This window comes from Bubalus kerabau, chromosome 4 (assembly GCF_029407905.1).
Source record: "Bubalus kerabau isolate K-KA32 ecotype Philippines breed swamp buffalo chromosome 4, PCC_UOA_SB_1v2, whole genome shotgun sequence".
NCBI lineage: Eukaryota > Metazoa > Chordata > Mammalia > Artiodactyla > Bovidae > Bubalus > Bubalus kerabau.
Genome location: NC_073627.1, coordinates 55,871,436 through 55,932,383, shown reverse-complemented (window position 1 = coordinate 55,932,383; position 60,948 = coordinate 55,871,436). Strand labels below are relative to the sequence as shown.

At 45.9% G+C, this 60,948-nt stretch overlaps 1 long non-coding RNA gene across 1 annotated transcript; it reads right to left on the bottom strand.

Moving 5' to 3' along the window:
* Positions 1–477: 477 nt before the first annotated feature.
* On the bottom strand, positions 478–40,216 carry LOC129651431 (uncharacterized). Its single transcript, XR_008714136.1, has 4 exons — positions 40,083–40,216; positions 37,211–37,303; positions 9,404–9,522; positions 478–856 (listed from the first exon to the last, which is right to left on the bottom strand). It is a non-coding gene; the product is annotated as an uncharacterized LOC129651431 (long non-coding RNA).
* Positions 40,217–60,948: the final 20,732 nt, after the last annotated feature.

Genomic DNA, 60,948 nt, shown 5'->3' with positions numbered 1-60,948 from the left:
TGACAGGTCAGTGGAGGTCAGCCAAGGCTTCGCAGGGAATTGCTTGTGAGACGCAGTGTTATAGGGCGGTGAAAAGTCTGGGCCATGGGAGAGATGATCAGTGTGAAAGCTGCTAGGCTAGGGTGCCTGCCGGAGCCCAGGAACAGGGAGCAAGGGTGTCCGGACCACCCCCGGCACCCCCTTCTCCCCCTCAGAGTCAAAGCCTCCAGGAATCAATCAGGCTCGGCAGGACCCCCTCCTGTCTGAGCCGCTCCATCTTCTCCCTCTGTTCTTGCCGGGGGAGGTCAGAGTTCACGTCAAATGTCATTAATCACCGTCCTGGGGGCTGGGGAGGTATTGGACAGTGCTATTAATCAGAGGCCTATCACACTCACAGCCTGGCTCACCATTGTCCTCTTCCTCACCTATCATAGAAAGATTAGATTATCAGTGACAGCTGAGACACCCTTTGAGTCACTGGGAAGCCAGAGAATGGGGTTGCTTTTATTTTTTTATTTATCCTCCCGATTCGAGGATGAGCTGTTTCTTGTCTTGTCACACGACATCCTTTTCTTCAAAGAATCGGCTTTAAGAATCCAATTTGTCAAAGCAGACAATCATTGGCAAATCCGTAAGAGAAAAGAAAGACCAAATCTCAGCGACTTTATCAGAAAAGGTAAAATAAAGCAGAAAGTTTAAAATGGAGCCCAAAAGGATTAGAAAATAAGTTGCATCTGACAACAATTAATCTCTGAAAAGCAAGGACTTTGTCAAAAGGAACAGGCAGAGATGTGTCCAAAAGGAATTCTGGAAATCCACACCAGGGTCCATCCATCCCCGAGGCTTCTGTCCTCTTTCACAGGAGGGTCAAATGGTGCTGAAAAAGAATGAAAAAGAGTGTCTTGCAAGCTGTCTCCAAACTTTCTGCCTACCAGTAGCAGCAGAAGCAACAAGACAAGACCCAACAACCAGGGCACAGCAACGCAAAGCACCAGCTCCCCTCTTCTCATGGTTCCATGTCCGACTCAGCCACTTGGTACCGCGGAGCCCACCCACAGCGGCCGCTGTAGGGAGTCATAATGCAAGGAGGTGCTTTCTAGCCCTTTCAAAGTGTGGCGAACAGGCGAACGATGAAACACTCGCATCAAGTCAGATGGATGGAGGCTTTGGTGACATGGAACCCACCCGGAGGGGCCAAGAAAAGATGTGAGCCCTCGTGGGGGGCACAAGCTCGCCCAAGGGCATCAAGGCCCCACCCTTGCTCACATTGCCCTATAAGAAGGGAAGTCCAAATCTATCAGATCTTCCTGTTTTTCATGTGATTCTGGAGACCTGGGTTTTTACCCGAACGCTCCCTATTTTAAATGTTGGCAATGTATTCAAATAGAAAACCAGTGCACACACTAAACAAAAATTGTCGGCAGGTTCAGTTTGGGCCCCACGCCTGAGATTTGTGAACTGGTCGAATCTGCTTGCCTCCGTGCCAATCAGGACTGAAAGGCCAGGGAGGCTGGAACCTGCCAAGGTCATACTGATGGTTAAAGGCAGAGCTGGAGTTCTTCAGACTTCCAGACCAGTGCTCTCCACTCCAGATTTGAATATGTGAACACATCTGGGACCGATTCAAAGGTGCATTCACTCACGGTCAGTACAAGTGATCGGAATTAAGAAGAGAGCCTAGATTTCACAACTTCACCTTGAACTCAAAGAGGGGACTGAATTAGATAAGCCCCCAAGTGACCGCTGTTTTGCCCTTGATGCCACATCATTTAGTTTTTCTACCTGAAAAAAATAAAGAGCTCTGAGGAATTCTGCAGGGGTACTAAAGAAGTGTGGGGCCAGGGAAGGCTGTGAGCCATGTGGGTGTCTTAGCTACTTGACCACAGCAAAAAAACAGGAGCTTGGGAGCCAAACTAGATGGTTCAAATCCTGCTTCTGCCGTGTATTCCCTGTGTGACATTGGGCAAGTTACTCAACTTCTCTGGGCCTCAGTGTCTTCATGTTCAAAAGTAAGAATGGTACATGGCTGGAGGCCCAAATGGACATTTTCCCAAAGAAGATATACAGGTGGCCAAGAGACACATGAAAAATATGCTCACTATCACTAATAAAGAAATACAAATTAAAACTACAATGAAGTATCACCTCACACCAGTCAGAATATGTATCATTTAAAAGTCTACAAATAATATTAATAAATGTTGAAGAGAGGGTGGAGAAAAAGGAGCCCTCCTACACCGTTGGTGGGAATGTAACGGGCGCAGCCCCTGTGGAGAACAGTGTGCAGGTCTCTTTAAAAATTAAAAATAGAGCGTCCGTGGGATCCTACAATCCTGCTCCTGGGGATCTATCTGGAGAAAACTCTGAATTCAAAATATGTAGGCACCCAATGTTCATAGCAGCACTGTTGACAATAGCCAAGACGTGGAAGCAATCTGACAGACAAAGATGTGACGTACGTACACACACACACACACACACACGATGGAATGTTAGCCATAGAGAATGAGAAAATGCCATTTGCAGCAACATGGATGGACCTGGAGAGGATCATATTAAGTAAAGTCAGTCAGACAGCGAAAGATAAATATCCTATGATACCACTTATTTGTGGAATCTGAAAAAATGACAGAGGGATTGCCTGATGGTCTAGGGGTTAGGATTCGCTACTTGCGCTGCTGTGACTCAGGTTCCACCCCCAGTCGGGGAACTGAGATCCCATAAGCCTCGAGGTGCAGCCCAGAAAGAAAAAAGATACAGATGAACTTATTTACAAAACAGAAAGAGACTCACAGACATAGAAAACAAAGCTGTGTAAACCAAAGGGGATAGTGACGGGAGGTGGGGGGGCCAAGGGGAAGGAGAGGGGGAGGGGAAAGGGATAAATTAGGAGCCGGGGATTAGCAGATTAACATACACACACTACTATCCATAAAGTAGATAACCAACAAGGACCTACTGCATAGCACAGGGAACTATACTCAACATCTTATAATAACCTATGAGGAAAAAGAAACTGAAAAAGCATACATATGTGCATAATCGAATCATTTGCTATTCACTTAAAACTAACACATAATTGTAAATTAGCTATACTTTAATTAAAGAAAACAAACAGAAAAAACGAAGTAAAAAGAAAAGAATGCTAACTATATCTACCTCGGGATACTGTTGTGAAGATTAAAAGTAGCATACAACTTGGCAAGTGCTCAAAAAATTGTCATTGTTATATGTCATCATATTTTATTTTGTGCTCAAAGGTGCCTAGTGTTGAGATACAACCTTACAAGACATTGAATCTAGAAGGAACCTTAGGAACCATTCTAATTTTTCGTTATAGAAAAAAAAAATTGAGGTGTGCAGATGAAGAAGAATTTATTTTCTGCAGGGGGCTGTGGGAAAACCCATGTATTCCCATCAGTTCAGTTCAGTCGCTCAGTCGTGTCCGACTCTTTGCAACCCCATGAATCGCAGCACGCTAGGCCTCCCTGTCCATCACCAACTCCCAGAGTTCACTCAGACTCACATCCATCCAGTCAGTGATGCCATCCAGCCATCTCATCCTCTGGCGTCCCCTTCTCCTCCTGCCCCCAATCCCTCCCAGCATCAGGGTCTCTTCCAATGAGTCAACTCTTTGTATGAGGTGGCCAAAGTACTGGAGTTTCAGCTTTAGCATCATTCCTTCCAAAGAAATCCCAGGGCTGATCTCCTTCAGAATGCACTGGTTGGATCTCCTTGCAGTTCAAGGGACTCTCAGGAGTCTTCTCCAACACCACAGTTCAAAAGCATCAATTCTTCAGCACTCAGCCTTCTTCACAGTCCAACTCTCACATCCATACATGACAACTGGAAAAACCATAGCCTTGACTAGACGGACCTTTGTTGGCAAAGTAATGTCTCTGCTTTTGAATATGCTATCTAGGTTGGTCATAACTTTCCTTCCAAGGAGTAAGCGTCTTTTAATTTCATGGCTGCAATCCCATCTGCAGTGATCTTGGAGCCCAGAAAAATAAACTCTGACTCTATTTCCATTGTTTCCCCATCTATTTCCCATGAAGTGATGGGACCGGATGCCATGATCTTCATTTTCTGAATGGTGAGCTTTAAGCCAACTTTTTCACTCTCCAATTTCACTTTCATCAAGAGGCTTTTGAGTTCCTCTTCACTTTCTGCCATAAGGGTGGTGTCATCTGCATATCTGAGGTTGATATTTCTCCCGGCAATCTTGATTCCAGCTTGTGTTTCTTCCAGCCCAGCATTTCTCATGATGTACTCTGCATAGAAGTTAAATAAGCAGGGTGACAATATACAGCCTTGATGTACTCCTTTTCCTATTTGGAACCAGTCTGTTGTTCCATGTCCAGTTCTAACTGTTGCTTCCTGACCTGCATACAGGTTTCTCAAGAGGCAGGTCAGGTGGTCTGGTATTCCAAGCTCTTTCAGAATTTCCCACAGTTTATTGTGATCCACATAGTCAAAGGCTTTGGCATAGTCAATAAAGCAGAAACAGATGTTTTTCTGGAACTCTCTTGCTTTTTCCATGATCCAGCGGATGTTGGCAATTTGATCTCTGGTTCCTATACCTTTTCTAAAACCAGCTTGAACATCTGGAAGTTCACGGTTCACGTATTGCTGAAGCCTGGCTTGGAGAATTTTGAGCATTACTTTACTAGTGTGTGAGATGAGTGCAATTGTGCGGTAGTTTGAGCATTCTTTGGCATTGCCTTTCTTTGGGATTGGAATGAAAACAGACCTTTTCCAGTCATGTGGCCACTGCTGAGTTTTCCAAATTTGCTGGCATATTGAGTGCAGCACTTTCACAGCATCATCTTTCAGGATTTGGAATAGCTCAACTGGGATTCCATCACCTCCACTAGCTTTGTTCGTAGTGATGCTTTCTAAGGCCCATTTGACTTCACATTCCAGGATGTCTGGCTCTAGATGAGTGATCACACCATTGTGATTATCTGGGTCGTGAAGCTCTTTTTTGTACAGTTCTTCTGTGTATTCTTGCCACCTCTTCTTAATATCTTCTGCTTCTGTTAGGTCCATACCATTTCTGTCCTTTATCGAGCCCATCTTTGCATGAAATGTTCCCTTGGTATCTCTAATTTTCTTGAAGAGATCTCTAGTCTTTCCCATTCTGTTGTTTTCCTCTATTTCTTTGCATTGATCACTGAGGAAGGCTTTCTTATCTCTTCTTGCTATTCTTTGGAACTCTGCATTCAGATGCTTATATCTTTCCTTTTCTCCTTTGCTTTTCACTTCTCTTCTTTTCACAGCTATTTGTAAGGCCTCCCCAGACAGCCATTTTGCTTTTTTGCATTTCTTTTCCATGGGGATGGTCTTGATCCCTGTCTCCTGTACAGTGTCACGAACCTCATTCCATAGTTCATCAGGCACTCTATCTATCAGATCTAGGCCTTTAAATCTATTTCTCACTTCCATTGTATAATCATAAGGGATTTGATTTAGGTCACACCTGAATGGTCTAGTGGTTTTCCCTACTTTCTTCAATTTAAGTCTGAATTTGGCAATAAGGAGCTCATGATCTGAGCCACAGTCAGCTCCTGGTCTTGTTTTTGTCACAGCTCAATTTTCCCACCTGCCTAGGCCCGGGCCAGCCACTTTGTTTTTCCACTGCAGCCTCATTGGAAACAAAAGTTTCTTCTATGTACTGGTGCAAAGCCAAGCCATCCAAGCCTTCAAACTCCCGGATCCTTCACCAACATCAGCGCCATCCACAGCTGAGAGCAGCCCTGGCCTGCGCTCATCACAGAGAGACTGTGAGACAATGCAGGCTCTATTTGCCCACTGCAACTTCACAACCAGCTTTGCTTTTAAAAAGGTTTGCTCCCCAGGGCAGTCTGTAATTATGAGTGAGAGGGTGAGTCTCAAAGTAGTTTTGGTATTTTGGGAAAGATGCTGAGCGATATGGTCAGGCCAGTTGATCATTTGTGAAAATTGAACATTTGAACGTGTTAACTGTTGACAGGACTTGACAGGTATCATGCCTGCCTTTATTAGGTGATTAATTAAAGGCTGCCAGAGGTGCCAGGGTGGCGTGGAACCCGTATTTGGAGTGAGAGACAGAGATCTGGGGACAGAGCTTCACTCCTCTAAGACTGTGAGCTAGTTTCTATAACCCTCTGAATCTCCAGTTATTCATGAGAGCAAAAAAAACCAACTTCGTAGCACCTGGTGAGAGTTAAACAGAATATGCAAGCCCCAGGAGCTGTGCAGTCCCTCCCATTTCACTGTGCTCCCCTCAGAAGCAGTCGCTGCTTAGGTAACCCCATTCCCCACCCCCTGAGGACAGCCCCTCCCTGAGCCGCTCGTGTGCAAACCCTTGTAAGTGCCGGATGAATCAGCTCACAGCCACGTTCAGGTTCATGTCCAACAAGCAGAGAGAACAGTGAACACATTCACGGTTTACACTTCTGTCCCAGCTTCTGATCCAAAGGCCAGTGGTAGACGTGTTTAAATAAGAGTCTCCACCCTGCTCGGAGCTGACCTGGGATCCGAAGTTGGAGATCTGGCTGGGAGTCTGTCCAGGCACGCTGTTTCTGATTTACTGAGCTTTCTGAAACCTTCCACCATCCAGAAGCAATCTGCAGAAGTGAGGGGACTGAGGTACCTCCCTAAGCAGCCCGCCAGGCGTGAGGGACTGGGCCTTGGAGGACATCCCCAAGGGGACATGTCCTGCAGCCTGGTGGGCCTCGGGCCCATTTTTTCCGGGGAAGAGGTCCCACAAGGCACTATTTCCCCAAGGAGTGCAAAGATGATTGATTCCGCCGCTGAGTAGGAATCGAGAAGGGACAGGCCTGGAGTCTGAAGCCTGAACTAATCAGGTCAGCCAGTGGGGCTTTTGTTTGCTTGCTTTTTCTTTTCTTTTTTTTTTTTCCAAGTAGTTAATTTTATATATTTATTTACTTATTTATTTATTTTGGACAATGTCATTACTCATTTTTTATTTTTCAAAATTAACATGCAGTGAAATTGACATTTCTGTGTATAACTGGATGAATTTTGACGTATGTGTAGATCTGTGCAGCCACACCACAATCAGGATACACAGCAGCCCAAAACCGTGTGGTGTTGCCCCTCTGTAGTCACACCCTTCCCCAAACCTACCTCTGGCAATCTGCTCTCCACTGCTCTAGCTTCGTCTTTTCAAGAATGTCACATGAAAAAGATCACCCAGTACCTATCCCTCTAAGACGGAGGACAGCCAGTGTGGACTGAGCATTCACTATGCGCTAAGCACGATGCTGAAAGCTCTCACCAGCATCTTACCTAGTCTTTGCATCAGCCCCACGAGGTATTAAATGGTAACGACCATCATCAGAGCTGAGAACACTGAGAAGTTAGGCCTGGCACCCAGGGTCTCATGGCTCCCATGACACAGAGCCCAGACATGAGAGTGTGACACCCAACTCTTACCTGCCAGCCTCATGACCTCCCCAGACACATCTGATTCCTTCAAGGCTCTGACAGGCGCATCCTGGCAGGCATGCCTGCGACCCATCCCACCTGAGGGCAAACCCTTCCTTCTGCCTGGCAGACTCTCAAAAGCAGAGGCCTCTGCAGCCCACTTGGGGCCCTTCTCCACACACTGGGATGCTGGAAGTCACCCGGGTCTGGGTTCTAACCCTGTGCGATCAGCACACAGGTCCTAGAGTGCGGATGTCATTCCTGGGGCCCGGCCCTGCCTGGGGTGGGGCTGTGGCCAGTCTTTCTTCTCACCCCCACCCCCTACCCCCAGTAGGTGCAGTTCTGCTCCCCTGCTAGGCTGCTGGAAGCCAGGAGAGGTGGGCTTTCATGCTGTGTCCTTGGCTTCCTGTCCTTACAAAGGCTCTTCCCTAACATGCTATTTAGGTTTAGGGCCAAGAAGAAAGAAGAGGAATAACTCAGGCCTAAAATAAGTATATTAGCCATGAGGGGAGAAACTCCCGGCTGGGAGAAGCAAATGAAGAATCTGTAAGCTTTTAGCCTACTGAAATTGTGGCGCTTTCCCTGCATGCTTAATGCAAACTGACAGCCCACATTGTTCCGGCCAAGACAAGGTAGCGGAGCCCAGGGACTCAGGCACTGGGGCTGAGGAGGGGGTGGAGGCAGGGGGTGAAAAATAAAGAGAGGGAGCCAGCGGGGGGTGACTCTTAATCGGTGGCGGTGGGTGGGGGGGTCCTGGCAGGAGAGCCTGGGAACCGAGGCCCACTGACAGTGGAGACCAGGAGCTCCAGATGGCTTTTTGTCTAGATGCAATAAAAAATGTAATCTGACAGGCCCTGGGATGGGACTCAGGAAACAAAAGTCTGCAGGGCGGGGAAGCGGGAGCGGGAGTGGGCCGGGTTAAAAGGATCAGAATCTGAGAAAGACAAAAAGAAGCGACTGTCTCTTCAAGCAATTATGGCCTTTGCAAATGACATTTAATTCTAGGGGTGCGCGGCAGGGACAAAGCCAGTTGTTTTCTGGCCTTGGCAAGGGGAGAGGAGGGGAAATGCACTGGACTTTTGGCCTCTGGAGAAAGGTGATCACTTTGCCAATTAACCACGATGTGAGCTCTTTGTATCCACCCCCTCCCCCCAAGTCATTAGGGGGTGATATAAAGATACAGGGCGTCCTGGTGCAGTTTAATTGCTCATAGACGGAGAAGTGATGAGCCCATTGGAGACATCCTGTAGGAGACCAGCTGCCGTATTAATGGGGCTTCTCAGAGGGGGACACACCCCCACCTGCTTCACTGGGAACATAGACGCCCAGGGAAGCAGTGGCACCTCTGTGGCCTCGGATGGGGCTGTCGCTTTTTATTAAGTAATCTCTGCCTTTCAAATCACTGCATGTTTTCTTCCCGAAGGTCTGGGCTGCTGTGTGGGCCCAGCACACAGCGGGCTGCCAATAAATATTAAACAGTGGCTGCTGGCGACCTTGCCAGATGTCATCTTGGGGGAAAACTTGTCACCCAGACCCCACTCTAGGACTATGGCGTGGTCACCACGATTGGAAAACAGGAAATTTAAGGTCTGAAGTTTTTAGGGGTCTGTGGCAGGAAAATGAGGCAGGAGGGATAATAAATATTATCAAGAACCTATTAGAGGGATGAAAATGCTAATGTTGGAAGGTGTACAGTTCTTATGAAGATATGAGTAAATGGACATTCTCATGAGGAGGCAGGGGGAATAAAGGCTTCTTCAAAAACAATGTATCACTATTGATCAAAATGCTAGCACTCACACCCAGCAATGATGCCTGGAATCCCCCTACAGCAACACGACAGATGTATGCGAGGTGGTAGGCACAGGGTTTTTATGGCAACACTGTTCAAAATAAAGCCTTACATATCCTTCATTAGAGAAATCATTGATACATCCACACCATGGAACACTGCAGTTATTTCAAAGTAATGAAGGGACTCTATACCTACCAATGTGGAAAGACCTTTATGACATTATTTGTTGGGAACTACCAAGCGTCCAATGTTCAGGACTCCTTGCTTCCACTGCGGGGGGCACAGGTTTGATCCCTGTTTGGGGAACTAAGATCCTGCATTCCACAAAGCATGGCCAAAAAAAAAAAAAAAGACATTGTTAAGAAAAAAAGAAAAGCTGGTCAGGAATAGTACATAAACATGGTAGCATATATGCTTAAAAAATAAAACAAAACCCTAAGTTTTATTTCCCCCTTGGAAAGTTGGTAAATTCAACGCTCAAGTAAATTAACCCTTCTCAATCAACTAATCATTGGCTGCTCTGGTGGCTCAGAGGGTAAAGCGTCTGCCTGCAAGGCGGGAGATTTCAGTTCGATCCCTGGGTCAGGAAGATCCCCTGGAGAAGGAAATGGCAACCCACTCCAGTACTCTTGCCTGGAGAATCCCGTGGACGGAGTAGCCTGGTGGGCTACAGCCCACGGGGTCGCAAAGAGTCAGACATGACTGAGTGATTTCACTTCACTTCACAATCAACTAATAAACATTTTTGTACTTTCTCAACCATAAGAAACAACACTCTAAATACCGAAATATGGGTGCATGAGCAAATACTCATGGAGAAGGAAATGGCAACCCACTCCAGTGTTCTTGCCTGGAGAATCCCAGGGACGGAGGAGCCTGGTGGGCTGCCATCTCTGGGGTCGCACAGAGTCGGACACGACTGAAGCGACTTAGCAGCAGCAGCAGAGCAAATACTACGTGTGCAAACCCAGGAGGCAGTTACCTTGGGAGGTTTCAAGCAAAAGGAATGGTGGGGGAAGGATTGCAAAGGAGATCTTCAGCATTCTATTTTTTAATTTTTATAATGCAAATATCTGCATTACTTACATAGTTCAAAAATTAAAATATAGATTTGACAAGCATCAATGTTTTTAAAGCATATTTAGAGTCCCGCAAGGCCTCTCTCTCAGTTTTTTAACTTCAGGCAAAGTGCCCCACTTCTCCCCTGGGGACTGGGGCTAGTAACAGCACCCATCCCTCAGGGCTGTTGACAGATTAAGTGAGATATACACAGAGACCTCTGCTCCTGACGCATGCTCAGTTCTCCACAGAGAGCGGCAGTTAGTGCCCTTGGCCAGGGGTTTCTCAGGAGTGCTGACAGGAGAGAGTGACAGAGGAGCCCCAATTGCTTCTCAAGCAAAGTCTCAAAAGTCTCCGGGAGCTGGGGACGTTGTCAAGCTGAGCAAAAAGACTTCACTGACTTCCTCTTTGTCTCCTGGCCGAACAGGTCTGGGTCATTCTCTTCAGCACTCCCTTCCCCAACATCTTCCGAACTCAAGGGGCGGAGCAGGAATGAAAGGCTGGGCCCCAGGCCAGTGTTAGTGAGGGGTCCCGTTGGCCTTTGGCAGTGATGAAGCAGGTGACAGCCAGGGCGCCTCCCTTTCCAAGGCCTCTTAGGGCAACATAGGTCCACAGCCCTCCAGGGCTTTCCTGTACCCAAGAGAGTATTATCTTGGAAAAGCCACCACCAGAGCCATCTGCTGAGCAGACAGAAGGAGTCGATGCTCTTAGTTCGTGCTTATTAAAAGTATGTTGAAGGACTGAGTGGAAAATAGAAAGAGCTAAGATTCACTTCAAAGAGAGCAGGTTCTCTGCACAGCAGGCCCCTCAGAACGGCCGGGGAAGAAAGGGGCAGAACATCTGCTGGGATTGCCGCTGTGTTCAGAGACGTTCATCCAGAAAAGGCAGCGGTTCTTCTAGAGAACTCGTGACTCTGAGTCTCTAGACCAGCACTGTTCAAGAGAAGTGCAGTGAAAGCCGTACATGTGATTTAAACATCATTCAGTGGTGATAAAAGAAACTTTCCCATACTGAGACACAGGGAAGTCATTCTGGCTTGTGTGTGGGTTAACATGAATTTTATGGTAACTGAAATAGCTTGCTTGTGGGCTATCAAACATACTTTGTACATCTGCTTTAATTCCTAAAGAAAAGGGCACACTGACCAGAAGTAACGAATGACCATGTTAAAAATACAGGTTAAATGCCCCTCTTCCTGGGACGCCCATGTTTGGCCCCCTTTGATGGTAAGATTCTCTTCTCAGGCACCAAGGCCATACTGACTCACTGCGTACGTGCTGGTCTGCTCTTTTGAAACCTTGAAGAAATAAATGTTCCCTTGACTCATTTAACGTTCTTTGTTCTGACGAGATAGAAAACTGTGCTGAAAACCATGCTTCTCTGGAACAGTTTCTCAGACTAATCTGGGAAGTTGCCTTCAGGGCTGTGGTTCTCAGGGCTGTTTGGCTCAGATAAAAGTCTTTTCTAGTCCTATCACTGATTATTAATTTATTATTTTCATCGATGGTTCAGTTCAGTTCAGTCGCTCAGTCGTATCCGACTCTTTGCAACCCCATGGACTGCAGCACGCCAGGCCTCCCTGTCCATCACCAACTCCCAGAGTTCACTCAAACTCAGGTCCATCGAGTTGGTGATGCCATCCAGCCATCTCATCCTCTGTCGTCCCCTTCTCCTCCTGCCTCCAATCCCTCCCAGCATCAGGGTCTTTTCCAATAAGTCAACTCTTCGTATGAGGTGGCCAAAGTACTGGAGTTTCGGCTTTAGCATCATTCCTTCTAATGAATACCCAGGACTGATCTCCTTTAGGATGGACTGGTTGGATCTCCTTGCTGTCCAAGGGACTCTCAAAGAGTCTTCTCCAACACCACAGTTCAAATGCATCAGTTCTTCAGCACTCAGCTTTCTTCACAGTCCAACTCTCACATCCATACATGACAACTGGAAAAACCATAGCCTTGACTAGACGGACCTTTGTTGGCAAAGTAATGTCTCTGCTTTTGAATATGCTATCTAGGTTGGTCATAACTTTCCTTCCAAGGAATAAGTCTTTTAATTTCATGGCTGCAGTCACCATCTGCAGTGATTTTGGAGCCCCCAAAATAAAGTCTGACACTGTTTCCCCATCTATTTGCCATGAAGTGATGGGACCAGATGCCATGATCTTCGTTTTCTGAATGGTGAGCTTTAAGCCAACTTTTTCACTCTCCAATTTCACTTTCATCAAGAGGCTTTTGAGTTCCTCTTCACTTTCTGCCATAAGGGTAGTGTCATCTGCATATCTGAGGTTATTGATATTTCTCCCGGCAATCTTGATTCCAGCTTGTGCTTCCTCCAGCCCAGCATTTCTCATGATGTACTCTGCATAGAAGTTAAATAAGCAGGGTGACAATATACAGCCTTGATGTACTCCTTTTCCTACTTGGAACCAGTCTGTTGTTCCATGTCCAATTCTAACTGTTGCTTCCTGACCTGCATACAGGTTTCTCAAGAGGCAGGTCAGGTGGTCTGGTATTCCCAGCTCTTTCAGAATTTCCCACAGTTTATTGTGATCCACACAGTCAAAGGCTTTGGCATAGTCAATAAAGCAGAAATAGATGTTTTTCTGGAACTCTCTTGCTTTTTCCATGATCCAGCGGATGTTGGCCATTTGATCTCTGGTTCCTCTGCCTTTTCTAAAACCAGCTTGAACATCTGGAAGTTCACGGTTCACGTATTGCTGAAGCCTGGCTTGGAGAATTTTGAGCATTAGTTTACTAGCATGTGAGATGAGTGCAATTGTGCAGTAGTTTGAGCATTCTTTGGCATTGCCTTTCTTTGGGATTGGAATGAAACCGGACCTTTTCCAGTCGTGTGGCCACTGCTGAGTTTTCCAAATTTGCTGGCATATTGAGTGCAGCACTTTCACAGCATCATCTTTCAGGATTTGGAATAGCTCCACTGGAATTCCGTCACCTCCACTAGCTTTGTTCGTAGTGATGCTTTCTAAAGCCCACTTGACTTCACATTCCAGGATGTCTGGCTCTAGGTCAGTGATCACATCATCGTGATTATCTGGGTCATGAAGCTCTTTTTTGTACAGTTCTGTGTATTCTTGCCACCTCTTCTTAATAGCTTCTGCTTCTGTTAGGTCCATTCCATTTCTGTCCTTTATTGAGCCCATCTTTGCATGAAATGTTCCCTTGGTATCTCTTGGTATCTCTAATTTTCATCGATGGTAACCATATTAAAAACAGAAGAGGCAGGTGAAATTAATTTTACTAATATATCTTATTTAGCCCAACATGCACTATTTCATCGGAGAAGGCAATGGCACCCCACTCCAGCACTCTTGCCTGGAAAATCCCATGGACGGAGGAGCCTGGTGGGCCGCAGTCCATGGGGTCACTAAGAGTCAGACAAGACTCAGCGTCTTCACTTTCACTTTTCACTTTCATGCATTGGAGAAGGAAATGGCAACCCACTCCAGTGTTCTTGCCTGGAGAATCCCAGGGACGGGGGAGCCTCGTGAGCTGCCGTCTATGGGGTCGCACAGAGTTGGACACGACTGAAGCAACTTAGCAGCAGCAGCAGCAGCAGCACTGTTTCATTAGGACTTCCCAGGTGGCGCTAGTGGTAAAGAATCTGCCTGCCAAGGCAGGAGACATAAGAGATTCGGGTTCGATCTCTGGGTCGGGAAGATCCCCTGGAGGAGGGCATGGCAGCCCACTCCAGTATTCTTGCCTGGAGAATCCCATGGACAGGGGAGCCTAGTGGGCTACAGACCCTTTGTAGGGTCGCAAAGATCAGGCATGACTAGCACAGCACTATCTCCTCATATAGTCTATAGATAGTGACTACCGTTAACAATACTTCCCTGGTAGCTCAGATGGCAAAGCAGCATCTCCCTACAATGTGGGAGACCCGGGTTCGATCCCTGGGTCAGGAAGATCCCCTGGAGAAGGAAACAGACCCACTCCAGTGTTCATGCCTGGAAAATCCCATGGACCGAGGAGCCTGGTAGGCTATAATCCATGGAGTCGCAAAGAGCTGGACAAGACAGAGCGACTTCTGTGTGTGTGTGTGTGTGTGTGTTAACAATACTGTATTGCATATTTGAAAGTTCCTGACAGAGTAGATCTTAAAAGTTCTCATCACATGAAAAAAAATGTATCACTATGTGTGGTGAGGGATGTTAGCTAGAATTATTGCAGTGATCATTTCCCAATATATGCGTCTATCAAATCATTATGCTGTATACCTGAGACTAATACAAAGTATTTTTTTTTACTTTTATAAATATTTTTCTTAAAGGTTTTTGATGTGGGCTATTTTTAAAGTCTTTATTGAATTTGTTAAAATACAGCATTTGTTTTATGTTTTGGTTTTCTGGCTGTGAGACATATGGGATCTTAGTTCCCTGACCAGGGATTGAGTCCACACGCCCCCGCCTGCTCTGGAAGGCACAGTCTTAACCACTAGACTACCAGGCAAGTCCCTACAATGCTAATGTCAATTATAACTGGAGGAGGACAATTTTTTAGTTTAAAAAAGATTGGGGTATTTTATATTCTTCTTTTTCATACTACGTCTTCAAATGTCTGCTGTGTACTTCCTTCTTACAGCACATCTCAGCTAGGACTAGGCACCTTTCAAGCTCTGGGTAACTAACGGTTGTGGCTGCCACACTGGACCGCAGAGACCCCAGGCCCATTCAGCTCCACACAAGGGTCTGGCTGCACTCCCAGCATGCGTGCGTGTTGAGGCGGTGGTGAGGGTGTGGGCCAGTAAGCTCCAAAAAGAAATCCGCGTGATTTGGTGGGTGAAAAGGCACTGGCATAAGGGCAGCCAGCCGCAGAAGGCTGGCCCAGGGTTGGGTGTGGCCACAGCTTTAGAAGCTGATGCAAATGAGTCACCACAGGCTGCAGCCACACCAGGGGACAGAGAGAGCTGGAAAGGCAGAGAAAAGCAATCCCAGGGGCTTGAGGCTGTGTCAGCCCTAAATAAGGCTTGGCCAGCTCGCTGGGCAAGACCAACTTCCAAATGCCAACCAGGGGCTCCTCCTTGAGTCAGAGGACTCAGCCCTGCAAGTCCTTGAGCTTTGCGAGGGAAGGACACTCCTGAGTTTGTGGCTTTTCCTGCGTGTAGACTACCAGCTAGAGCGTGAGCCTTCATTTGTTCATTCTGAGCCCAAGCAAACACTGCAAGCTTGAGACAGCAATGTAAAGGGAAGCAGCATTGAAGAGAGGCCACCTCAGGAAGCCTAGTACAAATCCCTGCCCTGCCGCTTCCTAGCATCTGACTCAAGGAAAGTTACTCTTGGAGCCCCCAGTTATAAGGGGGAGGCTAGTGGTGCCAAGTCTATTGCCAACCTCAAAGGGAAGTCATTGCATTGCAGCAAATGGTGTGTGTCAAGCCCGCCACAAAGTGCCTGGCACATAGGAAGTCCTCCCCCAGTGGCTGCTGCATGCAGGCCATCTGAAATTGCCAGCATTATCCACTTGACCTTGAAGCTGTAGGTGGTCAACTGGCCGAGAAACAGGAAGACGAGAGGCCTACGGATGTGCCCACGTTCCCACAGCTGACACCTGGCTTCCCCTCTCCCGCCCAGCACACCTTCCATGACTAGTTACAGGACATCTCTGCGGAGTGTATAAGGTGGGATTCTTCTTGCTTTCTTTTTAGTTTTTCAGTCTTGGTTGTTGCTGTTTGATTTGGCTTCTAACCAAGAGTTAAGGCAGGGCTTTCAGAAGCTGATATCTCCCCATCTCTTCTGTTGCTCAAGGTCACTCTCAGAGGGACCCAGACTGCACAGGAGGGCCTGAAGGGACCCAGGGTGCTGGCGGAGAAGCTCAGAAGCCAAGACTATACAGAGTGCAGCCTCCACAGGGGTGTGGACGGAGGCCTCAGTCAACAGAAAGGCGGGAAGCGGTGCCACAGTGGGGGGTCTACAGGATGCTGGGCTGGGCCGGGCTCCTCAGCACCTTGGTCCAGGAGGCCTTGTGGGCCACGGCTTGTTTTGGGGATCCTGTGAGATTACAGAAGCCCTGCTCTTCCTAACACCCTGTCCAGAGCAGGGCAGGGGCCTCACTTGCAGGAACGGGAAGCAGGCAGGCCACAGGCAGTAAGGCCACTACAGCAGAGCCTGAGGGGCCTGGATGAATGTATCTTCCCAATGAATCTATGTCTGGGAAGCAGCCCAGAAGTCATCTGGTCCAGACACATTGCTTTGTAGGAGATAAAAGCAGGGCAGAAAAAGGATGAGAAATATGCTCAAAGTCACACCGCCAGAGAGCAGCTATTAAAGAAGGTGGTGGGCGGAGGTGCAGAAGGAAGGGGCCAGTCTCGAGGGCCGGGCTTGGGGGTGGGGGGTGGGAGCTGGGGCCTGCTCATGCCACCCGCCCAGGGCAGCAGCCCAAGCCTTTGTCCGGCTCATTCAGGACAGCGGGATTGTCATCAGGATGGATGTCTGACTGGAGATGATTCTAGGGTATCTTACAAGGACCGGAAGGCTAGATCCCACCAGGCAGATTCCAGAGGTCCATCTTCGGTAAAGATAATTCAGTGATTACTTTAGTTACATCACAGTTAACTTTGAGGAAACAATAGTCTCAAGTGTTCACACAACCCCCTTCCTTTGAGGAGGACTCACATCAGCTGGGGAGGATGGGTTCAGACACATCAGACTGCAGCTGGAGGGACTTGCCTGATGGCTCAGCGGTGAAGAATCTGCCTGCCATGCAGGAGACCCAGCTTTGATCCCTGGGTCAGGGAGCTCCCCTGGAGAAGGGAATGGTTCCCCACTCCAATATTCTTGCCTAAAGAATTCCGTGGACAGAGGAGCCTGGTGGGCTACAGTCCGTGGGTTGTGCAAAGAGTCAGACACAACTGAGCAACTAACTGGAGGGACTTGCCTAGAACAGAAGGAGACAGTCTCAGATGTCACAGCTGAGGTGCCCAGGGGCCCAAAGAATCAATAGTGTGTTCCTCCAGGGCTTCAAGAGAAGGAAATGGCAACCCACTCCAATATTCTTTGCCTAGAGAATCCTGTGGACGGAGGAGCCTGGTGGGCTCCTGTCCATGAGGTCACGTAGAGTCGGACATGACTGAAGCGACTTAGCATGCACGCATGCATTGGAGAAGGAAATGGCAACCCATTCCGCTATTCTTGCCTGGAGAATCCCAGGGACGGAGGAGCCTGGTGGGCTGCCATCTATGGAGTCACACAGAATCAGACACGACTGAAGAGACTTAGCAGCAGCAGCAGCCAGGGCTTCAAGGACAGGACAGGCAGCGGTCTTCAGAGAGAGTCTGAAGGCTGCAGACCTTGGGGTGGGTGCATCTACGGCCTCTTAGGGTTTCTCCTTCCTGCAGAATGTTTGTTGAATGGCTGACTGATACAGTTACTAGAAGACTACTAACCCATTCTTCTCATCCAAGACTCACAGAACCAAGGCCAGGGGCTGCCACTGGGCCGGCAGGTGCTTTCCAGCTTGGAACTTGCCTGGCACTGGGAGCAGGGAAGTGAGGGGGGCAGTGGGACTCCACAGCCTCCTGCCTGGGTCTGTCCTCTCCACCTGAAGGGAGCAGCGGTGGGGAGGGGGATGACTCTGAGCACCCCTCACAGCCGCGCGGTGAGAGGGCTAATTAATGCAGCTCACATGCTCAGAGATCCCTAGATGAGGGCGCTAGCCCAGGGCCACCATTATTAGAGTGATGAGGGCTATCAGTATTTACACTATTGTTATTACGTTTGCTCTCTCAACCCTTAAATCACACTCCATCTCGCGATCGCTTGCATTTTATGTAATTATAGTTTATATAGGTAACAAATGGATATTTCTGCTAGCCTGGGAGAGAGCCTTCTGCATACATTAATTTGCTTGATTAGTTCCCTATTTGGTAGGCTTTGTTTCCCCCAACCCACCCCCACCGCCGCCTTTCCTGCTTCAGGAAAAATTAATGAGTTTTAACGCCTGGCAAAAGTGGGCTGCGCCATGGGAATAGTTCCAGTGTACTCTGGGTTTTAAATCCACACATTCAGAGGCTTCCTAAAGGTTAGGCAAAGGTTAACAAACAATTAATATGTTGAATCAGTGTGCTAAATCTGTTTACCCATTCTTTGCAATCTAAAGGCCATTAACCATCAGCCTCAACTTTTAGATTGATCTCTCTCTTTCCTAACCTACCCCCATCCTGTCCCTTGGATGATCTGGCTGCAAAGAAGAAGAAGAAGAAAAAATCTGAATTGAGAGCACTAAATATCTCCGCAAAGTTAGAGGTGTGTTGCTACCTAAGGTTCAAAGCTTTGGGTGTCCTGATAGAAGTGATTCAATGAGCCGACATTTTTGAGAAGAACAATGCAAGTAGGAGGCACTTCTGCCTTTTTAACAAAGAGCAGAATGTGAGTTAGTCTTATAAACAGGCCATGTTGAGTTCACGTGTGGATCTCCTCCCTTGTTTACAGAAAGAAGGAGACGGGGGACAGCACCCACTTTGGGAGACTAAGGAAAGTGTTTTTATGCTTTTTGGCCACAAGGCATGTGGGATCTTAGTTGCCAAAGAGGGACTGAATCTGCATCTCCTGCACTGGAAGACAAAGTCTTAACCACTGGACCACCAGGGAAGTCTCTAGGATTCTGTTGTTGATGATAATGATATCCATGATGTCAATGAAGATAATGACCTTATTCAACAAGATTTATCACTAGAATCCAGGGTCCATGAGGAAAGCCACGTATTGTCTATCCCAGCCTGGCCCCTTGAAAACAAGTTGCTCTGCCCACACAGAGCAACTACCTCCAGCCTCGGCTCAACAGAAACACTCTCATGTTGACCCCCTCGCTTTTGCCTGTTCCCAGCTTCTCTGCTTGCCAATCACCTTGTTCTGCTATCCAAGTCCCCCTTTTTTAGATGATCACCACACCAAGTACAGCTCTCCCTGTCAACCACGACCTAGCTGGTCCCTTGATCCCCGCCCCCACCCTTCTTCCACATTAGGGAGGCAGAGGCGGCCCACCAAGCCAGGGAGCAGAAGAGCAGAGAGAACAGAGAAGGAGCTGGTCCCACTCTGCACCCTCCACCCGAGTTTAGGGAGGGGAGAAGTCACCAAACGGACGAGAGTTTGCTATGAGCCTGGACTTGATATTTGACTACATGAAGAAGTGAGACTCTTTGCTCATGCGTAGGAGTAGCCAAAAAGCAAGAGAAAAGGGAAGGGAATTCACAAAGTCAGGGCAGGGGCAGTGGGGGGAGAAGCAAGTTGCTCCCTGCTTGCACCCCACCACACCCAGCTCGTTCCATCACCTGGTAACTATATTTTTTTCCATTTTTTATATTGAACTAGCCTGACTTATATAGCGAGTGAAAAATAAACTCTATGCTTTAAAAAGAAAAGGGCTGTGCCCTCTAAATTTCAAAGTGTTAAGATTGATGAGAATGTGTCCAAGAGGAGCCTGGATGAACCGGGAGAGGAAGGAGATGAGGTGTGCTCTTGGGACTGTGGAATTAAGTTTCCCCAAGGTCTTGTGTCTTGATAAGGCAACAGAATTCAGCAAAAACAAGGCAACTGGCAAGCTCTGGGCGTATGCTAGCCACCCTGAACCATAGGATCCAGGTGTGTGTGATCGGAATAGCCAGTATTTTAGAATATTAAAATATTCTTCCAGCATAAACACAGGCTTTCTGGCAAATTCCTTAGAAATGCACACTCAGCCTGCTCCCAGCTTCCTTGGGAGAGAGCTCTCAAGGAGAGAACTCCTAGCAAGACTTCTTCATGGATCCCAAAACACCAGGGTCTTCTGACTGTGAGTCAAAGTCTCCAAGGCCACGTTTCATGTCCAAAGAAAGAAAACAGTTTCATTGTTTAAAGAAATGCCAGGCTGATGATAAGGAGGGAAAGGAAAAAAAAAAAAAGATGAGCTATTCCATGCCCTTTATGTCATTCAAGTGTTTTATGCATCGATTTTATCCTTAAAAATAGAGGAGGGAATTAGGTTATGTTTGGGGGAAACCACTGAAATCGTCAGATCTGGCTTGACCAGCGGCCGGCCCCCGATGAAGTCTGTGTATTGATCGACGAGGCGGCAGATGGAGGAAAAAGTACTGTGAGCACTGATCAAGGCCACCGGGTCTGCAGAGGTGGCCCATGGCTCTCAGCACACATGTACCCCAGGACCGTTCAAGCAGCCATGGTCCTTGGGAAGAGCAGGCTGGCTCCGAGCCACCAGGGCCTGGTGGATGGAACCCACTCAGCCCCACTCCTGCCCATGAAACAGACATCTCCATGTGCTTGATTGTGGGAGCAGGGTGGGAGTGTGTGCCGTGGGCCTCTGCTCCACTTCTCAGACTGAAAGTCCAATTCAGGAGACAGTCCTCCCTGTTAGATGTGGCTGGTTCAACTTGACCCCCTTCCATCCTAGATTTTCCTCTCTGCCTGGGAGGAGAAGAGGGAGAGTTTCTGCAAAGATGAGGCTTCCCATTCATAAGCAGAAACAAGCATTTCAGCCTCCTGCAGCCCCAGCTGGTAAGTGGACGAGGGTGGGGAGATCACCCACGAAGAGATGGGGAAAGTGCCACCACCCCTAAGCCAAGAACCACTGGTCTGCCGCCAGACCCTGACTGTCCTGAGAGAGGCAGAGGCTCAGCTTGCCCCCTGCGGCTTCCCCGGCAGAAGGGAGGTGTCCAGGCCCCAGTCGGATGGGGCTGCACTCACCGCTGTCTACCAGCATCCAGCCACTCTTCAGGGGCGCGCTCCCAAGCCTGAACCGGGGGGTGCTGGTGTGCCTTTACACTCTCCTTCCCTCTCCCTGGGGCTGGAACCAGGGCAGCCAGCCTCAAGCCTGTAGCCGGCACCGAGGCCTGATGGCAGGAACCCGGGTCCCTCTGACTGTGTAGGAGGCTCCCCTCCAACCGTGGCATCACAGGAAACTCCTATCTTACACGAGCACTCAGTTACCACTGGGTCTACTGGTCAGAGCAGCCAAGCCTCGCTTCTCACCAATACACCCAAGTCGACCACAACCCAAGCCTGCTGCAGGTCTCACCGCCTACATCAATCCTGGGAGGACAGGCAAGAGAGAAGTCTCCAGGAGTCAAAAAGCACAGCACAGGGGAGCGTTCTCTCTGAGATGCAACCTAAGCGAGACCAGGGGCAAAGGCTCAAACTCTAAACCCCTCTTCTTTCTGCTCGGTTCTTAATTACAACCCCATTTGCGAGCCAAGCCCTGTCATTCCATCTCCCTTAATGGCTGGTGTCTATTCTGGGCCTCCCTCCACCCTGCTATCTCTTGCAATATTCAGGAGCTCGGGCGATGAAGGGGCCCGGCTGCTCCCTCACTGCCCGCCTTCTCCATCTTTTTAAATATTTCAGTTGCTCCCCATCCTTATTTTTGCACTTCGATTTCCTGCGGTACAGGACATTTATCTTGGTCGCTCAATCAAGTTTTGCCCGACTTCCCTCCCTTATCTTTCCTGCTCCAGGCTGACTGAAAATACCTACATTATCTTTGTAGCCGAGGTGCCAACTGGAGGGAAATCTGCAGATGGTCTTGATAGAGATGTCTGGGGAACCCGTTAGAGGACAAGGACACAGTGACCTCCGCAGGGACTTGGTCTCAAGGTCAACCGCCCAGCTCAGGCCTCTCACAGAGGCGTTGGTGAGGACCAGCCCCTCCTCTGTGGTCTGCGTCAGACCAGCCTCCCGCTGGGGCTTTGTCCTCCCTGGAGTGGGTTCACAGATGCCCTCAGCCCCCTCCCCTGGTCCCTGATGGCCTTGACCACTGAGTTCCTGAGCCCCAGACACCCCACAGATGACACCAAGCCACCAGTTTTCACATTAATGGGATACGAGCAGATCTCTCCCGATGGGATCCTAAAACCACGATTTGAGAGAGCAGCTCTGCTGTCTGGAATCCTGAGGTTTTTGAACTGAAGAATCTCTGCTATGATGAGGCCAGTGCCCCCCAAGGAGACAAGAGCATGGAGATAATGGCAGATGAAGATCTGTTCTTTTAAAGGTCCCACACCACACCTCTGCGGGGCAGGCCGTACTGAACCACCCTAAGACCCCACAGGTTTGGTGACAGATGGGTTTCGAGTGTTGCTTGCATGATGGGAAAGTGCAAGCATGGGCCTCAGGTGGGCCTCAGGCCGAATCAGCTCAGACTTAACTTCCACCAAATGGTACCCTTTCCTTTGCATGCTGGACGGTGGGAGGGACAGAGGGTGTGGGTCATTGTCAAGCGGTCTTACTGATGGTTGACTGACCCACGTGAATCCAGGACACATAAACAATGGCCCTTTGTTTCAGATTCCTGGGGTACCATCTAACATGTTAGGATCCACAGATAATTTGGTGTCCAGCTCCTCAAAGGACGCAAGGCCTCCAGCCTCAGCTCTTGGCTTTGTGGGGACACCCCTTTCAGAGCTGGTAAGGAAAGCCCTTTCATCCCCCTTGAGGCTCTTCTCCCTTTAGTGCGTTCCCCTCCCCCTCCCTCTGGGTTCCACTTGTGTTCAACTCCTGGCACGTGTTTCAGACCCTGGGGCCCCTGCATTTGATGACGCTGGGACTGGGAGACAGGGTACAAGACACGAGCTTGGATCCTGGCAGACACTCTGCTTAGCAAACCTCTTGTGTGTTACAAGAGCAGCTCTGGTTTCTTCTCTGAGGCTTTAACACCTAGGAACTGCATTTATCTTCCTGTAAGATCTGATCAATGTGGCCTAAACAAGATAGAGATTTATATTTCTCTCATGTCATAAAAAAAAAATTAAAAAATGAGGCAGGCCAGAGCTGATCTGGTAGATTCCAGGCCCCTTCTAGGCTTCTGTTCCACCACCCTCAGCACCTGGCTTCCCAAGGCAGCTTCACTGCGGCTGCTGCAGGTCCAGGCATCCTGTTGGCATTCTGGGCAGCAGGAAAGAGAAATATGCTCCAGTTAGATCTCATTGACGACACGAAGCTGTGAGGGAGACTAGAAACTCGTTCGTCAGCTGGACACGTTGTCCAGGACCCTGACACTAAGGAAGAGCGGAATGCAGAGAGAGGAGAGGGTCTCCCACAGCAGTGACCAGAGCTGCGGTCAACAGAGGAGAGGCTGGAATCAGATGCCACAGGCTTAGATGCTTTGCTCCAACTGAAACAGCCTCAGCAAGTTACCTCACCTCTCTTGTCTTTCTCTGTCCTCATGTATGGGGCTTCCCAGGTAGTTCAGAGGTACAGAATCCATCTGCCAATGCAGGAGATGCAGGAGACACAGGTTCAATCCCTGGGTTGGGAAGATCCCTTGGAAAAGCAAACGGCAACTCTCTCTGGTATTCTTGCCTGGAATATCCCATGGACAGAGGAGCCTGGGGGGCTACAGTCTCTGGGGTCCTCATGTACATAATACTATGGGAGTTTCATATACATGCATACATAATATATTATATACATACTATTATATACATATATGTACATATGTATATACATTTTTATATATATATTATATACACACTAATATACATAATATTATATACATACATACATAATACATACATACTATGGGAGTAACCATAGTATGTTAGCAATGCTATTATTGTTTCTTCCTGGGAATCCACAGTGCTCTGGTGCATGGGAAGTGCTGGTCATTATTATTCCTCGGCCTGTAGTTATCTTACTGACTCCGGCTGTTACCTTGCCTGGTATGAACCTTGCCTGTCCGACCGCAGAAAAGGATCTGTGCTTGGGGTCTGCTGAGAGTGAGGGGGTAGAGGGAGTAGGGCATCTCTTCATCTTCTCACTCCCAGGGCAGAAGGAACTCAAGGCACCTTGGGACGTCCCTTCACCTGCCTCTCCCTCTTCCCACCAGCAGAGCAGGGAACACAAGGAAGTCACACAGAAGGATTTCTCCTGTTCTATCCACCTCAAGCCTCCCACACAGTCTGAGTCAAGCCTCCAGTCGTGCACAAGCCCATTCTGGGGGCTTGGGGCATCCCCCTGACTCTCGCTCCAGGGAACTTACAGTCTAGAACAGGGCTCAGCAAACTAGAGCCTGTGAGCCAAATCTAGTCTGAAAGCTGTGGCTTTGTTTTTTTTTAATTTTTAACATTTTTTTTTAATGTGGACCATTTTAAAAGTCTTTATTGAATTTGCTCCAACACTGCTTCTGCTGTTTATGTTTGTTCTGATTTTTCAGCCATGAGGCACGTGGGATCTGAGCTCCCAACCAGGAATCAAACCTGTACCCTGCCCTGGAAGGTGAAGTCTTCACCACTGGACCACGTGGAGGTCCCCTGACAGCTGTTTTGATAAATAAAGCTTTATTGGCACACAGCCAACATTGCACCTCATCTTTCATATCATCTGTGGCTGCTTCTGCATTACAACAGAAGAGCTGAGTAGCTGCGGCAGACACACACAGCCCGTAAATCTAAAGTTCTTACTATCTGACCCCTTTCGGAAAAACCTTTCCAATATCTCTCCTACAAGGAGGAAAAGAAACATATTTGTAAAGATACCATCAGGTGTACATAATCAAATATACATTGAATCCAACGTTTGTAAAGATACAGAAATGGGCCTGGAAAACTCAAAGCCGACAGCTAGAACTCAGCATCGACATGCAGATGAGGGTAAGAGCAGACTGCAGATACGGTCCAAGACAAAGTTGGTCTGATCTGTAACATTTTGTTTTAGGAGGAGAATAGATTTCAGCAGTTAAAAAAGAATACATTGATTGCTGGAAAGGGTGCACCATGTTTAACCCTCAGAGACTCCTAATAAAGTATAAATTAATATAACATTTTTGGAAAGCAATTTGGCAAAATATATCAAGAGCCTTAAACATGCTTGTACTCTTGGCCTCATAATTTCACTTTTGGGAATCCATCCTAAGGCTGTAAATTAAAATGTCAAAACTCTTTATGCACAAATATGTCCATTGTGAGATGACTTACAGTAGCAAAGGCTAGAACCAGTTAGATAGTCCATCATATCACAGTTAAATAAATTATGATGCAGTCATTTGATAGAATATTGTATAGTAACTAAAATGATGTTCACAAAGAGTTTATAAGTAACTTGGAGAAATGTGAAGGGAATGAATAGGACACAAACTTAAGTATAGTTTCATCACAGCTATATTTTTAAAAATTACCATTACCACCTGGGCAGCCCCAAATGTCAGAGATGTTATCTTTGGAGGGGTGGATAACTCATGTCTCTTGTCTTTATGCTCACATATGTATCTTTTTTCTTACACCATGTTGGATTTTAATAACAGGGAACATGTACACCACCTTAAAGTCCTGGGGCTTTTGAAAGGATCCTTGTGAGCCAGGCAGATCAGAGAGAGGTTCCAGGGGAACGAGAGGAAGAGGTGGGAGTTAACCACCTCATGTCTGTGGAGTCAGAGAGCAGAGGAAAGGAAGAGATTTACACTCTGCTCTGCAAACGGACAGGTCAGAAGTGTGGTCTGTGGACACAGCTCAACCCAATGCCACCTTCCCCTCTGCTGAGGACCAGGGCAGGGGGTGGAAGGGTTGAAGGGTTGGCCTCTTCCCGCTCCAGGAACTCAGTCAAGCTCATCACAAGGCCTCCCTGGGTACCAGCAGAGAGGGAGGCAGAGGATGGATAGGAAGCCTGGGGTGGGGGTGGGGAAGGTCCATTCATTTTCCCTTGAGGGGCATCTGAGGCACAGAGATCCCTGCCTTCTGGATGTTTTTCTCTGACTCAGACCTTCTATCCAGTTTTGAGACCTACCCCTCCAGCAAGGCACCCTCCTCCTGGAGCTCTGTTTTCTCCTAATGTAACTAAATATGTTCAGGCCTCTCTGTCCTCACTCTAAAAAAAAGACAGGAAGATAATACCAAAGCTGAGTCCTCAGTCCATGCAGGCTTTCAGGAGGGCTCCAAAGGACCAGGCCTTCTTGAAGGCAGGAAATTAGGCACCCATACAGGAAACCCCCCAGAAAACATCTAAACCCGGGTCCCTCCAGCAAATTACAGTCCTCCCACCTTGTAGTCAGACGGAACAGGCCTCCAATCTTGGCTTTCCCTAATTCAGCTTCATGACTTTGGGCTACCCTCTCTGGGCCCCTATTGCTTTGCCTGTAGATTAGGGAGGGACAGAGGTTCCAACAACACAAATAATTTTTTAAGGTGCGCCAGGCAATGGTTGGCATATCGTGTGTGCTCATAAAAGATCATTCTTTAAAAAAAAATTTTAATGTATGTATGTGTTTTTGGCTGTGCTGGATCTCCATCGCTGTGCGGGCTTTTCTCTAGTTGGAGCAAGTGGGGTCTACTCTACAGTCGCTGTTCCAGGGCTCTCGTTGTGGTGACTGCTCTTGTTTCTGAGCACGGGTTCTAGGGCAAGCAGGCTTCAGTAGCAGCGGACTCTGGGCTCCAGAGCACAGGCTCAATTGTTATGGTCACAGGCTTAGTTGCTCCACGGCGTGTGGTATCTTCCCAGATCAGGGATCAAACCCATGTCTCCTGCATTGGCAGAGGGTTCTTTACCATTGAATCCCTGCTGCTGCTGCTAAGTCGCTTCAGTCATGTCTGACTCTGTGCGACCCCAGAGACAGCAGCCCACCAGGCTCCCCCATCCCTGGGATTCTCCAGGCAAGAACACTGGAGCGGGTTGCCATTTCCTTCTCCAATGCATGAAAGTGAAAAGTGAAAGTGAAGTCGCTCAGTCGTGTCCGACTCCTAGCGACCCCATGGACTGCAGCCCACCAGGCTCCTCCGTCCATGGGGTTTTCCAGGCAAGAGTACTGGAGTGGGGTGCCATTGCCTTCTCTGAGTTAAGTTGCTGCTGCTGCTAAGTCGCTTCGGTCGTGTCCAACTCTGTGCGACCCCATAGACGGCAACCCACCAGGCTCCCCCGTCCTTGGGATTCTCCAGGCAAGAACACTGGAGTGGGTTGCCATTTCCTTCTAGGGAAGCCCAAAAGATCATTCTTAATTAGCAAGTTACATTTTCTGGGCACCCTGAAGATATAAGAGGGCAGTGCCGTGAAGTTGGGCACTAACCTATTGTAAAAGGATGGTTAGCCCTGTACTTTTTCCAAAGCAAAAAATAATCATGAATTTGCTTAATTCCCTTGTAGCTCAGATGGTAAAGAATCTGCCTGCAATGCGGGAGACCTCGGTTCAATCCCTGGGTCGGGAAGATCCCCTGGAGGACAGAACTGCAACCGTCTCCAGTATTCTTGCCTAGAGAATTCCACAGACATACCATGGGGTCGCAAAGAGTTGGACACTACTGAGCAACTAACACACACATATCCAATGTACTCAGCTCCAATGTACTTAGCCTTCAAGAAGCAAACTCAAATAATTACAGACATCCACCCCATCTCCCACCTCCTCCCCCAACACGACTCCCCACCCCCACCTCCGCCCCAACACAGCACTTCCTGGGCACAAAGGTCTGAAGCTCCCTCTCTCCCCTGCACCAGGAGAACAATTACCGTCAGAGCCTTTCATCCGGTAATTAATCACGGAGGGACCCGTGACATCTCTGCCACTGTGCTGGATGTGCTGCTCACCGCGTTCCCTGGCCCTGCACCTCCCCTAGGTCATATCTCCTCTCTTTGACTAGACTACAACCCACTCGAGGACAAGGCTGCTTCCTCTACTTTTTCCTCTGTTTCTCTCTTCCGTCGTCAATTGACCCTTACCTGTCGCAAGTTGGATTTTCATGTTTCTCTAGGTCCTGCCCACAGAAAGTGCAGCTCTACTTGGCTGGTGCAGAGTAGAATATTTGTAGCTCAAAACACATCAGGACAGTGCTGTGATGGGCTGCTTCCACAGGGGAAATACAAGAAATCTGCATTCTCTGATTCTGAGCAGAAGGCGGGGGTGAGGGTGTGGGGGGTACAAAGCCAGTGCTGGTAAATTGAGGGTTCGATGTGTGTCTGGGGTGATGCCAGGACATGGGTTGCTTCTTGCACCCACAGCTGCTTCTGGGGGTCCTATGTCCCACGGAAGCTGGACTTAATCCGTAAGGGTGGGGGCAAAGGGGCCATGCAGTTAAGCCAAATCTGGAATCATTCAGAAAAGGGACCGTCAGGGCTCCTCCTCCCTCTCATCTCTGCTCCCTGGCCTGGGCTTATGGGTCCCGGAGGGCGCTAAGGAGTGCACCCCCAGCGGGAGCAGCTGTGTCCCCACCTCCCTCCGTGGCTGGGGCACCTCTGGTCAGGGCAGGAGCTGTCAAATACAGCTGACGGCTGCAGGGGCGCCAGGGCTCAGGCGCCCACCACATGGCTTCCTTTCTGATCCAGGCCCTCCCCTGGGCTGGCGTCTCCCCACCACCAGAGCAGCAAATGGTCAGCGGGGTCCTCGGAGAGGCAGCAGAGGGGGACTGGGAAGGGCTAACAGCACCTGATCCCTGGTCACCTTCCTTCCCTTCTTCAAAGTCACAGGACGGTGCCTCCCTTTCTTTGTTGCTGCTGCTGCTAAGTCACTTCAGTCGTGTCCGACTCTATGTGACCCCAGAGACGGCAGCCCACAAGGCTCCCCCATCCCTGGGATTCTCCAGGCAAGAACACTGGAGTGGGTCGCCATTTCTTTCTCCAATGCATGTAAGTGAAAAGTGAAAGTGAAGTCGCTCAGTCGTGTCTGACTCTTAGCGACCCCATGGACTGCAGCCTACCGGGCTCTTCCGTCCATGGGATTTCCCAGGCAAGAGTACTAGAGTGAGGTGCCACTGCCTTCTCCCCCTTTCTTTGTTGCATTCCTGCAAATAGGGGAGTTCGGACGTCACCCATACTGGTTGTTGGGAACTTTTAAAGGAACTTGGGAAAGAAAGCGGTTGAGTGCCAGCCAGGCACCACTGAAACCCCACCCCAGGGCGGGCTAGTGTTTAACCCACTAGCTGGATCCCAGGGCAGAGCTGAGGACCTCTGTGTGCTGGTCTCCTCCCCTCCGCCCCCAGTATTTTAACCTTTACACCGCTCAGCCAAGGGCCAGCATCTCCCACCTTTATCCCACCACTGCCCCTTCACCGGGCAGAAGTTTTCCCTCAAATCTCCACAAAGAGGTTCTTCCTGGTCCTGTGACATGGCTAATAGCTGCGGCCGTGAGCTCTGATGGGGGAAGGAGCCGCGGAGGAGGAAAGCCGGGTGGCGAGGGGCGGCGGATGAGGGAGACCTCTTTTCCTCTCCAGCAGCATCTCCAGCTGCCTGGACCAGTGGTCCAGACTCTCGTGACGGGAGAGCGCCCCCTGCTGCCCGAGCCCGGCTGGTGTCGCACAGCCCAGACACCTGCGGCGCATCATCTGGGAGCCGGTCATCCAGGGAGCCGTAGGGCGGGACCTATTGGCAGGAGGCGGACGCCGGCTCACTGTCCCGACGTCCGCCTGGAGTGGCCAAGGACCGGACCAGCCCCATCTAGGCGGCAGTTCTCTAGCATAGCGTGGTTACGTATGGGATCTGGTTCACTGCTTGCCGACCACGGGCACGCGGTTTAACCTCTAAAGTTCCAGTTTCTTCATCAGAAACTGGATGAAGATCCAGTTCTTCTGGATGAAGATCCATATTTCTTCTGAGATCGTTAATAGTAAGTATATCACAGAGATGCTTTAAGGAGAAAATTAATGTAAAACACAGAGTGAGCTTTCAATAACTCTAACTATTATCATCGATTCCGCTGACAACGCTACAACTGTGTGATAGACGAACCGACAAGATCCCATGGACAAAAGCCGGGGGATCTGATTTTTTTTCAAAGCATTTTCATCATTAAATGGATCTGATCTAGCTCCATGGGCATATCTGAGGGAAACAACTTTGCCTAAAGGGGAAATAAATGCCAGAGACATTCACAGAAACATCAACCGCAAACAATTACTAAACACATTGATCAATGCTCCAAGCTGTGCAATAAAGAAAAAGGGAAAAAGTCATGTCTGGGGAGACTCTGGCCTGCATTGTCAATTTTTTCCACTTGGCTGGATTATATCCACTAACTACAAATGTGTTGAAACATCTCCCATAGAGGGAGGGAAAAAAAAATCCCTGACTCCACATCCCCCCAGGCTAGCTCCCTCCCCAGCTTTTTCTTTCTTACAGACACATATTTTACTGACTCTGCCTCCTCTCCTTCTGTTAGCTCTTGAACCCACTCAGTCAGGCGTTGTGCCCGCCATTCACTTCGCTTTACCTGCCCTTGTCCTGGGAGCAGTGACCCTCATACAGCACACCCAGTGGTGGTCCTTCATCAGGCCTCGTCACACTGCCCATTAGCAACATTCCCATGGTGGATGGGCCACCCCTTCCCCCTTGAAACGCTTCCTTCCTCCCACCACCCCCGGTTCTCCTCCTGCCTCCCTGCACAGTTCTCAGTCATCCTTAGCCAGATGCCCATCTTTTCAGCCTCTAAATGTCAGGAGGCCCTGGGCTCAGTGTTTTTATCTACGCTGACTCTCTAGGGGACCACCACCAGCCCCGTGCTTTAACGCCTACCCTCCGGTGATACCCCCATTCATGTTCCCTCTCCCTGAACTCCACACACCAGCAACCTCTTCAGTCTCCACCTGGTGATCCTGTCGTCACCTAATGTGTCACATCCAAATGGAACTTCTGAGCCTCTTTCCTCTCTCTTTCCCTCTCCTCCCTTTTCCATCTGAAGAAATGGCAACTTCACGCTTCTAGATGCTCAAGAGAAACACCGTGACCACGCTTATTGCCTCTGTTTCTTCCATTCCCTACATCAGTCCATCAGCAAATCCAGTCTGTTCTACCTCCAAAATGTATCAAAGTCTGACTGCTTCTTGAATTCTCCGCTGCTACCTCTGGTCCGAGCCATGATGATTTCCTACCTGGCCTCCCAGTTTCCACTCCAAATCTTTCCACATAGCAGCGGACAGAGTCTTTGATAGAAGAAGTGAAGTCATGTCAGTCCTTTGCTGAAAATTCTCCAAAGGTCTCCCTCCTCACCAAGAATAGAATACAGTGGTCTCCAGGGCTGCACACGACCATGCCCCTGGCTTCTCGTCTGAGTCCATCTCCTATCCCTTGTTCACCACACCTGGGCCACACTGGCCTCCTGCTTATTGCTGGAGTGTGATGAGCATGGCTCTGCCTCAGGGCCTTTGCACTTACTGTTCTTGCTCCCTGGTTCTGACCTCAGACCACTTCCCTCGCTCTTTCAATCTCTGCTCACCTTAGCAGAGAGGCCTTCCCCGATGACTCTAAATAAGACAGAAACCCCACCAACTTCTTCCTTCTTACTGTGATGTATTTTCATTGCATTTATAACCACTTGACATATGAATTTGATAGTTATATTTTCTATTTCCTCCAAGCAGATGCTTGCTCCAAGGAGTAAGGACTTCGTTTTGTTCACTGCTGTATCTCCACTTCCTAACACACTGGCCAGCACAGAATCTGCTCAGTAAATACCTGTTGACTGCAGAAATGAGTTCATCCACATGAGGCTCCTCTCCCTGTGATCAAGAAGCAAAAGACCCAAAGTTAACCTCAGCTCTGACTCCAGAGATGGGTTCACAGCCCTGGGTTTTGCCTGTCATCAGTAACCTACTAGACAGGCATTTCTCTTGAACAGGAGCAATAAGGCCTCAGTCTTCTCAGTCTCAAAAGTATTGATTGGATGAAGCACAAGCTGGAATCAAGATTGCCAGGAGAAATATCAATAACCTCAGATATGCAGATGACACCACTCTTCTGGCAGAAAGCAAAGAAGGTGAAAGTGAAAGAGGAGAGTGAAAAAGTTGGCTTAAAACTCAACATGCATAAAACTAAGACCATGGCATCCGGTCCCATCACTTCATGGCAAATAAATGGGGAAACAATGGAAACAGTGACAGACATTATTTTGGGGGGCTCCAAAATCACTGCAGATGGTGACTGCAGTCATGAAATTAAAAAACGCTTGCTCCTTGGAAGAAAAGTTATGACCAACCTAGACAGCATATTAAAAAGCAGAGACATTATTTACCAACAAAGGTCCATCTAGTCAAAGCTATGGTTTTTCCAGTAGTCATGTATGGATGTGAGAGTTGGGCTATAAAGAAAGCTGAGCACTGAAGAATTGATGCTTTCGAACTGTGGTGTTGGAGAAGACTCTTGAGAGTCCCTTGGACTACAAGGAGATCCAACCAGTCCATCCTAAAGGAAATCAGTCCTGAATGTTCATTGGAAGGACTGATGCTGAAGCTGAAACTCCAATACTTTGGCCACCTGATGCGAAGAACTGACTCATGGGAAAAGACCCTGATGCTGGGAAAGATTGACGGTGGGAGGAGAAGGGGAACGACAGAGGATGCAGTGGTTGGATGTCGTCACCCACTCAATGGACATGAGTTTGAGCAAGGTCCGGGAGTTGATGATGGACAGGGAAGTTGGGCATGCTGCAGTCCATGGGGTTGCAAAGAGTCTGACACAACTGAGCGACTGAACTGAAAATTCTAAGACACTATGTCCTTTTTTCACTTCTGGGTTGACCAGTTAGACTTCTTTTTTTTTCCATTATAAGAACAGAGACAAATTTGTGAGATAATCCACCTCAGATTTTCTTCTGCTATATCACACCTTCAGTCTGTATCATTCACTGTTCCAACAATACAGTCAAAGAAATGAACATTTTGGGTGACACCAACTGGCTTACCTTCTTTGGCTTCAAATGTAAGTTCTTCTTCTTGGCTTTGACCTTATTCTTTCATTCAAGAAATATTTGGCCATATAGACAACTGCATAAAAGATCATTTCCATTAATGGGAAACATTAATATAGGTTTCCCTTCCTTCCTTACAAGGTATAAGGAAGCCCAGAGAAAGATGACTGGAGTGATATATTAATAAAAGGGAGATCAGGGCACTTCCCTGTGGTCCAGTTTCTAACACCCCATGCTTCCAGGGCAGGGGGCCTGGGTCCAATCCCTGGTGGGGAAACCCGCTCTCACATGCTGTGACCAAAGATTCCTCATGCCGCAACTAAGATCCAGCACAGCCAAAGAAATAAATAAAAATAAGAAAAAAATAAACTCATTGAAACACATTTTGAAAGGTAGGTTTGGGTGGAGTGGGGGCTGAAGGCAGCTCATCAATTGGGAAATTAATAGAATAGTCCAGGCAAAACCCAGGCAGAGAGTGGTGGGCAGCGGGCTGCTGCTGGGGGATGGGCTGGACAGAAGAGAGACCCCAGGGGTGATGGGAGGGGAGGGAAAGGCATGGGCCCAGAGAGGCTCTCAGATTTGGGGGTGGGATGACTGCACACCCAGGGAGATCATTTGCCAGCCCTTCCTCCTCTTCCTCCTACACCTTCGAGCTCTATTTAATTGTCTTCAGTGTGCGCACAGACCGAAACGACCAGCCTCATCTCACACCCGTTCTGTGCCTCAGCTTCCTCATCCGTCAGTGAGGGCAACAACAGTCATTTCCACGTAAGATTTTAGTGAAGAATAAACAACTGATTCACATAAAGGACTTTGGACAGGACCTGGGGCTTAATGAGCACTCAGAGAGCGTGAGCATCGCTCACCATCATTCGTTATCATCGCCATCGTCACCGCCAGCAGCAGCAGCATGACCGTCACCATCACTTATTCCCCAGCCTCCTACCCTGAGTCCCTGCGTTCTCGCCTATCCCAAGGAGGCGTCACTGCGTTCTGGGGGCCTTCTCGAGACCAGTGCACAGCCTCACATCTTTTTCCGGCTTCATTTTTCTGGTATTTTCAAGACACCCAAATATCTGCCCTGGAGGAAACTTTTGCGACAAGACGCTCTCTCATTCTCAAAGTGAGCTGATTGAAGATCGAGGCTCGCTCCCTCGGCCCCGAGGCCTTCCCTCGCTCTGCAGCCAGGGCCCCTCTCCTGCTCCCTCGGGCAGAAGCTTCATCCGCCAGGCAGGTGGGCGTGCCAACCGCCTGACGGCTCTGGGGGAAGCCTGCCTGTTCCTCCTTCCGCTCTCTAAACGTTCACAGATGTCCGTCTGCTTTTTTCTGTTGTGTGCCTTCCAAAAGACGGGGGAAGATCACACACTTGTAAATATTTTAGTCCCGCTTTTTCTCTCTTACTATCAAAAGAAGTAGGAGGTGGTGAGGGGATGTTTTTCTCCTTCCGGGTGGAGTTGAAGTTGGCAAAACCTGAAAACAACTTCATTTCCTCTCCTTGGGGAATAGGATTGGTGAATTAGCTGACCAGGGAATTACAGTGAACTCTTAACCCCTTATTCCTGCTCCATAGACTCTGAGAAGCATTAAAAGAAACTTAAACTAGACAGTCACCAGCATGGACACAGACTGAAGTAAGGACCGGGCAGGGTCCAGCATGGGCAGTTGGCCTCTGAATTGTTGCAGCAACCTTAGATAAGGGAATCGCCCCCAGGAGGAAAGGACAGAATGACCACTGGCAGCCTAAGATGAGACTGGGAGAAGGCTAAGGACAGGTTACAAGCATGTATGCTAAATACCACAATAGCATTTTCCAGAAAGAACCAGAAGGCTTAAAATAGGCAGAAATATGGTCACAGGTGTCAGAGCCTCCAAAGTTTATGTCTGAGCAGTAAAATATTTATTCTAGAAGGTGTGGTATGTGGGACAAAGTCACTCCAAATTGAAAGACTCAAATCAGGACTCCTGTGGGAGTGTAAATTCATGCAAAATCTTTGAAAAGCAAATTGGCTAAATGAGTCAAGAGCCATAAAAATACCCATCATCTTTGACTCAGAAATCCCATTTCTGGGGTTGGATCCTAAGGCAATTGCTCCAAAAACAGAAGAAAAAAAAAAGATGTTTGCTATGGTGTTATTTATAAAAGCAAAAACAAAACAGCAAAAATGGAAGCAGCCCATCTGCCCATTTGTAGGGAAAGAGAAAAATCTTCTGGGGGAACCATCTGGCAGCATGCCTCTTATGACAAGCACATGACCACATGGAGGCATTTTATCACAAGGTTGGAAATGACAGTTACATAGAAAACTGTGTAGACTAGACTTCCAATCACCTCACAAAATGACAGGGACTGTGGACTTAAAAAAAAAAAAACCTACTGAAATAAAATAGACAAAAAACATATTTATGCTTATGACTGGGTGATGGGGCTAGATTTTTTTCCCTCTTTTTTTCCTGTCTTTTTTTTTTTTCTCCCAAGAGTTTTTAAAGGAGTGTTTCACTTTTAAAATGGAAAATATCATTATTAGCCTTCAAGTTAGAAAACCCATTAAGAGTTGTTGCGTTAATATCTAGATGAAAAGTTTTACAGGGAGGCCATCTTTCCAGAATTCTTTTCATTCTGTTGTTGCTGCTGCTGCTGCTAAGTCGCTTCAGTTGTGTCCAACTCTGCGCGACCCCATAGACGGCAGCCCATCAGGCTCCTCCGTCCCTGGGATTCTCCAGGCAAGAACACTGGAGCGGGTTGCCATTTCCTTCTCCAATGCATGAAAGTGAAAAGTGAAAGTGAAGTCACTCAGTCGTGTCCGACTCTTAGCGACCCCATGGACTGCAGCCTACCAGTCTCCTCCATCCATGGGATTTTCCAGGCAAGAGTACTGGAGTGGGGTGCCATTGCCTTCTCCAATTCCGTTGTTAGTGGTATTAAAATTCTGCTATTCTGAGCATAGTAATGCATCTCTGCTCCCTCAAAATGCCCACATTCCCTTAGCTTCCACCCCAAGCAGAGAAAATATTGGGTGGGACAGAAGCAATTATGGTGTATACAGTGAAATACAGACTTGGTTACACAGGAAGACCCACAGGAAGTTAAGATACAGTCTTCCACTGGGTGACCTGATTTGCCTGAAACATTGCATTCTCCTGGTCAGATCTCCTAGATGATCTGACCTTCCAGCCTTCTGTGTTTGGGGCCAGCATCTTGCAGAATGCAGATAAGGGGGAGGATAGCAGAAGTGGAGAAGCAGGAGGGTCTGAGTACAAGAAATCCTTCTCCCCAGGCCTGCAGAAACAGTCTGAGACCTATAGGCTGGGAGTGTCAGGAGCCTGGGCTGGGTCCCCAACACCCAGAAGTCCCCTCCCCGCAGCTGCAGCAGAAAAGAGAAACACAGGCAGGTAGGAAAGTCTGGGACTCACCACCTTGGATCCTAAAGATCCCGAGCTGCTGGCAGGGAATCCCTAGGCAGGTATGAGACAGGGAGCCCCAGCGTACTACATGAGCCCCAGCGTGCTACATGAGCCCCTGCTCTGAGTTCCTGTTTCAAAGGGCTGAAGCCCTCGGTCAAAGGATCATCAGTCACCCCGAGTGAGTGAACTCCAGGGACAGGGGATTGTTGCTTAAAGGATACATTTTTTGCCTCCTGCTTGAGATAAACTTCAAGACTTGCCTCTTAATTATGACTGTCCTATTTATGAAAGTGAAAGGGACTTGTTAATAAATGCATAAGGTATCAAACGAAAAGGGTGCCATCCTCAAAAGGCCCTCACTTTGTCAGAATCACCCCTGATCTGCAGCTTCCACATGACTTGGAGGGTTCTGGGTCTTTGAACTCTCTGACTTTCTCCTCACCCATACCCCTCTCAACCTGAACACCCATCCCACCTCTGTTCGCATACCCTTATTTACTTATTTATTATTTTTGTCCGCACTGTGTGCAGGCTTTCTTTAGTTGCGGCAAGCAGGGGGTATTCTCTATTTGCAGTGTACGGGCTTCCCATTGTGGGGGCTGCTTCTGTTGCGGAGCGCTGGTTCTAGGGCGCACAGGCTTCAGGAGTTGCGGCTCGAGGGCTCTAGAGCAAGGGCTCAGTAGTTGTGGCACACAGGCTTGGTTATTCCCGGGATGTGGAACCTTCCTGGACCAGGAATCAAACCCGTGTCCCTCGCATTGGCAGGTGGATTCTTAACCACTGGGCCACCAGGGAAGTCCCTGGGCATGTACCCTTTGTTCAGCCAAAGAACTGGAATTAAATAAGTAAGTAAAAAGCAAACTTATAATGAAACATTTCAGAGTATAATCAATCCTATGTACCTTTTCCCCAGATTTAATAATTATCAACTCAGGGCCAAACTTACTTCATCTGCACTCCCAGCATTTCCTCCTTCTCCACCAATCATTTTGAAGCAAATCTCAAATGTGACATTATGTCATCCATGAAGAGTTCATATCTAAAAAATAAAGTCTTCTCAGAACCACGGTCACCACACCATGCTCACCCTAAAAGAGTTAGCAATAATTCTTCAAGATCAAGTACCCAAGCAATGTTTAATTCTTCCTGATTATTTCATACTTTTTTTTCTGTCTTTTTGAGTCAAGATCCAAATATGGTGCCTGCAATTGTGTGATTGATTGTCGTATCTCAAGACAAAAGCTGAATTCCAAATTCTGAAATTACAAAATCCAAATTTAAGACAGGTATCAAAATGAGGGTGTAAACAGGTGCCAGTCATCAAAACCAAGCATTCATCCATGAACTCATTCAACAAATATTCATCAAGGACCTTGGGTGCACCAGGCCTGTGCACTCTGCTAGTACATAACGGTGGATATAACTGCTTCTAAAAACTGCACCACAGAGGGAGTCTGATGAAGAAGGTAGACATTAATCAACTGTTTGTAAATATCACAAGGAAATGTGGTATTTAAAAGGTTGAAAAGTGCTGTGAGGAAAGTTCCTATAGTTACCATAACATGGAGTCTATATAACTCTAAAGGACAGAATTAAGATCAATAGATTAAGTACTGGGAAACCAGATTTGGGCACAGTGGTGGGAAAACATTAAAAATCACTGAGCATGAAAAGAAGCAAGAATATATGACCCATCGGGAAGAGAAAAATCAACTACCAGAAACAGATCCAGAGTGACAAAGATGACAGAATTAATAGAAAGGGTGCCAAAATAGCTAACACCCAATATGTCCAAGAAGGTAGAGGAAAATACGGTCATGGTAAGAATGGACATGGAAAATATTTTTTTTTAAAGGCCCAAATACAATTTTGCCAACATTAAGCAAAAGAAAGCAGGAGTTGCAAAGTATCAAAGTATATTTCATAACAAGAATATTTGCAGGGTTAAGAGAAGGGTCATTTTATAATAATAAAGAAGTAAATTCATCAAAAGGACATAATAATCATAAATATTTATACACCGAAAAAGAGAGCTTCAAAATACATGAAGCACAATGTTATTATTCATAGGCAACATAATTGTGTACATGAAAATCCAAAAAGATATAGAAAAGAATTAATAAGCAATTTACCAAAGTGACTAGATATAGGATCAATATACAATCTTTTCCATTTTAGCCACTCTGGTGGGTGTATAGTAGTATCACATTGTAGTTTTAATTTGCATTTCCAGGGTGAAATTTTAATATGTTTATTGACTATTTAAGAAATTTCCTGTACAAGTGCTTTGCCCATTTTTCTATTGGGTTGTCTCCTTTTTCTTTATTGATGTATAGGAGTTGTTTATATATTCTGTATATGGGTCCTCTGATAGACATGCACATGGCAAATATTTTCTTCCACTCTCTGTGGCTTGCCTTTGCACTTTTGACCCAGTTGTAAATTTGCTACATTTTTTTGTTTTGCTTTGTGATTCTGGAACTGAACTCTGAAGATGATATTGCTCCTTTGACAGCTGGCTTGATGACATGCTTTGTCAGTGGAAGAGACTGGAGGCTGGTTGCAAGGCTGGAAGAAGAGGAACCTTATGCCCTCTGTAGTTCTGGTTTTGCATGGAGCAGGGAATGGACAGTGTACAGGGGCCCCAGCAGTTAACCACAGCACTGGGCTGCCTTTGTAGTTCAGGGGCAAGTACTCTTCCAGCCCTTTGCTTTTCTGCTGCCAGAGCAGACAGGGTGTTCCATGGCAGTCACGCCCCCTCCTCAGAGGGGAGGAGCTCAGCCCCACCGGGCTCCCTTTCTAAGTTTTAGCTTGTTTACTTCTCCCTCTGGCTGGGGTAGTAGCTCTTTCCTGTAGTTAACTACTTTTATTATACCTTAGCATTCTCTTTAGCTTTTAAAATAGTGAACCCTCCTTTTCCTTTTCTTTATGTTATATTTTTATATTAAATTTCCCTGTTCATATTGTTCCATAGTTTGTCTCCTGACTGGATTCTGACTTCACTTTCATGATAGCAGCATTGAGTGAATAAAATCTTAACGTGCTTTGACAGCTTTGTTGACAATCCATCGGTCCAACATGTGTTGGTCTAGTTCTGGGCTTTCCCATTATGTTCTATTGATCTATGTAGTTCTCTTTATACCAATACCACCCTCTTGATGATGGAGGCTATATAATAAGTTCTCAAAATCAGATAGTATTAGTTTTCCAGCTTTATTATTTTTCAAGCTTGTTTTGGCTATTTTAGGGTTTTTTTGAATTTTCAGGAAATTTTAGAAACAGCTTGTCAATTTCTATAAAAATGTCTTCTGGGACTTTAATTGGGATCTGTTGAATCTATTGATCACTCTGGGTTGAATGAACATCTTAACAATATTGAATCTTCTGATCCATGAACTCAGGCTGCCATAACAAAGCACCATCAACTGGGTAGCTTAAACAACAGAAATTTATAGGGACTTCTCTGGTAGTACAGTGGATTAGAGTCTGCCTGACACCAGAGGACACAGGTTGGATCCCTGGTCCAGAACGATTCCACATGCCGCAGAGCAACGAAGCCCATGTGTCACAACTACTGAGCCTGCACTCTAGAGCCGAGTGTCCTGGAGCCCGTGCTCTGCAACGAGGGAAGTCAGTGCAGCCAGAAGCCCACAGCCCCCAAGTAAGCAGTAGCCCCACTCCCCGCAGTTATCAATACAGGAACCCCGTGCACAGCAGCAAAGACCCAGCACGGCCAAATATAAATCAATAAAATAAAAAGAATAAACCCAAAGAGGACTTAATTATTAAAAAAACAGTAACAGAAATTTATTTCTCACCGTTCTGGAGGCTGGGAAGCCCAAGATCAAGGCGGCAGTCAGATAGGCTTCATTCTAAGGCCTTTTCTCTCAGCTTATAGACAGCTGCCATCTGGCTGTGTGCTTACATGACTTCTTTCTGCATACACCAGAAAAAGAGAAAGAGAGGGCTCTCTGGTGTTGCTTCTCATACGGACACTAATCCTATCAGATCAGGACTGTCTAACCTCACAACTTCATTTAATCTTGACTACTTCCTAGGAGGCTCCATCTGCAAGTACACTCACTTGGTTGGGGAGGAGGTTAGAGCTTCAATATATGGATTTGGGGGAGGGGGGAATAACAGTTTGCTGCTGCTGCTGCTGCTGCTAAATCCCTTCAGTTGTTTCCAACTCTGTGCGACCCCATAGACAGCAACCCATCAGTCTCCCCTGTCCCTGGGATTCTCCAGGCAAGAACACTGGAGTGGGTTGCCATTTCCTTCTCCAATGCATGAACGTGAAACGAGAAAGTGAAGTCGCTCAGTCGTGTCCAACTCCTAGTGACCCCATGGACTGCAGCGCACCAGGCTCCTCTGTCCATGGGATTTTCCAGGCAAGAGTACTGGAGTGGGGTACCATTGCCTTCTCCATAGCAAACATCATATTGGAGAAGGAAATGGCAACCCACTCCAGTATTCTTGCCTGCAAAATCCCATGACAAAGGAGCCTAATGGCTGACCTAGACTGGCCTTGGCTTGTTCCAGACTGTCTTTTTTTTTTTTTTTTTTAATTGAAGTATAGGGGACTGGAATGCAAAAGCAGGAAGTCAAGAAACACCTGGAGTAACAGGCAAATTTGGCCTTGGAATATGGAATGAAGCAGAGCAAAGACTAATAGAGTTTTGCCAAGAAAATGCACTGGTCATAACAAACACCCTCTTCCAACAACACAAGAGAAGACTCTACACATGGACATCACCAGATGGTCAACACCGAAATCAGATTGATTATATTCTTTGCAGCCAAAGATGGAGAAGCTCTTTACAGTCAGCAAAAACAAGACCAGGAGCTGACTGTGGCTCAGACTATGAACTCCTTATTCACAAATTCAGACTGAAATTGAAGAAAGTAGGGAAAACCACTAGACCATTCAGGTATGACCTAAATCAAATCCCTTATGATTATACAGTGGAAGTGAGAAATAGATTTAAGGGCCTAGATCTGATAGATAGAGTGCCTGATGAACTATGGAATGAGGTTCATGACATTGTACAGGAGACAGGGATCAAGACCATTCCCATAGAAAAGAAATGCAAAAAAGCAAAATGGCTGTCTGGGGAGACCTTACAAATAGCTGTGAAAAGAAGAGAAGCGAAAAGCAAACGAGAAAAGGAAAGATATAAACATCTGAATGCAGAGTTCCAAAGAATAGCAAGAAGAGATTAAAAAAAGCCTTCTTCAGTGATCAACGCAAAGAAATAGAGGAAAACAACAGAATGGGAAAGACTAGGGATCTCTTCAAGAAAATCAGAGATACCAAAGGAACATTTCATGCAAAGATGACCTCGATAAAGGACAGAAATGGTATGGACCTAACAGAAGCAGAAGATATTAAGAAGAGATGGCAAGAATACACAGAAGAACTGTACAAAAAAGATCTTCACGACCCAGATAATCACGATGGTGTGATCACTGACCTAGAACCAGACATCCTGGAATGTGAAGTCAAATGGGCCTTAGAAAGCATCACTACGAACAAAGCTAGTGGAGGTGATGGAATTCCAGTGGAGCTATTCCAAATCCTGAAAGATGATGCTGTGAAAGTGCTGCACTCAATATGCCAGCAAATTTGGAAAACTCAGCAGTGGCCACAGGACTGGAAGAGGTCAGTTTTCATTCCAATCCCAAAGAAAGGCAATGCCAAAGAATGCTCAAACTACCGCACAATTGCACTCATCTCACACGCTAGTAAAGTAATGCTCAAAATTCTCCAAGCCAGCCTTCAGCAATACGTGAACCGTGAACTTCCTGATGTTCAAGCTGGTTTTAGAAAAGGCAGAGGAACCAGAGATCAAATTGCCAACATCCGCTGGATCATAGAAAAAGCAAGAGAGTTCCAGAAAAACATCCATTTCTGCTTTATTGACTATGCCAAAGCCTTTGACTGTGTGGATCATAATAAACTGTGGAAAATTCTGAAAGAGATGGGACTACCAGACCACCTGATCTGCCTCTTGAGAAATCTGTATGCAGATCAGGAAGCAACAGTTAGAACTGGACATGGAACAACAGACTGGTTCCAAATAGGAAAAGGAGTTCGTCAAGGCTGTATATTGTCACCCTGTTTATTTAACTTCTATGCAGAGTACATCATGAGAAATGCTGGACTGGAAGAAACACAAGCTGGAATCAAGATTGCCGGGAGAAATATCAATAACCTCAGATATGCAGATGACACCACCCTTATGGCAGAAAGTGAAGAGGAACTAAAAAGCCTCTTGATGAAAGTGAAAGTGGAGAGTGAAAAAGTTGGCTTAAAGCTCAACATTCACAAAACGAAGATCATGGCATCCGGTCCCATCACTTCATGGGAAATAGATGGGGAAACAGTGTCAGACTTTATTTTTCTGGGCTCCAAAATCACTACAGATGGTGACTGCAGCCATGAAATTAAAAGATTCTTACTCCTTGGAAGGAAAGTTATGACCAACCTAGATAGCATATTCAAAAGCAGAGACATTACTTTGCCAACAAAGGTCCGTCTAGTCAAGGCTATGGTTTCTCCTGTGGTCATGTATGGATGTAAGAGTTGGACTGTGAAGAAGGCTGAGCGCCGAAGAATTGATGCTTTTGAACTGTGGTGTTGGAGAAGACTCTTGAGAGTCCCTTGGACTGCAAGGAGATCCAACCAGTCCATTCTGAAGGAGATCAGCCCTGGGATTTCTTTGGAAGGAATGATGCTAAAGCTGAAACTCCAGTACTTTGGCCACCTCATGCGAAGAGTTGACTCATTGGAAAAGACTCTGATGCTGGGAGGGATTGGGGGCAGGAGGAGAAGGGGACGACAAAGGATGAGATGGCTGGATGGCATCACTGACTGGATGGACGTGAGTCTGAGTGAACTCCGGGAGTTGGTGATGGACAGAGAGGCCTGGCGTGCTGTGATTCATGGGGTCGCAAAGAGTTGGATACGACTGAGCGACTGATCTGATCTGATCTGATCTGATAGTTGATTTCCAATGCTGTGTTTGTTTCAGGTGTACAACAAAGTGATTGACTTCTATCTATATATAAACTGTGTGGGTGTTCTTTTTTCAGATTCATTTCCATTATAGGTTATTATAAAATATTGAATATAGTTCCTTCCGTATGCAGTAGTTCCTTGCTGTTTATTTATTTTATATAGTGAGTGTGTATTTGTTAATCTCAAATCCCTAATTTATTCCTCCCCTCATTTACAGTTTCTTAAGAGTAACTATCATAAATGGGGAAATTTTGTCAAATGCATTTTTCTATTAGAATGATTATATAGTTTTTTCCCCTTTACTCTGTTAATAAGGTTAATTACTTTGTGGTGGTTTAGTTACTAAGTAGTGTCTGACTCTTGTGACCCCATGGACTGTAGCCCACCACGCTCCTCTGTCCGTGGGATTTTCCAGGCAAGAATACTGAAGTGGTTTGCCATTTCCTTCTTCAGGGTAAATAGCTTGATTGATTTTTAAAATACTAAACCAACCATGAGTCCCTGAGACAAACCCTAAAGGATGATCTGTCCTCTTTTTTATATATTTCAGGATTTGATTTCTTAATGTTTTGTTAAGAATTTTTGCATCAGTATTCATGAGGGATACTGTTCTATGGTTTTCTCTCCTTGTAATGTTTTTTATTTCAGTATCAGGTATATCTTCATGAGTTATGAAGTCTTCTCTATTTTGGGGAAAAATTGTATAAGACTGGTATTATTTCTTCCTTACTGTTTAATATAAATTACCAATTAAGCCATGTGGGCCTTGAATTTTCTTTATAGAAAGGTTCTCAAATTATAACTTTAACTTCTTTAATAGAAATAAGATCACTTGAATTTTCTAGTTCTTTTTTGAGTCAGTTTTGGTCATCTGTATCTTTGAAGAAGTTTGTAAATCTCTCTTTAGTTGTTAAATTTCTTGGTGAAAATCTGTTCATATTATTTCCTTTTATCTTTTATTGTCTCTAGGCTACAGAGTGATGTCGTCTCTTTCCTTCTTGGTATCAGTAATTTGTGTCTTCTTATTTTTCTCTTGATCCTTCTAGCTAGAGGTTTATCACTTTCATTCATTATTTTATGAAATAGCTTTTATTTCCATTTATTTTCTCTATCATTAGATTTTTATTGCACTTATTTCTGCACTCAGCTTTATAATTTCTTCCTTTGACTTACTTGAGTTTATTTTGTTTTTCTTCCTCTTAAAATGTAGACCTGTCATTTATTTTAAACCTTTTTTCTTTGCCAATATAAGCATTTAAAACTCTAAATTTTTCTCTGTTATAGTTGTATTCCAGATAGTCTATGTTGATTTCATTGTCACTCACTTCAAAATATATGTGATTTCTTCTTTGACCTAAAGACTAGCCAATTATTGTTTAATTATCAAATATTGTGGTGATATTTTAGATATCTCTATGTTATTAAGATCTATTTTAATTCCACTGTGGTCAGAGAACATATTCTACATCATGTCAGTCCCTTTAAGGTTACTGATTCTTTTTTATTATCTAGTATATGGTCTATCTTGGTGAAGATCCTTGTGCACTTAAAAGGATGATTTATTCTGCCATTGTTCAGGACAGTGTTCTGCAAGTATCAACTGACAATGGTTGACAGTGTTGTTCAAGTTTCTAGAGCCTTGATGATTTTCTATTCTGTCAACTACTGATCATTGCCAATTATTCATTCTCACTGTAAGTTTTTGGTTCTTATATTTTGAAACTCTATTAATAGATGACTTCAGATTTTGATTTGTTAATGTCTTCTGTTTACAAACTATGTTTTCCCCACACAATTAGAGCAAAAAACAAAAGACGATAACCAAAAATACTTGCTAACATTTTTTTCATAAATTCTAGTTTTTAAATAAACAGCCATAGAATTGAGTTAAAACAGGGAAGAATAAAAACTCAAACATAACTTCATCTCTAGAGAGACAAAGCAACATAGCCATTTTTTAACATCTTTCAATACATTTTACAGGAATATGGTAATATCCTCTTACAACCAAATAAACGTGAGTATTTTTTGTATCATTACTATTCAACATTATTTTTAGCGGCCATATAATATTCCATATGGGTGACCTATAATGAAATTAACTTCACATTTACACTAATCTCTTTCATCATATAGCTACCCACTCATTGGAATCTTCTTTCCAACTTTTTTTCCCCTTTATTCTATTGCCTTTCCTCTCAGTTTACGGTAATCTGCAGATTTACCTGAATGAGCTCTCCACCTGCCTCTAAGGTGTGGATATAAATGTTTCACAGCACAGGCCCCAGGTGGAGCCCTGTGGTCTGCCCCTAGAGCTGGTCCTCCAGCTAACAGCCCTTCTTTCCGTACTTTTCTGAAATGTTTGTTGAACCAACTCTGCATCCATCCAAGTGTATTACCATCTTACTCCTGCAACACCATCTAAATACCTTGTTGTAGGAAGCCAGTTCACGTCACTGATTGTTTTTGTTAAGGTTGAGCCCTTAAATAACCATTTGTGCAGCATAGTAGGCATCCGTAATGGGCTCCACTGAAACCCTTCCTCTTTCCTTTCAGATTCCTTTCACCCGCTCCACATGCCTGGCTCCCCTCCCCCTGGGTACTTTGCTATTTGCTAACAGCTTGCACTGATGATTTTCAGAGCGTTGACCTTGGGCACTGAAGCTGCTTCACTCTGGGAATTTTACACTTTCCCCTGGGCGGACTCTAGCCATGACTAACTGGCTTGAGAACATAAAAGCCCAGTTTTTTTGATTCAAGGTGGTAAATTCTGAGTTTTCCACGGGATCAGGCTGAGTCTGGGACCTGAAAGCCAACCTTCATTTGGTTTCTTCCCCTTCCTTATCCTGCTTCTTCTGTTCTCTATGGATTTCTTCTGAGAGCAGCCCCTTAAAAAAATCCTTGTGCCCAAATCTGTGGCTCAGGGTTTTCTTTTAGCAGACCCCAAACTAAGACAGCATCCAAATGCCACCCAAAGTACTACTCAAAGTAGGTCTCCCAGAACTCTCACCCACTCTACTAACCTCTCCCTTACAACCCCTAAAAACTGGTGTGCCAAATTTTAAGACAACTTGATTTGTGAATATCTATGCTTGTACTTAAAGAATCACAGGAGGTTTTATTCCCCTGTAGAAGAATTCACAACGGAGTTCTAAATATAGGGAATTCCACTTGTGTGTTTAAAATAAAACTACAAAATTTTACCCACCCATCCCCAAAATTGACCTAGAGCAACTTTTCCAGAAATAATGTATCCTATATAAAGCAGTGCCTCATATAGCAACCCAGTAGCTGAGACTTTGAAATCCCTCTCTGTGAAAGTGGCTTTCTCCTGGGGCCCCCTGGTAAGTTTCTGATTCTTTCCCTCAATCCTCTCCCTGTACCCTGAAGGGAGTTGCCATGGTGACCGTGGGCCGGTGACCTCTGGAGTAGCTCCGACTCAGAAGAAAAGGGCTTCTGCTCGCTCACTTGGCTAAGAAGCAGGGAGCTGAGATGCAAATGGCATTCTCCTCGGTCAGTGGGACAGATACTTAACTAGTTTAGCCTCGGAGGCAGGAGGAAAGTGTTCAAACAACTTCAGACGCACCTGATCTGACACTGGGCTCTCCCTGCTGCCCAAGAGTGGAAGCATTAACCGTGTACCTCAGAGCCGAGTTCAGACAGGGGCGTGCACTCCAAGGAGGGCCATCCTTAGGGAGGCGGGTTGGGACTGAATAGCTCTAATTAATTTATTATTGGAGTTCACTAGTACAAAGAGAGGGTCACTACATATGTAAATGATGCTGTTTTTATCCCGGGATCTAAACGCACTTAACCAAAGAAATGAAAGCTATCTCACATTTGTTTAATTAGCTCATTTGAATAGAAGAGAAGCCTAGGAGAGACAAATAGGCCTGAACTCAGAAATCGGCTCGCCTGAATCATGCCTCACCCCATTAAAAGAGATCCTGCTGAACTGTTTCTTTGGTACTTTTTTGAAAAATGTTATTAGTATTTGCAATTACAAAAAGAGTATGTGCTCAATTGTAAGAGGCCTTTCATACCTTTGGTGATGATGATTTTAACAAACACAGTCATTCCCCGTTGTCTCCCCCACAGGCTAGGACACTGCTTCTGCTGCTTAGCCTCATGTCATGGGAATTCCTCCAGGTCCACATATATAGAACTGATCTTTCTTCAATGCCCCCATAATAGTCTGAAAGTGAAAGTGAAAGTCACTCAGTCGTGTCAGACTCTTTGCGACCCCATGGACTATACAGTCCATGGAATTCTCCAGGTCAGAATACTGGAGTGGGTAGCCATCCCCTTCTCCAGGGGATCTTTCCAACCCAGGGATCAAACCCAGGTCTCCCGCATTACAAGCAGATTCTTTACCAGCTGAGCCACCAGGGAAGCCCCCATAATAGGCTATTTATATACTATTCTGTTCTACAATTTTCTGTAATACTATAATTTATTCAGAGCTTCCCTGGTGGCTCAGCAGTAAAGAATCCACCTGTCAAGCAGGAGACCTGGATTTAATCCCTGGGTGGGGAAGATGCCCTGGAGAAGGGAATAGCTGCCCACTCCAGTATTCTTCCCTGGGAAATCCCATGGACAGAGGAGCCTGATGGGCTTCAGTCCACGGGTTCCCAAGAACACTTAGCAACTAAACCACCACCACCGTAACTTATTCAACATTTATCTACTGATGGACAGTTCTTATTTTATCAGCTTTTGTTACTATAAATATAGTAACAGTCTTGTATATAGAGATATATCTATCTGTAGATATATACACATCTTACTGTATATATACAATATTATATATCTTAATATATATAGATATATATACATGTACTGATGTTTTTGTTTCAACAGGACACATTCTCAAAACTGGAATCAAAGGACGTGTTCATTTTCACTTCCAACAGTTACCTTGAGATTGCTTTAGCAATTCACATACCCATTAGCAATGTATGAGAGTCCCTGTTTACCCACGTACTTGACAACATGGGATGTTATCAATCTTTAATTTTTGCCAATCTGATGGGTGAATATGGCATTAATTGTTGCTTTAGTTTGCATTTCCCCAAATATAAGTGAAGTGTCTTTTCAAATGTTTATCAGGAATTTGAGTTCTCTCGTCTATAAAATGCTTGCTCCTGTCCTTCATCCATTTTTTTTTAAGCTTTGTGTTTTCCTTATCGGGTTGTGTATCAAGCATATTATGTATTGTCTGTCACAGATATTATTGTGGGCCCTTAGACTTGGTGATATTTGATTACTTTCGTCCTTTCCTTGTCAGTGTCACTTGTGAATGTCAGCTTTCACCATTTTCCCAGGCTAATGGGCAACGTGTGGGAATGGGGAAAAGCACGTTGTGAATATAGACCAGGGAGGAGACTCAAGTGACCAGAGGAGTGAGCCTGTGCTGAGAGGCTGGGGAACCAAGCTGGACAGCATTAAGCATCTGTAATATTCATATCTGGTAAAGAGATGAGTAGTTTTTCCAGAATTCAGTCAATTTCTGTTTTGCTTTAAATGTTCTTCCTTCTCTTAGAGTAAGATCCTTCCCAGGTGGTGCTAGTGGTAAAGAACCCATCTGCCAATGCAGGAGACATGAGATGCGGGTTCGATCCCTGGGTCGGGAAGATCCCCTGGAGGAGGGCATGGCAACCCACTCCAGTATTCTTGCCTGGAGAATCCCACGGACAGAGGAGCCTGGTGGGCTACATTCCTTAGGCTTGTAGAGTCGGACATGACTGAAGCAACTTATTATGTACACCCATATTCCTTTATCTGGCTCACTTCTATTCAACCTCCAAAACTCCACCCAACATCACCTCTTCTGAAAAGCCTTCCTTGATTCACCCACAAGCTGATGCAGAATTCCTTCATATGTGTGATTCTCTTCTAGCTCTTGTCGGACCATATCACAACCCATCTCCCTCACCCAGGACTCCTTTTGGAACTCTTGTCCACCCTCAGGGTCTGGTACCATTGTGAGTGCCCCATTTGTTCAAAGAATGGCTTGAACGAATTTAGCAAACTATTCTTCAGTACCCTTGATCCAGGTGCTATGGGAGTGACAGAAGAATTATTACATGATACCTGATCTCAGAGTGATTGAAATCTAACTAGAACTTAGATTTCAAAGAAAATTGAGACAACAGCATGTGAAATTGCCATGTAACTGAGCCTATAAATGTTATGGGAGCTCTGACTTGGGGTGGGGGTGCAGGAAACAGGGAGGACTTGGGGCTTGATTTGGATTTTGATGGGTCAGTGAGATTGTAGGGAGTAAGAAAAAAAACAAGAGCAATCTGATACAGCAATGGGCAAAGGTGTAGTTTGGGGAAGGGGACGTGCACATGGTGATTGGGAAACAGTGGGAACACTAAGTGACCAGGACAGAGAGTTTGTGCTGGGAGGAGGAAGAAGACAAGTAGGAGAGTATCTAGCTTCCCAGAAATGAATTTCTGAAGTACTATGAATTGGCATGCTGCCTCCCCCAGTCTCGATGGATGATTCTGACTCTACCATGTACTCTAAAAATGTGTTCACATGTCTCTCTCACTAAATTGAAAGTTCCTAGTTTGGACTGTGGACACCAAAAGATGTCCATGTCCTAGACTTCAGACCTATGAATAAGGTGCATTACCTGGCAAAGGGGAATTGAGGCGGCAGGTGGAATGAAGGTTAAGGTTGCTAATCAGCTGCTCTTAAAACAGGGAGAATAATGTGAATTATTCAAGTGAGCCCAATGTAATCATATGAGTCCTTAAGGGAGGACTTCCCTGGTGGTCCAGCAGCTAACACTCCACACTCCCAACGCAGGGGGCACCCGGGTTCCATCCCTGGTCAGAAAGATTACACATGCCTCAGAGCACCTAAGCCCATGCACCGCAACTACTGAAGCCCACATGCCCTAGAATGCACGCTCTGCAACAAGAGAAGTCACTGCAATGAGGAGCCTGCACATCGCAACTAGAGAAAGCGCATGCACAGCAACAAAAACCCAGACAGCCAAAATAATTTATTTTAAAGTGTTACAGAGAGGCAGAAGAGAAGAGTCAGAAGAGCTGGAACTATGGAAGATGGTCAGCATGATATGAGAAGTATTTGGCTCACTGTTGCTGACTTTGAAGACGGGGGAAGGAGGCAACAAGCCAAGGAGTATGGACAAGCTCTCTGAAACTAGAAAAGGAAACGAAACCAACTCTCTTTAGTGCTTCTGGAAAGAAACACAATCCTGCTGACCTTGATTTTACCCAATGAGGCCCATTCCAGTCTTCCAGCTCTAGAACTGTAAGATGATAAATGTGTATTGTTTAAGCCACTAAGTTGGAGAGGACTTGTTGCAGCAGCAATTGGAAACTAACCCAAGAGGGACCATGTCTTATCCGTATTTTCACGTACACAGAACCTGGCTCTTGTTTCCTGTGGTGCCCCAAAATGCTTAATTAATGCACCTGCAGAAAGAATTCCTCCTGACTCAGCATCCCTCCCAAAAAACACAAAGCGAACTGGATCAACACCCCTGGGCTCAAAACCACGTGCTCTGAGTCTGTTTGCGGCTCAGCATGGATTTTGTTTTTGCTATTATAACTAATACCAGAGCAAACATCTTCCTTCCGTGTTGAAACCATTTGCTTATCCTAAGCAAAATTCCTGGGTCAGATGATGGACCTTTTTTTAAAATATTTGTTATTTTAGCTGCAGCATGTGGGGTCTAGCTCTCTGACCAGGGATTGAACCCAGGCCCCTCGCATTGGGAGCTCAGAGTCTTAGACACTGGACTACCAAGGAAGTCCCTAATGGATGTTTTTTATGGCTCTTGACCCATTTAGTCATCTTATGTTCCAGAGAGTTTGAGCTAATTTATATGTCCACTTGTAACTGAGCACCACCCTCTGCCGCAACTGGACCCAGCAGGGCCCTCATGCACAGCCTCCTCTCTGCATATAAACTTGACCCTGATCTGATACCAACTGTTTAAGTCCTGGCCCCTGAGACTCAAGGGGCCTCCCACACTGGGCAGAGATCCTGGCCATTTTGCTATGGCAGCAAGAGAGACTTCTCTGTGCAGCCATGAGAGGCATTCCTTAGGGATGATGCTGGCCCAGGAGGGAGGAACTTGACACATCTTCCTAGCTTATTTTTAGTCAGCAATTAAAACAAGAGGTTTTTTTCTCAAGGGTTACAAGAAATGATCTGCCTGTGTTCGGGAAGCTGGTAATTTTCCAACATCCCCAAGTAGGTGGCCTGGGAATCGTAGTTGACTGATCCAGAGGCGGAAGCTGGGGGAATTCAAGGTCTGGTTCTTTTTTTCCCCTTTGCAACCTACTGGGTGCTGTGTTTGGGGTCTGGTTTTGTTGTTGATTGTGCTACTAGGAGTATCGAGAAAACAGAATTAGTCGTTTTTCCACCTGCTTCCAGCCAACAGGACAGAGACGGGTCTGCAGGCTGAATCTGCCCTTAGGAGTGACTACCTCTTGGCTTTAGGGAAGACAAAATCCTGTGAGCCAAACTTTTAAAAAATTTTTATCTATTTATTTTTGGCAGCACTGGGTCTTCGTTGCTGCACACAGGTTATTCTCTAGTCGCGGTGCATGGGCTTCTCATTGAGGGGGCTTTTCTTGTTGCAGAGCACGGGCCTCAGGGCGTGCAGGCTGAAGAGTTGTGGCTCTCGGGCTTAGTTGCTCCAAGGCACTTGGAGTCTTCCAGGACCAGGGGTCCAACCTGTGTCCCCTGCGTTGGCAGGCGGATTCTTAACCACTGAACCACCAGGGAGGTCCAAACCAAACTTGGCTTGCCTCTGCTTCCTCACTCTAAAGTCTTCATGGGCTTGGGTGTGGGGATGGTGTTTAAGCCTGGAGAGGCTACCAGGAAGGGGTGGGGCCGCCAAGGCCTCCCATGAAGTCTGCAATCAGGGGCTTCTGGGAAGCGCCGCTCTGTCTCGGGCTCTGATGTGGGCAGGCCGCCCGGCGGCTCTCTCCTCCCTTCGCTGTTTGCTCTTTGCCCCCAGTCTGGCCTCTCTGTGTGAAATAGAGCCTATGACAAAGCCTAACTTGGGACAGCAGAGGACTGTCCAAAGTTACCGTGGTTTGACCTGAATGTGCCTGGTGCAAAGAACAGACCTTTCCAGACCTCTGGAGTCTGGATATGTCCATTTTAGTCTTGGCCTCTGGTCAGACTTCCCACATGACTTGGGGCTTCAGGTTGCCTCTCTGTGAAATGGCCAAACAGTACTCCTTCCTGGGGAGCAAGCACATGCCCGGGGAGAAAACATCAACAAATGTTTATAACTCCATCACTGATGTGGCAGCTGAAACAGCTAACAGAGCGAAGCCCGAAGGGGTCCCAGATCCCCCCCTGGGGCCTCTTCCTCCGCTGCCTGCTGCCTATTCTGCACCCCAACTGAGCGGGCCGACCTCCAGCCTCAGGGCAGGCCCCAGGCCTCTTCCCAGGCGGTGAATTTCCTCTGGCACTTTGAGGCTCCCCCAGGAGGATGCATGAGACCGCAGCAGGAAATGAGGAACATATTTTTAAATCAGAAGGGGAAGCGATGTCTTTGTGTCAGATAAGTGGCCTGGATCCAGGGCTGAGAGATGGTGGCCCCTTTCCCCTCGCAGACAGCAGGTGCTCTTCTCGATGTGGTTATGGCAACAAAATAAATGATGGATAATTGCTTTTGTGACAACTTGCCAATTAAATTAGACTCAGCAGAATAACATAATGACAATTTGTTATGCTCCGGTGGGCACTAACATACCAATCATAATTAAATGCTATGACTGAAATAGAATACCGCTCGACACAGGAATATATAACCCCAATTCCCTCTCTGCGAAACATTATACATTGAGGCTTGATTTTAATTTCGGGAAGATAATGGCATGAGTGCATATCCAAGTGGGTTTGTGGAGAGGCTTGCAGTGAGGGGAGATGGGCCTGGCTGGAAAGACTGGACCTGTGAGGAGATGCCCTGGGGGCTGCACTCCAAGGTCAAGAGGGTTGTGCAAACAGTGCTTTGTGGTCTGGAGCCACACCTGGTCGCATCAGCCCAGCTGGGGAGGCCCCAGTGATGATTCTGCAGCGACAGGAACTATGCTGCAGCATCTCCAAGCCCTACTCGAGAATGTTCCAGGGGCAGATCCTTGAATGAGAAGCCGAAGCTCACGTTTCGTGATAAAGGAGCATTGAAGGTGTGTCTGGCCTGGATCCAGTACTCTTCACCCATAAAGCATTTTCTCCTGCACAATCCTTAACTAACATGAGGAGCCAGCCTCAGACAAGAGGGACTACTGACAATCATAGTTTGTCCTTCCAAACCCAGACTGTCTGCCTTCAAAGCCTCCTCGCCTGTGCTTCCACCATGCTGTCCTCTCCACGCACTTGCGGGCTGCACAAGGAAAGTTAGGTCAACAGCCCGAGGGAAGGAAACTCAGGGGAGAGAGGTCAAAGCTGACCAAGTGGAGGTGGACTATCTGCCCCGCCCACCCAGTCTGTCATATACAGCCCCACCCTCCTTGTCACAGCTGATTGGGCCAGGAGTCGACAGCTGATTCAGCCAATCACATTCTCCCTCGGGGAACTTCAAAACGGAGCTACTTCAGTTCCACCAAGCGGTCATACAGGCACACATCTACCTCATTCACTCTGAGCACTGTAACAAAATAGAAACCCGTAGTTCATGAACAACAAAAGCTTATTTCTCACAGTTCTGGAGGGAAGTCCAAGATCAAGGTGCCAGTAGATTTGGAGTCTGGTGAGACCCACTTCCTGGTTCATTGCCATCTTCTGCCTCACGGGGCAGAAGGGGCAAAGGCCCTCTCTGGGGTCTCTTTTATGAGGGCACTAATCCCATCCACGGTGGCCCCACCCTCATGACTTGGTCACCTCCCAAAGTTCCTGACTCCAAATAGCATCACTTTGGGGGTTAGGATTGCAACAGATGACTTTTGGGGGACACAGATTTTCAGTCTATACAACACTGATTTTAATAAGAGCTTATTTATATGATAATATACATACAGTACATGCAGCACTTAAAGGTTACAATCCAACTATCAAATATTTGATCTACACTGGATGTTCTGATAGTGATATGTATTAATTATGTATTCTAATTTTAATATCCTCATTGCTGTATTAACCCCAAACCATTCTGTAAAAGATTGGAGGTGGCTTTTTAAAACCAAATAACAACGATTTTATTTACTTTTTTAAAGATTGTAAGGGGGTCTTGTAGAGATAAAAAGATGGTTGAGGTTTCTCCCTTACTTTCTCAAAAATCTTTACTGAGCTTTCTTTTACCGCAACCATGTAAAAACAAATTATACAATACTGAAAGGCTAAAAATAAAAAACCACCCCAATTAAGCCACTCTTCAAGGATGACCACTGACATCAAGTTAGTATGCATCCTTTCTCCCTGCCTGCACCCTCCTTTGAACGTGAGCATGGACCTGATGTATACTACTTACGGATACGGTGATAAGATATTTGGGATTTTCTTCAAATAACCCATGGGTTGAGGAGGCAAGTGAATGGAATGGAAAAAGATGGAAAAATAACAACCAAGAGTTGAAAATTGCTGCAAAAATATTTTGGGACTAGAGGGATTCACTACACTCTTTTTTTGTGTGCTTAAAAATTTCTACAATAATAGCTTAAATTTGAAACTATTCTTTTACTTTTTAACTGTTTAAAAAATAGACTCATACTTTATATAATAATTTTCAATTTGCTTTTTCCTGTAACTAACAACTTGTTGTGGACATTACTCCAAATCTGTACAACATAGATCAGCCCTATTCTTTCTAGTAGTTTTCCAGTGTATGGATATTCCACAATTTATCTAGCTTCTCTTATCGTGAAGGATTATTTGCAGTGTTTTTCTATAATGAAGCTAAGTGAACCTACTTAGGCATATATCTTGTCTCTCTTGAAGGAAGATTTCTGTATGATAAATTTCTAAAAGTATAATTTTTGATTCAAAGGGCAAATATATTTCAATTTAACTGATACTGCCAAATGCTTCTTTAAAAATGTTACATCAGCAAAAATCAACAGGTAAGACTATATCAAATGTAAGAGCATATGTGCATCAAAAGAAATGATCAGCAAAGAAAAAAGGCGACCTACAGAATGGGGGGAATATTTTGCAAGCTAAGTATCAAATAAGGGGCTAATATCCAAAATCTATAAAGAACTCATAAAACTCAGCAAAACAAAATACAAGTCAAAGCTACACTATCACCTCACACCTGTAAGAATGGCAACATCAAGAAGACAAAAATAATAATTGTTGACAAGATGTAGGGAAAAGGGAACCCTCGTACAATGTTGGTAGGAATATGAATTCGTTTAGCCACCATGAAAAACAATATAGAGCTTCCTCAAAAAATCAAAAATAGAACTAACATAAGATCTAGCAATCCCACCTCTGAGTACTTATCCAAAAGAAAATAGGTTATTAAAGAGACATAGCACTTCCGCATTTACCATGGGAGGGGCTGAGTTTTAGTAAGTTTCAGTTGCAACTATGCATGTGTTTTTATCTTGTCCTATATTGCTAGCATAGAGTACTAGCAATCTGGTTAACTTGTGCCAATTCTGACAGGGAAAATAGACCTTATTTTACTTTATGATGCCTTCTTTGTTGCTGAGGTTGTGCATTTCTTATGTGCCACATGCATTCCTTCTTCTGTGAATTGCCAGTTTGCAGAGCTTGCTCATTTGTCCACAATATTTGTTCCTCTTTCTTACTGATTTGTAGCAGCTCTTTGTATATGGTAGATGTTAACCATTTGTCTAGTACATGTTTTTAAAACATTTTTTCCATTCTTTAGCTTTTGTTTGTGGTATTTTTCACCTTACAGAAGTTGTTATTCTTCTGTGTAGTCAGAACTGTTGCTCTTTCCCTTTTGTCTGCTGTATTTCATGTCATGTTCAAAAAGGCCCTATATTTTCTTTTCTTCTAGTACTTTAACAGTTTTAAGTTTTATTTTTAGAGTTTTAATTTATGTGGGACTTATTTGGGTTGTGGTACCAGATAGAGAAATAAATTTAAGTTTTCTCTGAAATTCACAACCTACTCCTAACAGTATTTAATAATCCATCCTTTTCTCATTGATGTGCAATGCTATCTTTGCCATTTACTTAATAATGACACAAACACAAGTTGTTTTTCTGAAATCTGTTGTACTTCCCTGGTCTAATTGCCTATGTATACCTGTATCATGCTATTTTAATTATTGTTGCCTTATAATACATGTGATAGCCAGGAGATATCTCACATTCTGATATTTTAAATTTTATTGACTACCTTCATGCATTGATTCTTCCTGATGAACTTTATTTTCAAGTTGTTAAGAATAAGAACGACTATTTGATCTGATTAGTTGCCTCAGCTATATTGTTGGGAAGGATGGTCCAAGACACTCTGGGTAAAAGAGAAAAGCAAAAAGTATCAGTGGATGTCCACACATTCCCAGGATGCCAGGGCTGAAATCCAGCTCAGTATCAGTACCAAGAATGATCCTGCCCCACACCCATGTCCTTCTCCATTCAACCTGCTCTGTATCCAACTCTTGCTCTTTTCTATTGGGCTTCAACTCTGATTTCTACTTGCATATGCATTATGTGTTTCTCTGGCCTTCCAACCAGCTCTTGTTCTCTTGACATGTTGTGGTCATTCCATAACCTGTTCTCTCTCACAGGTGAGTGGTCCCACCTACTGAAGTTGGCCTGTGGGTCAGGATTGGACAATGTCTTCAATGCCATAATTACAGAAGGAAACAGGAACATTCTATTCTTCCCTGCTTTGACTTCATTTCCATAATGCAGAAATCATAGGATTATGACACTGGGCTTAGACAAAGTCATAGAATAATTGGCACGCTGAAAAGGTGCTTTGAAATTTTTTAGCAGTAATTACAAGTAACATTTTCTCCTTGTGTTCACCCTTCCTGTCCTGTGCTGAGAATTAGAAAGGAAGTATTCTAGAATTGTTGTCCATGGTTCCACCATTTCCAGAAAGAGGCTGACTTCATGGTGCCTGGGAAGTTTATTCTGATCGACCTGAAATCTTCACCACTTACTGATATTAGATTTTCAAGAATGTTGGACAGTCTACGACTAGTGCCAAATCTGCACTTGTATGACCTTGAGAGTAACTCCTTAAATTTGGGTCCTCTGTACCTCACTTTCCTCACCCTGGTTTCAGCCCTGGAAGATCCCTGTAGTGGATACTGTAGTCCAGTGCCCAGACCCCCTCAGCACACATCCCTGTTGGGGGGCTGTCAGCTGATGAGGGCTCAAAGCTGGCTCCCTCACTGGGAATTTCCCTGGCCACAGGGAACTGCCTTGCTCAAAATTACATCCCTTCCAGGGCCAAGGACGGGCAGAGGCAGGAATGTGGAGCCCCGCCTCCTTGTCCCTGAAGCACAGTCCCAGCACCAGAGCCTCTGCTCCCACCACCAGTCAAGAAGCAGATGTTTGGAAGATTCTGGTGGTACCACAGCCCGTGCTTTCATGGAAGTCTGCCAGCTTGGAGTGGGAACCAGGGCAGGAAATGGCTCCAATCGGGTTCAGGCAACTCTGCCTCTTGTTCTTTTATGACCCAGCAGGCTCCCTGGAACTGGAGGACCTGTGGTAGGAAATGATGCCACATGGAGTTTCAGGCAAGCCCCAGGAAGAGAATAATATTATAGGCCCCCTTGGTTCTGAAGCAAGACAGGCCACCTGCAAGAAGAACTACAGGCAAATGTAAAAGCAGCTCCCAGATGCTACCGAACCTGGGAGATCAAGTTCTGACCAAGTGACACCAAGTGATCAGACAGGCAACCAGAGCTACCCCCTCAAGAGCTTGGTTTCGTCAGATCTACCCAGTCACAGGGGCAGGCAGGCCCAATAGGGATCCGTCGTAAGATGAAAGCGGTACATTCAGGATCAGCGCAAGTGAGCTGCAGGAATAGGTAACTCAGATCCCACATTATGCACCAGTCTTGCCCCAGCCCCAAACCTACGCCTGCACAGGGGCCTGCATGGCCAGCTGACAAAGGAGGAAAAAAACCGAGCCAAGTTCACACATAGATCAGCCCAGCTTACGTTAGTGTGAACCACAGCTGCTGGTTCTCAGCAAAGGTGGAGAAGAATACACTTGACACCCGATGTTCCACTGGGGCATTGCTTGGTGTTATCATACCCAGGTGTAATAATAAATGGCTAAGTACAGCAGCCAAGGCATGAAAACAGCATGGTAACCAAAACACCTCAGAATCCCCCGGAATGAGAGTCTGGGTCATCACCCCAAACAAGCCACTTAGACCAGCAAAGATGCCAGCCAAGGGTAAGAAGAATGTAGTACAGGTGGTGGAGAGTTGGGTATTTGAGTATCAGAGTCTTGAACTCAAAAGTAGTAGCAGGGGCTGCCCATCATTCCATTAGCCCTTTTCTTGTCTGTTTCCCTTGGAAACAATCTGCAATCCTAGAGAAACCATCAGAGATGGGTCAGCCTTACTATGAGAGGCAAGTGAGTCTGAGCAGCTCAAAGGTTAATCTGTCATGGATACTGTCCACCAAAATCCCATTCTTCAGGGCCACCCACCCATTCCCAGCTACTGTATGGACTGCTTGTGGCTCAGAGCTTCATCCCTCACTGGAAATTTCTTTACCCAAGGTACATCCTCTCCCTGGGATGGCTCTGGCCAGTGACTGGCTGATGGAGGAGAGCAAAGGCCCAGCCTCCTCGCCCTGGAACAACACTGAAGAGCCATCTCATTCACAGAGCTCCCCAGACAATTAGCTGAGACTCTGAGGCAACCACACTGGCGGGCAGTCCAGCCTCCCTTGCCCCCTTACAGGTATATCTCCTGAAAATGCTCCTAACTAAAATTTTGCTTGCAGCTCTCCATCTCAGAGTCTGCTTCCAGGAGACCCAAGCTAAGACATCCCCCAAGTTCTGGCTGAGATATTGGAAAACTGAAATGATGCTGACTTGGTTCTTTGACACAAGGAACTCCGACAGTTTCACAGCAACCTACTGATCAATAGTTAATCCTTGGATCAATTTTCACATTAGTTGTTTGCATCCTGTTCCCTTTCACTGGGATTTCAGGAAATTATCCAAAAAAGGAGAGTGCAGCCATACTTCATTGGTGACTTCCACTCTTGTGCCTTTCCTCCTTATTTGAAATCATATGATTCAGGAAAAATTTAACTAGTAGTAGTAAAATCTTCATCAAGACAAGGTCAAATCCAGGGACCTCTGTTAAGGAACACAACCAAGCTTGTCCTTCAAAAGGGAAGGGAAGGGAAGGGAGATTAGCATTTAGGATGTCTGCAGGGGACTCTGCCATACAGGCATATTTTTAGTAAATGACAAAGAAAAAGGTAGAATATGGGCTGATTGACTGACTGACAACTCAATTTTTAATCTAGACATCTTTAATAAATTTCTGCAATGCAGGATTATCAATCTTATCTCACCTGGATTTCTACCCTTCACAAGGAGATGGCCTTGATTTTAGAGGCCAGAATAAGTAGCTTCTTTATCAAAAGGTTCTCTGTAAACAGCCAAGTCTGAGCAGCCCTTAGATGGGCCCCAGGACTTAAGTCTCATCAACTTTTCGCGGTAAGAGAGTTTTTCTGACTAGTTACACATAGGCAATCCATCTCTTTACGTAAAGCCTTCTTGGATTTAAATGCAAGCAAAATGCAAATGCCAGCTTCACCTGGGTAGGTAATGCTATTCTAGGAAGTTAAAGTCACATTGGCAAGTTTCCTGGGTCAGCAGAGTGCAAAGCTCTTTCCACCCAGGATCTCTTTTGACTCTTCAACCCTTTGAAGCAGATACAGTGCTACTATTATCCCCATTTTGCAGATGAGCAAATTGAGGCTCTGAGAAAGAAAGTAACTTGCCCACAATTACAAAATGTTGTGTCAGAGCTGAAACCCCAATGCAGTCTGTCCAAGGTAGAGCCATGTTTTTAACTATGATGCAATACTCTGATATCGTATGGGTTTTTAGCAATGACATATAAATGTCATAGCATCATAGCCACTTACATTTTTTAACACTTACATATCAAATGTAACAGTATATTTTCTATGACAATTTAAAAATGTGAATTGGTATAACCCTTTTATTTGCAAGACAGGGGTGTGGTATATTGTCGGTTATCTATTTTCCAGATTTTTCAGTCAATTTGTCTATAAGTATTTCTTACTTCCAAATTAATGAAAATTCAAATTGTATTTTTTTTTTAATTTTATTTTATTTTTAAACTTTACATAACTGTATTAGATTTGCCAAATATCAAAATGAATCCGCCACAGGTTTACATATGTTCCCCATCCTGAACCCTCCTCCCTCCTCCCTCCCCATTCCATCCCTCTGGGTCGTCCCAGTGCACCAGCCCCAAGCATCCAGTATCGTGCATCGAACCTGGACTGGCAACTCATTTCATACATGCAAATTGTATTTTTTAAGTCACAAATAAGAGACAAAGGAAGTTCTACGTTTGACATTCTTTTTTGAAGACAAACTTACTGAGAATAGAACAATGTCTTTTTTAGGTTTTCTGATACCAAGCTAAGTGAGATTTCCATATTGAATTCTGCTGCCCAGAATTTCTTCTTTATGGGGGGCAACATGGGTTGAGGGTGGAATGG